A 52,607-nucleotide genomic window follows, 5' to 3' on the forward strand; every position below is an offset into this window, starting at 1 on the left:
GGACTTTCCTCATCCCATCTAAAAACCTTTCCTTTAACATACCACCTGCTGCAGCAATGTGACAGACAGGCTGCAGAAGATAAGAATCCTTCTTTTCCCAACATCTAAGATGTAGATTAGTATTTTATTATGCTGGTAGGAAGTGTACTGGACACCCAGTTTCTGATCATTCAACTTGTTCAACCACATTAAACAATTTGCGTAAAACCCTAAATCTCACTGTATCGGGCTACCCCTATAAATCACAGCTCATTTTCTATGGCATACTCTGCAGACAGGCATTTGGGAACTTGCCAGCCTCCTAATCAGGGGAGGACTGACCATTCAAGCACGGGGTCAGTAGGGGGCCCCATGAGATGCCCCTGGTACCTTTCATTGGCTTTATTGTAGGCTTTTTTGAGTGTGGGCGAGGACACAGGGGCCCCATGATCCCCTATTGCCCGGGGGCCCCATGAGTTGTCAGTCCGCCCCTGCTCCTAATATAAACAAACAGCAGGTGCTTTAAATGATCAAATGCATGGGTCTCTTTCTAACAGGTTACCATGGCCAGGATAACATGCCCCTAAATCCTTACATAAACATCTACTAATAGTTCCAACACTATTTAAACTAGATAGATATTTTTCCCATCTAAACATTCAGAATTTTCCTTCTCCAATGACTCCTATTATGAGACACCTCCTCCTTGACTTTTCAAATAACATTTTACACACATGGGTCGACCAAGGGGTCTTGGAGGCAGAGAAGTTCCTGATGACAATGGAGTGGTACAACTTTTCCACTATTTCTGTTGCATATGGAGTCCCTGAGCTTGATATCTGGTGCCAATACCAGTTATCCCATTTTTTGCACTCCTTCCGTAAACCTCAACACTTCTTAAGAAAATTAGTGCCCTTTGAGGAGGTCTGTCAGGCCATGGGGGTTGTGAAACATTTCCTATCCTATTCCTATCAATTACTTATGAATACATATTCACAAACTGTCCCTGGTTTTCTTACTAAATGGGAAAAGGACCTACAACTCATTCTCACAGAAGATTAGAAGGGCAGAATATTGTTCTTTGCCAACAAGGCCTCTATCTGTAATAAATATCAAGAGATCTCCTAGAACAGTGGTGGGCAACCTTTTTTTTCAACTGAGCCAAATCTCGCCAAAACCACGATTGAAATTTATTTTGAGAGCCACATTTTTAAAACTGAAAATACATCCCCCATATAGTAATTCATCCCCCATATAGTAATTCATCCCCCATATAGTAATTCATCCCCCATAGTAATTCATCCCCCATATAGTAATTCATCCCCCATAGTAATTCATCCCCCATAGTACTATTCCCCCATATAGTAATTCATCCCCCTTAGTAATTCATCCCCCATATAGTAATTAATCCCCCATATAGTAATTCATCCCCTATAGTAATTCATCCCCCATATAGTAATTCATCCCCCATATAGTAATTCATCCCCCATAGTAATTCATCCCCCATATAGTAATTCATCCCCCATAGTAATTCATCCCCCATAGTAATTCATCCCCCATATAGTAATTCATCCCCCATAGTAATTCATCCCCCATATAGTAATTCATCCCCCCTATAGTAATTCATCCCCCATAGTAATTCATCCCCCATATAGTAATTCATCCCCCTTATAGTAATTCATCCCCCCTATAGTAATTCATCCCCCATATAGTAATTCATCCCCCATAGTAATTCATCCCCCATATAGTAATTCATCCCCCATAGTAATTCATCCCCCCTATAGTAATTCATCCCCCCTATAGTAATTCATCCCTTAAATAGTAATTCATCCCCCATAGTAATTCATCCCCCATATAGTAATTCATCCCCCCTATAGTAATTCATCCCCCATATTGTGTCAATTCACTTACCTTTGCTCCACGCGTTCTTCTCGCCGTGTTCCCGCGCCGTTCTGGTCTTCAGGGCGGACTGTGAGAGGAGAGGAGTTCGTCACGCTGCCCCGCCTACATCCTGGCTGCCCCGCCTACATCCTGACAGCTGCAGAGTCCTGACTTTTGGGGCGGCCGCCCGAGGGGAGGGAGGGGAGCGGGCGCCCGGCACACAAAAGAGCCGCATTTAAGTTTGTAAAGAGCCGCATGTGGCTCGCGAGCCGCGGCTTGCCGACCACTGTCCTAGAAGATCATGACCAGATGGCATAGGACCCCATAAATCATCACAAAATTCTTTCAACAGCATGATGCCACTTGTTGTTAATGTGGAACACATGCAGGCTCCTTTATACATGTTTTATGAGACTGACCTGTGCTTAAAAAACCTTTCTGGTATCAAGTGATGGAGTTAAAGTGGCTATAAACCTCTGACTGAACAATGAAGAAAGCATATCCCTTATAATGTATACATGGGCAGTGCAGTTGTTAAATGGTTAGCACTTCCATATGGCAGTACTAAGGTCGTTGGTTCAAATCCTAACCATGGCACCACCTGCCTGGAGTTTGCATGCTCTCCCTGTGCCTGTATGGGTTTCCTCCGTGTACTCCATTTTCCTCCCACACACCAAAGACATGCTGGTAGGTTAATTGGATCCTGTCTATATTGGCCCTAGTATGTGTATGTATGAATGTGAGTTAGGGACTTTAGATTGTACGCCCCTTGATGGATAGGGACTGATGTGAATGTACAATATTTATGTAAAGTGCTGCGTAAATTGAAGGCGCTATAAAAGTACCTGAAATAAATAATAAATAATACATGTCTCAATCTAGTGTCACTTCTGTCTGCTGCCTCATTCCACCTCTATCTGCATCAGTCACTTTTGACAAATTCTCCGTACACCGGAGATAAAAAGGTAACAGGACAGGGAACTACAGCACACAGCCTGTGATTGACAGTCCCACTCTGTTTCTGTGCACTGTGCGAAGTATCCCTTTCCTCCAATCAGCTCTCAGAGTTCTTCTCACTGATATCTGCTGAGTGTAACTTCAGATCCCAGTAACCTGCTTTCTGATGCTCAGAAATGCTGTGTAAATTCTGAACTTTGTAGAGAAGAGAACAGATACAAATTGTGTAACATGATCTGTTTCATCTTTGTGCAACACCTGAGACTAATCACTTCACTGGGTATATGCAAGGGTTTACAACCTCTTCATGGCCCATGCATGTAAATGATACAAGAAGTCCCTGTTAATCCATTTACTAAATGCCGCCAAGGTCTGTACTCCCAACAGTCAAATCCTCCGACATTACAACAATGGTTTGCTAGAGTGAATGATATTCAGACCATGGAGGACTTTACTGCGGCCCTCAGAGACAGGACTGCAGAGCAAACAAAAGATGGTACTGTTTGGAAGAATTCAAATGTTCGTCCAAATATAAACAAATGATGCAGGAGCCTAGTATCTTTCTCTACCCTTCTCTCCACTTTACCCTTTCCTCCTGGGTGCATACACATGCAAGCATATATCAGAGTGTGTCTGGGTCTATGTGAATTCCCCCCCCCCTTTTCCTCAAATTGGCTTTCTATGGTCCCTCAGGTTGGAGACTCCCCACCCTTCCCTCTCCTTCATTTATCCTCTCCCAAGTCCCAAGTCCCCACTCCACACTGCTGGAGTTCTCCCTAGGCATTTAATTATAAAATAAGAGTAGTTTCACTGAATATTGTATGGCAGTGCTCTTAGCTGGTCTTCATCATCACTGAGATCTGTGACTTAAACTGTTACCCCTGCTTTTTGATACATTGTAGTTGTGTCAGTTTGTTCATTACTGTATACACTGTGCCTTATGCCTGCTTTTGCTTGCTCTGGTAAAGCTTTCATCTAAATAAAAATAAACAACAAGCACAACCAAAATTCAAAGTCTCTCTTGTGATCTTTGAAGATAAATTACTCCACAGTGCATGCAGCTATAGAGGTCAGGGAGGGCTTGTTTAAAGCTTATTTACTACTTATTAATAATATACATACACTGGCCACTTTATTAAGTACACCTTGTTAGTATCGGGTTGAACCCCCTTTTGCCTTCAAAACTGCCTTTATTCTTCATGGCACAGATTCAACAAGGTGTTGGAAACATTCCTCAGAGATTTTGGTCTATATTTATATGAGTTACTGTTGCCTTTCTATCATCTCGAACCAGTCTACCCAATCTCCTCTGACCTCTGACATCAACAATGCATTTTTGTCCACACAACTGCCTCTCACTTGATATTTTCTCCTTTCCAGATTATTCTCTGTAAACCCTAGAGATGGTTGTGTGTGAAAATCCAAGTACATCAGCAGTTTTTGAAATACTCAGACCAACCATGCCATGTTCAAAGTCACTTAAATCCCCTTTCTTCCCTATTTTGATGCTTGGTTTGAACTTTTCTTAGTTTAGCACTACCCCCTTGAGGGCTGCTGAGTATTTTTCGGGTTCCCAGTCTCTCCTGAGCCTTGGAAACCCAACCCCTGCTGAAACCACCTTAGACCTTCAACCAAAAGGTCCCCGTGGTAGCAGCCATAAAATAGACTTACCCACAGGTTAAAGTGAACTGAAACTTTATTTTGAGATCAAATGCCTGCTCCTGTTGCTCTTTCCCAATGCTCCCTCACTAGTCCAGAGTCTTCACCAGTCACAGGCTTCATTCAGTACATCCTGACAAATCTGTTTCTGGCTCAGGAAAGATAAAGTCTCTGAGGTCAGAGCCTAATTGAAGAGGTAACTCAGCAAGTTATGTAGGGCCTTGGTTGGGGAGGATAGGAACATCCGAGTTTGAGCCTGCTGGAGGTACAGACAGATTTGAACTAGGGGATGGTGCCTGAAGGCTGTCTCTGATGGCAGAAAGGATTGGATGCCAATCTATTCCTACTTCCTCTCCCTCTTCATAGAATGGGTAGGGGATGGGGAAGGTCTGCATGGTCAAGTTCCTGCAACTGGAGGAGTATCTGCTGGCACTGGGATAGAGGCAGCAGATGATTCCGATGCCCAGATTTCACTAGGCCTTTCTTCCCTTCTGGACCGATTTGATAGACAGGCAAATCTGGCAACTTCTGTCAGATGACGTAGGGCTGTGACTTCCAGAGGACTGCAATTTTGTGCTTCTCTGGCACCCCAAGGTTTCTTAGTAGCACTCAATCCCTGGCTGCCAATCTTGCAGTTTCACCTTGGAATCATAGCACTGTTCATTTCTCTGTCCCGCCAACTGGGAGGCCTGTTTAACTTTTTCATAGGAAGTCTCTAATTGATGCTTCAACCTTTCTAAATACCACTAATGTGAGGAGGGGATAAGGTGATCGGGAGCTGTGCCATAGGTCAAATTCACAGGTAACTTAGCCTCCCGTCCAAACGTCAGACATTAGGGTGAAAAGCCTGTGGCATCGTTCTCGGTGCTGTTGTAGGCATGCATCACTGCAGCAATATGCTGACTCCAGTGTTACTTCTTCACCAGGGGCAGGGTGGCAAGCATATTCAACAGTGTTCTATTGAACCATTCAGGTTGAGGGTCTACTTGATCGTAATAAGGAATGGTCCTTGATTTCCTTATTCCTAAAACAGTCAACAGTTGCTCTCAAAGTCTCTTCCCTGATCTGAATGAACTCCCTGTTGAAGTCCATAGTGCACAAAGAATTTTTTTACTAGAACTTTGGCTATGGTAAAGGCTTGCTGATTTTTAGTGGGAAATGCCTAAGCATATCTAGTGAAATGATCAGTCACCACTAAGACATTCCCCATTCACTAGAATCTGGTTCTAGACACAAGACATCTATACACACCTGCTCCATTGGTCCTGTGCTCTAGAGACGGCCGATGGAGGCAGCCTGTTTGGATAGTTTTCCTTTGTATACAACTCAGGCAGGCACGACAGTACGACAGTATTGTTCTACTTCCAACCTCATCCATGGCCAGTAAAATTGATCTCTCACCAATAGGAAAGTCCTTTCCTGCCCTAGGTGTCAATGTCCATCATGCAGCAATCTCCACACCATTCTTCTGAACTGGGATGGTAAAAAGAGTTGCCATAGATTATCACTTTGGTCCAAGAGGCCCCTTCAGTAGACCACCCTGTTTCTTAGCTCCAATTTATCCCACTTCCTGTGGAGGACCTTGGGAATCATCCACCCAAAGTAAATCACATTGCGTTGCCAAAAGAGCCCTTCTTGTCAATTGATAAAGCAGGTATTGATGCTGGGCTTCCCACATGTCTTTCACAGTGAGCAAAGGTAGTTCTTCACACTTCAACTGAGATACATTGCAATAGTACTGTGGGATGCATACACCTCTGGCTTCCACAACTTCAGCGTAGACCACCCCATTGGCTACATATTCAGCTCCCTGACTCATATACTGCTCTTGTTAAGGGGACTTGTTCAGGGGACACTCACAACCAATTTGGTTCAGTAGTATGACTGCCATGATGTCTTATGGATAAGGCATCTGCATCCTTTTTACCTACTCTGGGGACTTTAGACTGAAATGGAATCTAGACAGGACAGCCAACCACTGATTCCCCATAGCATCCAGCTTGGCTGTGTTGAGCACATCAGTGGATTATTGTCAGTCTTCACCAGGAACTCTGCCCCTCACAGATTATCCTTCAACTTATTTACCACAGCCCATTTTAAAGCAAGGAACTCCAGCTTGTGAGTTGGGTAGCTTTTCTCAGCAGGGGAAAGGCTATGGCTTACGAACACCACAGGAGTAGTAAGCCAGCATGTTCCTTATACAGCTTGGCCCCAAGACCCTCTCGACTGACATCCACATGGAGTTGATAGGACTTGGAAGGATCTGCGTAAGCCAACACTGTAGCCTCCGTCAAACACTGTTTGAGCTTGTGTAAAGCCTGCTCACACTGATGAGTCTACTGTCCACTGATTGGTTCACATGGCCTCTGTGGCTTTTTCTGTGGGAGGACTTACCTGGGCCACTGGTCTCTCCTTCCATATTCTTCAGAAGGTCTGTGAGGGGAGCAGTGATCTTAGCAAACCCCTCAACAAACTAAAAATAATATAAACAGAATCCCAGGAATGTTCAGTGACATTGTTAGGTCGGGGTCAAGTGGTCACAGACTCAATCTTGCTGGGGTCGGTAGCCCCCCCAACTGCCAAGACTACATGCCCCAGATAGGTGATGGAATTCTGGTAGAATTGACACTTCTCTAGGGACAGTTACAGGCCTTCTTCATGAAGCCGTCAGAACACTTTTTCCAGCTGCTCTTCCAAAGTTCTTCTGAACACGATTATGTCATCCAGGTAGACCAGGACTTCAATCAGACTTATATTGTAAGAGAGTTCCTGCAGGAAGAATCACGATTGGGAAAGCGCATGCGTGAAAGAGATCCTGCAGGATTGCCGGTTGTGCACAGGCATGCAGGAATGTGCGATCACGCACATGCACGCACACGTGCACACGCACGCCGAAGATTGGCGCCAGACGGGCTATTTAAGGTGTGCCTCTGCCCAGATTCAGTGCTGACTGGTCTTCAGCTCCCCCCGTGTCCTGCTTGCTCCTGTTCATTTCCTTGTTCTTGACCCGGTTTGTTCCTCACCCGACTCTGAGTACTCTCCTGCCCCTGGTTCCTGACTTCGGCTCTGATCCTGACTTTGGCTTTTCCTCCTGATCCTGTACCGCGCTGCCTGACAGTTATGACCCTGGCTATCCTACGACTCCGCTCCAGTCCTGTGCCCTGGCTACATACCTGGCTCTGCTGTGCATCTGGCAATCCACTGTACCTGCCTGGTCTATTGCTACAGTACCCAAATCAGAGGATATGCTGCCTACCAAGGTCATCATCTGCAAGAACCACAAGCAAACCTCTCTTGTCCCCCTGGTCCCTAGACTCCCTCTGTTCCAACTTCAGCAGGGTCAGGGCTAGTGACACAAGTGAGGCCGACCTCGTCAATTCAGTCTCCCATCAGGTACGTGACATATCCCCCTCTATGTACTCCATGAATCTCTGGAAAGTGGCTGGCACCCCAGACAGGCCCTGTGGCATACAGTTGAATTTAAAAAATCCCAAGGAACTGATGAAAGCAGTCTTCTTCCTGTCTTCAGGATGCATGGGGATTTGGTTATATCCACTCTTCAAATCCAAAACACAAAACCATCTGGCTCCTGACAGACACTGCAATGCATCCTCAATTCGTGGGGTGGTGTAGTGATCGGGGATGGTCAATTTGTTTAAAGCTCTATAATCAATACACATGTGCAGAGTGTCGTTCTTCTTACGCACTACCTCAATAGGGGAAGCATAGGGGCTCCTGGACTCCCGAATGATCCCAGCTCTTTTCAACTCTTCCAACTGCTCTCTAAGGTCTTCCAGGTCCCCCAGAGGAACCGTCTTGCTTATTGCCGGAACGGTTTGTCTTCACTAAGCTGAATTCGATACTGGGCACTTTTGGTGCACCCAACATCATAATTGTTCTTAGAAAACACCTTCTGCCAACTATCTTTTGCCCTCTGTTTCCATTCCTCCGACAAAGGGGAATCCTGAAGGAAGAATTCTCCCTTAGTTGGGTAATCAGTTGACTCTAGTATACTGCATCAGGTGTACTGACTGGTGTGATTACATTCACTTGCCCCAACAGGGCAACAGTGTTGTTGCAGACTCTGACAAGGACATAACCCCTACTGCGCTACAAAGCTTTGGTGGTAAACACCTCTGGAGTAATCTCTACTCCATCAGTCATTCGTGTGCTGTCTGTTTCCTACCACAAAGGGCCCTGGCTAATTTGACTCGTGCTCGCAAACATGTAACTGTTCCTGGCTAGAGTACCTTCTCTTCAGGTTCATTCTTCCAAACCTTCCCACTTTTTCTTCAGGAGCCCTCAGCTCTCAAACAACCTGCTGATAAACTTGACGTAGCTGTGGGTGGATAGCCTCAGTGGGTACAGTTGGTACCCTCTTGGCCAGTGGAGCGAGGAGCCTGCGAACCAGGTTGGTATTGGTCCCAATTAGCAGGGAGCATTGTTTTAGCCCAGAAGGCCTAGGGCAAACCACTGCCAGAGTGTCGAAGGTCTTGTTTCTCCCAGTAAGAGTTGGGCCAAAGACCAGGCGAACTGGTATGTAGTTATCATATGGACACTTCTGGGTTCCAATACTCAGATCCAATACCCTGACCCAAATTCTCCCCTGTCTGTCTCGGTACAGTTCTCCACTCACCCAAACACTTCTCATAGAGCCTCAAGACACTCCCGTGTGGTACAGCCTGGCTTGTCTTACTTTAGGTTCCGCACGATTTTTGAGGCAGGAGTCCATAGGCTCTCCACTACTCTTTGTCTCTTCATGGCATATACAACATCCCACTCTTCTATGGACTGAAGGGCAGACCCATGCAAAGCAGCGTGCTTAGAGTTAAAAGTACACACACAGCCCACAGTAAAACAGCACACAGTTAACTTATTGATCGCCCCACATGTTAACCCCTTCCTGCCCAGTGTCATTAGTACAGTATCAGTGCTTTTTATTAGCACTGATCACTGTATTGGTGTCACTGGAGATGTCAGTGAACCCAAATCAGTTCCCCCCAGTGTCAGAATGCCTGCCGCAGTCCTGCTATAAGTCACTGATCGCTGCCATTATTAGTAGAAAAAAAAAAATTCCAGTATCAATACCACCATTTGTAAACGCTAAAACTTTCACGTAAACCAATTAATTTACACGTATTGGGATTTTGTTTTAGCAAAGACATGTAGCAGAATACATTTTGGCCTAAATTTCAATAGCAAAAAGTAAAAAATATTGTTTTTTTCTCAAAATTGACTCTTTTGATTGACCATTTTTTTATAGCGAAAAAAATTAGAAACGCACAGGCAATCAAATACCACCAAAAGAAAGCTCAATTTGTGGGAAAAAAAGGATGTAAATTTCATTCGGGTGCAGCATTGCATGATCGTGCAATTGTCAGTTCAAGTAATGCAGCGCCATAATGCAAAAAATGGCCTGATCAGGAAGGGGGGTAAATCCTCAGGAGTGCAAGTGGTTAATAGCAAAAAGTCAAAAATATTGTTTTTTTCTCAAAATTGGTGGTCTATTTTTTCTATAGTGCAAAAAATAACAATGCACAGGCAATCAAATACCACTGAAAGAAAGCTCTATTTGTGGGAAAAAAGGATGTAAATTTCATTCGGGTTCAGCATTGCATGATCGCGCAATTGTCAGTTAACCAATTCAATACCGGGCACTTTTACACCTTTCTGCCCAGGCCAGTTTTCAGGTTTCAGCGCTCTCACACTTTGAATGACAATTGCGCGGTCATACAACATTGTACCCAAACTAAAATTTTATCATTTTCTTCACACAACTAGAGCTTTCTTTTGGTGGTATTTAATCACCGCTGGGGTTTTTATTTTTTGCTAAATTAACAAAAAATGACCAAATATTTTGAAAAAAACACACATTTTTCTTTGTTTCTGTTATAAAAGTTTGCAAATACATTGTTCTTCATAAATTTAGGCCGAGATGTATTCTGCTACATGTCTTTGGTGAAAATAACCCAAATTAGGATGTATTTTTTGTTTGTAGGAAAGTTACAGAGTTCACCAACTATGGTATAGATCTGAATATTGATCAATCCTGAAGTACTGACAGCCAATCTAATTTCTTGAGGTCCAAGAATGTCAGAACAGTACAGATATCCCCCAAATGACACCTTTTTGCAAAGTAGACAGTCCGACGTACGTCATAAGAGGCATGGCAAGTTTTTTTAAATTATTTTTTTTGTCATAATTTTTCGGAAAATTAAAAAATTAAAAAAATTAGTTTCACTATTTTTTTTTTACATATTGTCACCAGTGCAGTACAGCGTCATCATATAACTGGCATGTCGGTGATCAGGGACACTGACTGGTGACTATGAAAAAAAAAATATATATATATTATTTTATTTTTTTTATTATTTTTTATTACATTTGTTTTCTTTTCTTTAAGATTTTTTTTTCATATCTCACTATGAACAAAGTAGTACAATGTTACCATAGTAACATTGTACTACTTTGGGGAAGTGATCAGTATTTTTTTTTTTTACACAATTTGCTTATAGCAAAGAATTACTTTGCTATAAGTAAACATTTTCCTGAATGACATCGATTCATTCAGGGTTTTTTTTTTTTTTTTTTTGTGCTTAGCTGTGATTTGGCCACAGCTAGTCACATGACATGTGCATGCGATTAGCTGCGATCATTCACAGCTAGACACTAGTATACAAAGGATGGCATGAATGAAGCCATTCATTGTATACAACTGTCATGTGACCTGCTGTGATTGGCCACAGCAGGTCACATGGTACCGGCAGCGGGGGCCGATACTCAGATCTGTCATCGGCCGTGTCCGAGGTACATGGCCGGTGACAGATTGCGCCGCTGCGCGGCTCTGCAGGAGCGCAATCTGCGCATGTGCGGGAGGATGCCATATGGCGTCCACCCGGAACGCTGATGACATTTGCCGGCCGCCATTCGGCCATAGGGCGGGCGGCAAATGGTATAAGTAACGCAGCACCGTAACGCAAAAAATGGCCTGATCAGGAAGGGGCGTAAATCCTCTGGAGGGCAAGTGGTTAATAAAATGAATGCTAGAGATCACAGAAGAATTTCATGGCCTGTTAATAAGCCCTCTAAAAATGGCTGTGTGTGTGGCTTCTAATATACTTACTAAGCTGTACTTTTAGAACAAAGCAAATAGTTCCACTTGTATGGGTTTAATGATTGGCATCCAAGTAAAAGCAAACAGTAGAAAGGATCAGGGTGTATACAAAGTTCAGTGGAAAACAGGTTAGCTGAGACAGGTGGGAACTCTTAATAGGAAGAAATAGTGCATAGAAAGCATTGTAAGAAACCAGGTCTACCAGACATGTGGAATCTCTGTGAGGGGTTATTACTCTTGTTGGGATGTGTCATCATTATCAAGTATCTAAAAATCATATGGGAAGCAAGAAGCCTTCCTCCTGGACCCGTCCCTTTACCTGTAATAGGGAATTTGTGGACACTGAACTTCCAGCTCCATCCAGAGACACTTATAAAGGTATGTACAAATACTAAATCTATCGAAAGGCAGAAGAATAATTTCATCTAAAACACAGAGTTCCAAAACACAAAATATACATGTTGTGTCTACTCTGTAAAAATTACAAATGTATATTTTTATGTGAAATATAGAAATATGACTTTTTCTTCTATAACAAAACACATATACTGTAGAATATTTAGAAATACATTTTATTCCTCTGCTATATATTACTGCATCAATTTGTTTATCGTGTTTTATCATCGTAAACCGTGCTTTCACTGTTTTTTACTTTATTATTTTGTGTTATTGAATAGATTAAACATTGCTATACTTTGTAGTTATTCAGTCATTATATAACTTTACCCAATGCAGATTGCTCTTTTTCTGGTAAAGCATGGCATTGTCTGATCCTTTACCTAAAGTTTCTCAACCCGCACCCCCGAAAATGGCTGCGACTTCGTGAGAATTTTTCATCTTGGCTATTTGTTAATATGCAGGGCTCCTTTTTATGGGTTATCAACAGAAATATATTAATATAATAGGTTGTGACTTATGTAGCTCAATTGAAATGCACAGATTTACAACTGTTCCAACAATGCCAGGCCAATGGTGAATCCCAGGTTAGTGATCAAGTTCTCATTCAACCCAAAATTGAGAAATTGGTTGAATGACCTACATCTGAACTCCAGGAAAACAGATAAATAGACAGAAAAAATACTACATGCAAAAAAGCCTGCCTTTACATACACATGAACTTTAATGGAATCCCAGTCTTAGTCTGTAGGTTTCAATATTGAGTTGACCCACCCTTTGCAGCCATAAGAGCTTTAATTTTTCTGGGAAGCAAGGCTGTCTACAAGGCTTAGGGGTGTGTCTATGGGAATGTTTGACCATTCTTCCAGGAGCACATTTTTGAGGACAGGCCTGGCTTACAGTCTCCACTCTAATTCATCCTAAAGGTGTTCTATTGGGTTGAGGTCAGGGCTCTGTGCAGGCCAGTCAAGTTCCTCCACCACAAACTTGCTCATCCATGTCTTTATGGACCTTGCTTTGTGCACTGGTGTGCAGTCATGTTGGAAGGCCATTCCCAATCTGTTCCCACAAAGTTGGGAGCATGAAACTCTCTGAAATGTCTTGGTATGCTGATGCCCTAAGAGTTCCCTTCACTGGAACTAAGACGCCAAGCCCAACCCCTGAAAAACGACCCAACACCATAATCCCCCCTGCACCAAACTTTACACCTGGCATAATGCAGTCAGGCAAGTACCATTCTCCTGGCAACTGCCAAACCTAGACACGTCTATTGGATTGCCAGCCAAAGAAGCGTGATTCGTCACTTCAGAGAACACGTCTCCACTGCTTTAGTGTTCAGTGGCTGAATGCTTTACACCACTGCATCCGATGCTTTGCATTGCAGTTGGTGATGTAAGACTTGGATGCAGCTGCTCAGCCATGGAAACCCATTCTATGAAGCTCTCTGTGCACTGTTGTTGTGCTAATCTGAAGGCCACAGAAAGTTTGAAGGTCTTTAGCTATTGACCCACTGTACGCTACAGCATGCGCTGACCCTGCTCTGTCATTTTACCTGGCCTACAACTTTCTGACTGAGTTGCTGTTGTTCCCAATTGCTTCCACTTTGTTATAATACCACTAACAGTTGACCATGGAATATTTAGTGGCAAGGAAATTTCATGGATGGACTTATATTCATTGACTTAAACCCAAAAACCCACAATTATAGTGAAAAAATTAAGACCCAAAGAGACAAAGAGATTACCCAAAAATAAAAAATATAAAATATATAAAAGAACAAAAATAAAATAAAGTCCCAATATGCAAAGTGTCCAAATAATGTGTCCAAACAAAGATCAATTTCTTGATAGGAAGACGCTTCCTACTCCACTGAAGAAGATGCAAATCAATCACAGGTGCTCTTCAAATACCTCAAAAAACAAAATCTCAACATAGTATATTACCTTTTAAATCCCAGAACTAAAGTGCCACACGTGTATCATGCAAAAAAAACACTCCAGTGTCACAGCACTCATGTGAAATGAAAATTAATAAATATCACTGCAAACTATATATAGAGTGCATAATTACCCTAAAACAAACAGATTCCAGCTTGTAATCAACCACATACAGTGGGGATCGAAAGTTTGGGCACCCCAGCTAAACATTTGTATTAATGTGCATAAAGAAGCCAAGGAAAGATGGAAAAATCTCCAAAAGGCATCAAATTACAGATTAGACATTCTTATAATATGTCAACAAAAGTTAGATTTTATTTCCATCATTTACACTTTCAAAATAACAGAAAACAAAAAAATGGCATCTGCAAAAGTTTGGGCACCCTGCAGAATTTATAGCATGCACTGCCCCCTTTGCCAAGCTGAGACCTGCCAGTGTCATGGATTGTTCTCAATCATCGTCTGGGAAGACCAGGTGATGTCAATCTCAAAGGTTTTAAATGCCCAGACTCATCTGACCTTGCCCCAACAATCAGCACCATGGGTTCTTTTAAGCAGTTGTCTAGAAAACTGAAACTGAAAATAGTTGACACTCACAAAGCTGGAGAAGGCTATAAGAAGATAACAAAGCGTTTTCAGATGTCAATATCCTCTGTTCGGAATGTAATTAAGAAATGGCAGTCATCAGGAACAGTGGAAGTTAAAGCAAGATCTGGAAGACCAAGAAAAATATCAGACAGAACAGCTCGCAGGATTGTGAGAAAAACAATTCAAAACCCACGTTTGACTGCACGATCCCTCCAGAAAGATCTGGCAGACACTGGAGTTGTGGTACACTATTCCACTATAAAGAGATACTTGTACAAATATGGTCTTCATGGAAGAGTCATCAGAAGAAAACCTCTTCTACGTCCTCACCACAAAAATCATCGTTTGAACTTTGCAAATGAACATATAGACAAGCCTGATGCATTTTGGAAACACGTTCTGTGAACCGATGAGGTTAAAATTGAACTTTTTGGCCGGAATGAGCAAAGGTACGTTTGGAGAAGAAGGGGCACAGAATTTAATGAAAAGAACCTCTGTCCAACTGTTAAGCATGGGGTTGGATCAATCATGCTTTGGGGTTGTGTTGCAGCCAGTGGCACAGGGAACATCTCACGAGTAGAAGGAAAAATGGATTCAATAAAATTTCAGCAAATTTTGGATGGTAACTTGATGCCATCTGTGAAAAAGCTGAAGTTAAAGAGAAGATGGCTTCTACAAATGGATAATGATCCTAAACACACCTCGAAACCCACGGGGGATTACATCAAGAGGCGTAAACTGAAGGTTTTGCCATGGCCTTCACAATCTCCTGACCTCAACATAATTGAAAATCTATGGATAGACCTTAAAAGAGCAGTGCGTGACAGACAGCCCAGAAATCTCAAAGAACTGGAAGACTTTTGTAAGGAAGAATGGGCAAAGATACCTCAAACAAGAATTGAAAGACTCTTGGCTGGCTACAAAAAGCGTTTACAAGCTGTGATACTTTCCAAAGGGGGCAGTACAAGATATTAATTCTGCAGGGTGCCCAAACTTTTGCACACGCCATTTTTTTGTTTTCTGTTATTTTGAAAGTGTAAATGATGGAAATAAAATCGAACTTTTGTTGACATATTATAAGAATGTCTAATCTGTAATTTGATGCCTTTTGGAGATTTTTACATCTTTCCTTGGCTTCTTAATGCACATTAATACAAATGTTTAGCTGGGGTGCCCAAACTTTCGATCCCCACTGTATGTACAGAGTGTCCTTAGATTGGTATCCTCTTGTTGCCAGCCAAAGGTAATATACTATGTTGAGATTTTGTTTTTTGAGGTATTTGAAGAGCACCTGTGATTGATTTGCATCTTCTTCAGTGGAGTAGGAAACGTCTTCCTATCAAGAAATTGATCTTTGTTTGGACACATTATTTGGACACTTTGCATATTGGGACTTTATTTTATTTTTGTTCTTTTATATATTTTATATTTTTTATTTTTGGGTAATCTCTTTGGGTCTTAATTTTTTCACTATAATTGTGGGTTTTTGGGTTTAAGTCAATGAATATATGTATTATTAGTACTTCAGGGGAAGGATATTGATATGACTTTAAGGGATTTCTGAGGATTTTATATATATATGTGTGCTGATTTATACTTATTCATGGATGGACTTATTGCACAGGTGGTAACCTATTACGGTACCACACTTGAAATCACTGAGCTCCTGAGAGCGACCCATTCTTTCACAAATGTTTGTAGAAGCAGTCTGCATGCCTAGGTGCTTGATTTTATACACCTATGGCCATGGAGGTGATTGGAACACCTCAATCCAATGATTTGGAGGGATGGTGTCCCAATACTTTTGGCAATATAGTGTAGTTGAATACGGCATATAGTTATCAGAATACAATATAATTCACAATACTTAAATTCAGTTAACTGCAGAAGCAGCTTTGGAATAGCCTCTCATCTTTTCATGCTGTTGGATTTTGTAAACATCTTTACATCACATACGGTAATAGCTAAATTTGAATGACTAAATGAAAAACTTACCTGATTTTTTAGCACATTTATGTCTTATTTGTAGAGTGGTAGAATATATAGAACCTGCACTACTGTTAAAAAAATAAATGGCTGAGATTTAGGGCCGGTTCACACTATAGAAACACAGTCCAGATGTGTTCCAGATACGTTTCTACACGGACATTTTTAATGTGTTTTTGGTGTGCTCAGGTGCATTTTTGATGCATTTTTTACATGTTCCAGTGTGTTTTGATGCGTTCCAGTTCATTTTTTGCCCTCTCTTTTTCTTTATTTTAAATAGGGACATATGCATTCCAGTGCGTTCCAGTACGTTCCAATGCGTTTTTGATGTGTTTTACTGTATGCCAGTACAGTTCTGTGCAGGAAAAATGCAGCCTGTTCTACTTTTTTTTCTGCATCCAGAACACAGTGGAACTCCAAGCACTGATGTGAACTATGACACTGACAACCATATAACTTACTTTCTGTGCGGTTTGGATGCAGAAAAAAAGCAACTGATATGCATATAGTGTGAACTGGCCCTTAATGAGAGTTGAGAAGGAATCACCAATACATAATTTTTCTACCATTTGGATAATAGTTTTGAAGGTGAAAAAAAATATTTTAAATCATTTTTTTAGACATTCAAATTGGTGATAACTTTTGCCTCCTTTGTCCATTGTATCTGATAATATTTCTTGTAAGTGTACCTTTAGCTTCCAGTCTTTTGTTAAATGAGTAAGAAATTGGGTACAATTCTAAAGGATGTACTGTACACATCAAATCATAAGCAGTACTGACAGATATGTTATTCATGCAGTCAGTTAACGGACTTATTCATGTTTCTTATTTTTGTAGTTTTATTTATTTTATAACTTATTTTATAACTTAGCATAGTTATATCCATGATACCCACAAAAAAACTTCAATATGTATGTTTATACATCACCACATAGCCACTTTAGTATCTGTAAGTGGATTTACAATGCTGCACCCAGACAGCTTAAGGGTAAGTTATAGTCAGTGTGTTATATAATCATGAGAGATTGTAATAAAAAAAAAATTCTCATTCACAGCTTGCTAAACTCCATGGTAATATCTATACGTTGTGGCTTGGTGAGACTCCACTGGTAGTGCTAAATGGCTGCAAAGCTGTAAAAGATGGCATTGTGTCTCATTCTGAGGAGCTGTCAGGCCGTCCTGTGGCTGGATTTTTGAGGGCAATTCTTCATGGAAAAGGTAAAAATATATTGCTCATTATATGAGTATAGACTTCACTATGTAAAGTGTTTTAGATAAGGACAACAGTTATGTCTTATTTATCATGTATGTGTGATGACTAAATGCCTGTATAAGTCTACAACTGAGTATGTATTTTTTTGTTGGTGACCAAGAAGACATGGGGCCTCCTTTGCATCTTTAGATCATGAACCTCTTGAAAGTAGGACATCTGGTATGGGGGAAGTAGACCGGAAAACGTGGCCAAGGTGAATTTGACTGCTGAGGGTAGAGTGGAGCAAGCCTAGTTTTGAGAACAGTAGAAACACACAAGTAGTATCAAGGAAATGAGCAGAGCCAGCAGCAGGCAAGCATTCATGTACTACATCAGTAAAGCAGGTGCAGTATCAAGGAATGAGTAGATATCAGCAACAGGCAGTTAGAGGTCATAGTACGAGGCATAGTACGAGGCAGAGTATCTTCAAAAGTGAAGCTGGGGTCAACAGTCAGGTAGTTGGCAGAAGCAAGGCAAAGTAGACCAGGTGAGGAAAATTACCACTGCTTAAGGCTGCTAAGGCACTGGTTCTCTGTAAGCATGTGTACACATGCCATGAATGTTGTACCTACCTTTTAATTGCCCCAGGAGAGCACCCATGACATAGTACATGTATCCACACCTTCAAACATGCACGGTAGATGAAAACAACCCTCATGATGATGAAAAAATTAAAAGGTCATTTTGTTTTTATCTAAAAATACTTGACTGTTACATTCATGATTTATTATAAAGCAGCCTACCACAGGCACACCCATGACAGTCTGAAAGTACTGAACACAAAAACAATTGGTACCTTGCAATATCAGTGGGTGTTTACTCATTAATAGCACAATATACAGTAAGTCCAGCATCCCAGAAGCACCTTGACTTGTTTCACACTTTTAGTGCTTTCTAAGGAATCAAAGTCTGAAAGCACTTCCACATCCAACATATCGTTCAGTTTTTATATATAGAAAAACAATATTTATCACCAATTCCTTCCTGCAGAACCTCCCACCAATATATTATTTCAATATTTTTCCAAAACGTTTGTTTAACCTCCAGAGAAGAAACAGCTAGGATCGGACAACAAAGCTTTCTAAAATTATATATATATATATATATATATATATATATATATATATATACAGTTGCGTTCAAAATAATAGCAGTCAGACATCACTAACCTGATCAATCACTGTTTTTGGTAGAAATGATATTTCTGCATGGCAAATAATTTACTAGCAGGTGTAGTAGAGTAATAGAAATCCAACAGACCCAACAGTCATGACATGCATGCTGCTGATTCTGTGTAATTGAATCACTAATTGAAAGGGGCATGTTCAAAATAATAGCAGTGTGGAGTTCTATTAGTGAGGTCATTCATTCTTTGAAAAACAGGTGGCAATTATTGCCCTTATTTAAGGAAGGAAGGCAGCAAATGTTGTACATGCTGGTTACAGTGCATTTCTCTCTGAAATTCTGAGGAAACTGAGTCGTTCCAGACATTGTTCAGAAGAACAGCATACCTTGATTAAAAAGTTGATTGGAGAGAGGAAAACATATAAAGAAGTGCAGGAAATGATAGGCTGCTCAGCTAAAATGATCGCAAATGCTTTAAAATGGCAACCAAAACCTGAAAGATGTGGAAGAAAGTGAAAAACTACCATTTGAATGGATAGAAGAATAGCCAAAATGGCAAGGACTCAGCCAACAATCAGCTCCAGGAAGATCAAAGAAGGTCTAAAGTTACCTGTGAGTACTGTTACAATTAGAAGACGCCTATGTGAAGCCAAGCTATCTGCAAGAAGGCCCCGCAAAGTCCCACTGTTGAAAAAAAGACGTGCTGAAGAGGTTACAATTTGCCAAAGAGCACATTGACTGGCCTAAAGAGAAAACTGGCGCAACATTTTGTGGACTGATGAAAGAAAGATTGTTCTTTTTGGGTCTAGTGGCCGGAGTCAGTTTGTCAGATGACCCCCAAACACTGAATTCAAGCCACAGTACACTGTGAAGACAGTGAAGCATGGTTGCAACATCTTGGTTCCAGACCAACAAGATTGATGTTATGGAGTGGCCAGCCCAATCCCCGGATCTTAATCCAATAGAAAACTTGTAGGGTGACATCAAAAATGCAGTTTCTGAGGCAAAACCAAGAAATAGAGAAGAACTGTGGAATGTAGTCCAATCATCCTGGGCTGGAATACCTGTTCACAGGTGCCAGAAGTTGGTTGACTCCATGCAACACAGATGTACAGCAGTTCTCAGAAACAGTGCATATACAACTAAATATTAATTAAGTGATTCAAAGGAAAGCAAAATCTTCAAACATTTTTCAGTTTATATAGTGAATGTTTGAGTTTGTAAAGAAGAATACAAACACTGCTATTTTTTTGAACAGTCTAATATTCACTTTTCTTCAATTTTTTTTAGAGGAACAACACAAATTTGATATATTTTTCTTCATGTTTTGATTTGGAATAGAATGTGTAGTGTTCCCAATGCATTTGTGTGTATGGAAATAAAAGCTATTAGAAGGATTTTGAGCTTTATTCACTTTTTTCAACACACTGCTATTATTTTGAACACAACTATATATATATATATATATATTTTTTTATAATAATTTATTTTACAAATCTGCAGTATTATTTTTCACATCAGGTTACAAAATATACTTTACCTTTTCTTAGGTATAGTCACATCTAATGGACACATGTGGAAACAGCATAGACGTTTTGCAATAATGACCCTAAGAAACCTTGGGCTTGGAAAATGTGGCCTGGAGTCACGTATACGAGAAGAAGCATGCTGTCTGGTGGAGTCATTTAAAACCAAGAATGGTTAGTCTGCTGAGTTTTATCCAAACTACTGTTTACTGTTTATGTTTCAAATGTGAACTGAGCAGCATTATTAAGGAAGTTGGGCATGTGTCAATATGTCCAATATAAAGAAAGTAAACTGTAAAAAAAAAAAAGAAAAGATGGTTATCTAAATGAATGTAGATCTCCTGTCACCACTGATCTTCAGCTGAATGGTGATAAGGAAGCCATCTGAAGAAAGAACTGCACAGTGCATGTTTTTAATGTAAACTCCTTTCTGTAGTCAGCCTGAGTTTAGCAATGACAGGGGATCTGTATTTGCATAGAAAAGTCTGCTGTCATTATGTATTGCTGTAAAAAAGCACGATGAGCAAAGGGAAAGCTAAAACATGCCCTAGGGTAGTACGAAAAACAATTAAGATTTCAACATACAGTAATTCAACAGCAAGCAAAGATATTTCAGTGTACTTAGATCAGCAAAGGTGAATTCTCATGGCTTGCTCTTACATTCAGTGGCAATAAAAAGATGTCAGACATTAATAATCATTTCTTATATATTTTAGGAGAATCTTTTGATCCTTTGGAGATGATCACCAATTCTGTAGTAAATGTAATTTCTGCTGTGGTTTTTGGCCATCGTTTTTCAATTGATGATGGGATTTTTCAGAAATTGGTGAAATGTAATCATAGTCTGCTTGAGATTATTGGCTCAACATGGGGAAGAGTAAGTTTCAGTAAAGCAAGACATTTTTTTTTTTCTGGGTTTGTCATGAGTTGACCATTGAGCAAATTTAATTTATGGAGCTGCTTTTTCCCCCAGCTATATGACTCTTTTCCGTGGATGATGAAACATCTACCTGGTCCTCACCAGAAGGCCTTTGACATTATGGCATACTTACATCAGTTTACAGACAAGGAGATCCGAATGCATAAGGAGAATGGATCATTAGAGGAACCTCAAGATGTCATTGACTATTATCTGGCCCACATTTCAAAGGTAGAAAATTATGTAGTAAAATATTATTTTTTCTAAAATAATAAACATGGCATACTCACCTGCTCTGTGCAATGGAATTGTACAGAGTAGCCCCTTACCTCTTTTTCTGGGGTCCCACGCCAGTGCTCTCGGCTCCTACATTTCTGTGTCTGCCACCATAGCAAGCCACTCACTCCTGAGCCAGGCTGTGTGCATTCATAGACACACACAGCACCGCTTTGCCCCGCCCACCACTCTCTGCTCACAGGATTTCATTGACAGCAGCAGGACAGCACAATGGCTCCTGTTGCTTCTGTGCCCTGTTAATGAAAGAAAAGAGAGCTGCTAGAGATGTGCATAGCACTGTATTGAGTCAGGAATCAAGTATTTGGGGGGTGAGGGGGCGAAACTGCTACTGGGACATTTTTTACCTTAATGCATGAAATGCAATGGACTTAAAACCACTTTAAAGTTTGGTAACACATAGAAACTAATTACAATACAAAGTTACATTGGGGGAATTAACAAAACTTTCTATGTCATTATAATGGAAGCAGTTGAATGACAGGCCTCATGCATTGTGGATTGTAGCCAGATGAGTTCTGTGAATGGCATAGAGAGCAAAAGTATGCAGGCAGGCGGGAAGCAGAGCATTTGTCTGTAGCAGAGGCATCATCACACATATCTAATTTTTATGAAGCTGTATCCCACCCCCCCACCAAAGAAATTTTCTAAACTTCAAATTTAAAGCTGAAGTTTAGGTATAGATATGCAGGCATAGTTACATGGGACAGCTTGAACAAATGTAAGTCTCCATGTGCCATACTTGGCCAATCCCCATGGAAGCTGGAAACCACTGTAGTAGTTGCCACCCCACCTCTCCACTTTGTCCAATCAGAAAACACTTTGCATTCTTTGAGAATATGAATTGAGAAAAGGGACCTGGAGACTAGTGGCAATCACTATAGTAGAATACTACAGTGATATCCAGCTCTCCCTGACACACAGCAGTAGCCTTTAGGAATTGCTGGCATGAATGTGTCTGTTTATCTTCAGATCATTCATAATATGTATGGGCTTGAAGATAAATAATGATATGTACTAAGTATGGATTTGTTTACAAACATAAATCTATTCATACATATTTTTAAAAAACTATCAATATAGAAGCAAGTTATAAATAATAATAAAATAATAATTCTATATTCTTTCCAATTTTACTGCACATTTTTTTATTATATGAGGATTCTCACACAATAAGACAAGTCTAAATAGCTACTTAAAGTAGTAAACTGCAAAAAATAAGTCTAAAAAAATCTTCTCCCTGCAAGTTAAGAGCATAACGTGTTAGTATGCATCGCATAGTAGCACATTATAAAAGACCTACCTTAAAATTAAGCCCTCCAGCGCACCGCTGTCATGGCTCCCCAGGGCTTTCCATCTTCCGGGTTCGCGGGCTCCAGCCTTCTGACTGGCCAAGCCACAATGACATCACTCTCGGCTGTGGCTTGGCTCTCTCAATGGATGGCATGCTGTCCATTAAGAGCACAGTGCATATGCGTTGGTGACATCACTGGGGCTGCTAATGTAAATATTTCCTAAACGGTGCACATTTAGGAGATATTTACAGTACCTACAAGTAAGCCTTGTTAAAGGCTTACCTGTAGGTAAAACATAAAAAAAAGACTTTACTACCATTTTAATTTATTTAAAGACACCCCAACATAAGCATACCCCCAGTGATGAGACTTCAAAAGTTGTTCTTTTCAACTCCCCTTTTTTCTATTATTTTAACCACTTGGCTTCCAGAGGATTTACCCCCCTTCCTGAACAGGCCATTTTTTGCAATATGCGTTACTTTAACTGACAATTGCGCAGTCATGCAACGCTGTACCCAAATTAAATTTATGTCCTTTTTTCCCCACAAATAGAGCTTTCTTTCAGTGGTATTTGATTGCCTCTGAATTTTTTATTTTTGGCGATATAAACAAAAAAATACCGACAGTTTAAAAAAAAAACAATATTTTTGATTTTTTGCTTTAAAACATATCCAGTCAAAATTTTTTTAAAAAAAATAAAATTTCGTCATAAATTTAGGACAAAATGTATTCTGCTACATGTTTTTGCTAAAAAAAATCCCACTACATGTAAATTAATTGGTTTACTTGAAAGTTATAGCGTCTACAAGTAACTGTATATATATTGGAATTTAATTTTTTTTTACTAGTAATGGAGGCAATCAGCGACTTATAGCGGGACTGCGGTGGGCATTCTGACACTGGGGGGGGGGGGGAACTGACTATCACTGACGTCTCCAGTGACACTAATACAGTAATAGATGCTAATAAAAAGCACTGACACTGTATTATTGACACTGGGCAGGAAGGGGTTAACATCTGGGGCAATCAAAGGGTTAACTGTGTGCTGTTTGTGTTACACTGTGTGCTGTATTTTATTAGGGAGGCATGCTGCTTTGTATTGCTCTATGCAGAGCAATGCAAAGCAGCATGCTGGAGCTGACAGGGGAGAGATCTGTATTGTTTACATACAGACCTCTCCCCCATCAGTGATGCTCGGCGATCGCCGGGTGCCAGTGGAGAATATCTCCGGCCAGGACCCGGTGATCGACACCTGTAGCCACCAATGGAGGTGCGGGAATGGCGCGGGCCCCCTACCCAGAAATACAAAATCATGTATGTATACATGATTTTGCACAGCCCTGACGCCCTGTAGCAGTAGTTCTGCTATAAGGCAGCCGGGAAGCAGTTAAGCTACCCCTAATAACAACAAAAAATACAAATTAACACACATGTAGCACAAGAAAAGGGTAAAATATTTTTTACAGTTATAGAGGTTTACAGCTGCAGCAACTGGAGTGTTTTTTTTGCAATACTTACCTCAATGCTGCTCCATCCCCAGACTTACTGATCTATGGTTCAGCACTGTTTGCTTCCAGGTTGAATGGTGGCCAGCTGCATCCAACCCACTTCTTGTGCATTTGACTAATATGTATGTTGACCATCACTGCTTTATTTTATACTGTCTTCAGGCTGGTCACATAACTCGTTTTTTAGAGCTTCTTTTGGTGGTAGAGGGTCCTTAATGGTGCAGAGGGTGGTGCTGACATCATCACGTCAGTGCAACTCTCTGCATCATTACACTGTGAGTGCAAGGCACCATGGTGATGCTCCATCAGGCGGCAGGTCCATGACACGCTGCAATTAAAATATGCCCTCATTCTTCCAGGGCTAAAGGACACTGAACCTTATTCAACCTGGAAATCTGAAAACATTTTGTGGTGAAAAGGAACTACTGCAGGGGACAGTACTGGAGAGGTGAATATTGCAACCAGAGCTGCTTTTTAGGTTTTTATTACCATCTGATACACTACTAATAGTAAAATAAGAAATAAAAATCCCATGAGTTGGGCTTTAAGCTATTAGAAAGATTTTAATAAGTATCAGCATATTTTTGTTTCCATGTCTAAATCATATTTTATTTTCCTAGACAGCAGATGAAAAAGACTCAATATTTAATGAAGACAGTCTGATTGCACTGGTTATTGAGTTTTTTAATGCTGGAACTGAAACCACAGCCACCTCCTTGCAGTGGGCATTATTATGCATGGTGGCCCATCCTGATGTGCAAAGTGAGTAGACAAATGATTGGAATTTTGCAAAAGGTACATATTTTGTTTGCTGTGGTAATGCACATTATATATACTGGTGCACTGTGGTGCCATTCATTTTAAACAACACCCAAATGCACCTCCACAACACAGGGCCTGAGATGTGCTGTGATACAAAATCTATATTTTTTGCCTAACACAGCAAAATGCACCACAAAAGCTGCTCATTGTAGCACGTGTTGCACTGTGCTGTGCTGCACCACAGGTGTGTTTGCAAGAAGTGCTGGGTGCCATTCAGGGGCGGACTGAAAACTCATGGGACCCCCGGGCAATAGGGCCCCTGTGTCCTTGCCCAAACTCAAAAAAGCCTATGAAAAAGGTATCAGGGGCATCTCATGGGGCCCCCTACTGACCCCGGGCCCTCGGGCAGTGCCCGAGTTTCCAAATGGTCAGTCCGCCCCTGGTGCCATTAAGATTGGCTTGCACTGCAGTGCACTAGTGCATGTTATAAGCATTTTTGTGTATTGCAGAAATGGGCACTGTTGCAGCACAACAGTGTGAACCCAACATAAAAGGAGGGCATAGAAGAAGCTATATTCTTCTAGACATTCTGGGGTTGATATAATAAAGGAGTAGAGGCTGAAGTGAACACAGATTCAATTTATTCACTAAGCTCAGTGAACATTCACTTTGGTGAGTTAACAATTTCTATTCCTTTAGCTCTGTCTCTAATTCACATTTTGTAGGAAGCCATCCCTACAGGCAAGCAGGGTATTGAAGGGAGGTGATTGAGTCACTACTTATTTACAGGTGTACCTCAGTTTACGAACGCCTCAGTTAATGCAATTTTCGGTTTATGAATGAAAATCCATTGAAAATAATGCCTCGGTTTACAAATTTTTTTTTGCAATATGAACGGATTAATTGGTTTTCAATGCATTTACAATTTTTTTTTTAATCATGTCCCTGTACAGTGCTATGCCTTTAAAGTGCACTTTATAAAGAGTTTTGAACAGATAAGACATTTTTTACTTTTTTCTGACCCCCGGAATGGATTAATTGGTTTTCAATGCAATTAGGAATTTTTTTAATCATGTCCCTGTACAGTGCAATGCCTTTAAAGTGCACTTTATAAAGAGTTTTGAACAGATAAGATTTTTTTTTACTTTTTTCTGACCTCCAGAATGGATTAATTGGTTTTCAATGCAATTAGGAATTTTTTTTAATCATGTCCCTGTACTGTATTTATGCCTTTAAAGTGCACTTCATAAAGAGTTTTGAACAGATAAGACTTTTTTGTACTTTTTTATGACCTCCGGAATGGATTAATTGGTTTTCAATGCATTTACGAATTCATTTTTAATCATGTACTTGTACAGTATTTATGCCTTTAAACTGCACGTTTTAAAGAGTTTTGAACAGATAAAATACTTTTTTTTTTACTTTTTTCTGACCTCTGGAACGGATTAATTGGTTTTCAATGCATTCCTATGGGAAACTGCGTTTTTGTTTACGATTTTTTCGCAATACGAAAAGTCCCACAGAATGCATTAAATTCGTAAACCGAGGTACGCCTGTACTGGTGTGTAAATTCAGTTTGAGCTATTGAGCTCTGTAAACCACAGTATCCAACTCTTGGGTGTGAGGATACAAAATATACTTCTGCCATATTCTATGTTCTGTACCTATATAAGATTATATATGTTTACAAATTGAATATTTTAGTACTGACCTAAAAAATAAAGAAAATATATACACAATCATAATACATTATTTTTCAAGGTTAAAATAAACCTGTATTGGGGAAAGTATGTAGATCACTATTGCTGAACTCCTGAAAATTCTAGCTGTCTGACTGTCCTGTAGGCTCACTGATGCCAATCATTTTTTATCAACACTGATGTCAATCCTTTTTTTTCAAGTAAGCAGATCAGGAGTTCAGACTTCATTGTGACTTTCCTGATTTGCAAGCTTTTTCTGTAGTTACAACTTCTGCAAAGTGGGAAATGGTTCCCTAAAACCCTTAAACCTGTGTGATACTAATCAATGCAAGATGTAGTACAGTAGAGGTGTGGTGTGAATACTTTATAATGTGATTTCTGTGGTAGGGAATCTTCAATTTCAATCAATACTCCACTTCATAGCTGGGGATTAAGAGGATTTGCAGGGCCACTATTTAATTTGCAAAATGAGAAAGTGGTATTTTTAGGGAAATGCTGCTGTTGATTCAGGGATGTGGCTTTTCAGGTATGGCATTTTGCTGAACCAGAGATGTAAACACAGGCACACTGAACTAGGGATGGGTGGTAATGGTATTTGCAAAGGAAATGTTGAAAAAGTGTGATCTTTTTAGGGACACTAAGACAGACAAAGGAGGGTGGTATTTTTAAGTTAAAAGGATACTAAACCCAAGACCCTGCATTCACTATACCTGGTCTCCCACAGTACACAGAAAATGGAAATGCAATTATTTTAGTAAATACAAACTACTAAATACCTTTTCCCTTCAGCAGTTAGAGCAGTCTTGTGACTTCAGCAGAGCACTGGTTAAAGCTTGTAGAACAATGTGAAACCTCTGACCCTCTGTCTGGACAGTGCTGATTGGCCCTGTGCTGATCATATTATTATTATTATACAGTATTTATATAGCGCCAAAAAGTTTGCTCAGCGCTGTACAGAGTAGTGGGGGACAGTACATGAGACAATACAGTAACAAAACAGTATATGAGGGGTTCGAGGGTCCTGCTCTTTCGAGCTTACAATCTAGGAGGGAGGGATGTACCCTCCAAAGGAAAAAAAAAACTTATCTAGCAATACACACCAAATTGAGCATGTGCATGTGACCACAGGTTCATTCTGTATCAGGTGGTCATTTGAACAAGCGGAGGGGCAGAGAAGAAAGGATCAAACAGCCTTTTTACATAATGCAGAGGATGTAACCCCTTAGCTTCCACAGTGAATATAACAAGCATGCTTTACTGCATATACAGGCTGATTTTACTGCTGTGGGTTTAGTAACACTTTAATTGTGAACCAAGGATGGGGTCACAGGGAGCTTTCCTGGGGCACACTAACGCTTAGATCTTCACATGGATAGACCTCTGCTGGGTTGGAGATGCAGAGATGAGCAGCTACAATGTGCTGCATAAGCTAGGAATAGTAGGGACACTGTGGAGTGGAGCTGGAGATGAGGAGTAATGTAATGGTATTTGAAGGGACACCGATAAGTCAAATGTGGAGGGACACAGAACTTTCCAGGCATAGAGTTAATGCTTGCACAGAAATATTTCCTAAAAAGAATGTGTAAGAAAAATAGGATGCACAAAAACAGACTAATTAAAGCTGATTTTTGTTGATTTGGTGGCTGTGGGCAACAGTTCTTTAGACACTTTTGAAAAAGAGGTGCCTTATGTTCATGTTTTAATAGGTATGTGCTAATATTAGGATTATGTATTAACATTTTCTCATTACAGAGAAGGTGCACGAGGAACTGGATGCTGTCCTTACTGGGCCTGTAATTTACTATGAAGACAGAAAGCGGCTCCATTACACTAATGCCGTCATTCATGAGATCCAGCGTTTTGGGAGCGTAGCAGCTGTAGGACTTCTAAGAACCTGTATAAGAGATGTCAGTGTCAGAGGGTACTCTTTGCACAAGGTGACAATTTTATAAGCTACCTCAAATGAGAAAATATGTGGGCTGCCACTGTGGACCTACAGTATCTTCAAAGTACTGAGTAGAGATGAGCAAATTAATTTCAGCATCATTTATTTTGCTTCAAAATTAAAAGCAAACATTTACTGAAGAAGAAACTCTCAATTTTGATCACTGAGGCGTTTAGATGAAATGTTCTTAAAAGAAAATCTTCAAGGATGATAAGGGTAATTTCTTGACAGACTCCATGGCAGCATATGTTTGGGGTACCTCCACCCTCACTCCTACCCCATAGGACCCCACTCCCGAAAAAATTCAAGGCTGATACAGAGACTGCATTTCTTTTTTGTCCTCCTCGTAGGACCCTTAGTATTTGAAGTTTTCCCTATCTTTTGGACGTGTCAGTAGCCGGATCTCATGCAGGAACAACTGTGTGGATACAAAGAGCATCCTGCAGCATCCAGGAGGCTTCCAACTTTAACAGGATGAATCGAGTTGTCACCATGTCCTCAGCTATCAGTGGGGTGGTGTTTTGGTACACATTTGCAGAGAATCAATGCCTGGAGATGGGGCCCTGCCATTGGCAGCCATTTATGTTGGCTGGATTCCCTGCTATCAGTGGGTGGCCATTAAGTGTGCCCAGCATGGACAATGCAGCTGCCTTATTGCTTCTGGGATTTGGGCCACATGAGTGTCATATGCCCTTTCTTTTTTTGTAAATGTTTTTTAATGCTTTCAATAATTTTTCTTCCTGGGTCTAGCAGTATGTGGCCTCTCATGGAGGCTTAAACGCATCTGCATTCCACACCGATGTTGACTATCTAGTTTGTACAGTTGTCAAGTTCTGGGCTGGTCCACGCACAAGCGATGCCTTGGGTTAAACTGAGACTTGGTTTACTCATACATGGCAGTATATAGACAGTGTGAGGGCTCCCTGTACATTCTATTTCCTGTCAGATTTGGTTTTACTGAGGGCTCTGTGTGCTGATTCTCCCCGCACTCTTAACATACTCATGACTGGTAAGGGATCTTGCTCCTAATGCTTCTAGGCTGCTTTTTTCCATCTGGTTCGGTAGATCTGCCAAATATGCTTGTTTTTTGTTTCTACATGTAAGTGTTCTGGATCTGCCTGCCCCCTGTGCTATGCTATGAATGTGTCACTGCCCCATGGTGGCCAACCCTTGCTTAGCAGGTAAGAAACGATGGATTTTTTTTCTTTTCCTCCTCTCACAAGGTTCTAATAGTTAATAATTTTATTTACCTTTTTTCTGTTGCATAGCCCTTCTAGGACTGACCATCAGTTCTCGTCATGAAAAGAGAGAAACCCTTCTAGGATCTCAGGCCCTGGTGGGCTAATCTTTATGTGAAGCATGTTTTAACCATCAGTTGGAGAAAGGGAGAGTAATAATTAGCAGATAATATCCCTAGTTAAACAAATGGTGCAAGAATCCATGAAGGAGTGGAGTTCTATAGATCTAAAAGATGCCTACTTTCACGTGCCCATCTCAGGTTTCTTCCAAACATTTTCCTGAATCACAGTAGGTCAGGAACACCTTCAGTTTACATGTCTTCCACTTGGGCTCTCAACATCGCCTTGTGTGTTCTACAAAGGGGAGTTGTTGGCCTTGATCAAAAAGTGAGCCATACACCTACACCACTACTTGGACAACCTTCATTTATTGTCCCAATGCAATTAGCTGCTTGTGAGACCCAGAGACCAGGTCCTTGGGTACTCCAGGAGCTCAGCTGTCTGGCAAATCAAGAGAAACGTCATCTAAGTCCCAAGCAGTCCCTCGTATATCTTGAAGCCCAGTTCGATACAGCCCAAAGTACTATTGTGCTGCCTCTAGAGAAGATTCTGGAGATTCAGAGCAAGATCCCCTTGGTACTGTCATCCTCTCATCCCTGGGTTTTCCAGTGTCTAAATGATTATTGGCACCATAGGTTCCACAGCACCAATGGTGAAATGGGTATAGTGGAGGTCGTGTCCCTTCCCCAAGAGGATTGCTCCAACAATAGAGGTCAGGAAGCAATAATCAAATCATACATATCTCTCTGTCAATGAAGAGGAGCCTTCTTTTGTGGTTCCTGAAGGAGAACCTACTCATCTGACACTCTATCACCCCCAACTCTTTTGTCATAATCACCATGCCAGCAGCAGGGGCTGGGGTACGTATTGCCTCTCAGAGGTTGCACAGGGCTGTTGGTGGTTTCCCTCTTGAGGGGTCATGTCGAATGTCCTGGAACCCTTGAGAAGCCTTCTGCACCTTTCATTTCACCATCTCACAAAAGGAGCTTCAGTAATTCTGAGGCTAGTTAATACCACTGCAGTCTCCTAAATAAAGGGGGGGGGGGGTTGCAGTATGAGTTTGTGGCAAGAGGTAGAGCTGATTATGTCATGGGGTCAGAAAAATCTCTCCAACATCTCTGCAGTCTTTGTACCAGGGACATGAACTCCCAGGTGGACTACATCAGGTGGATCCTCTCCCTTAGGAGAAATTCTACACTAACGGTCAGTGCCCCCAGACCCTTGGGATAGATGCACTGACAGACCAGTGGAAGGTTTGCAAAGCATATGCGTTCCCCCAGTCCTGCTTATACTCAGATTTCTCCAGAGGCTCCAATCGGAAGATGTGGAGATACTGGCAGTGATATTTTACTGGTTGAAAAGGCCCTGGTTTCCCCTACTGTTGCAACTCAGCTACCAGGACCTAGTGCCTCTACCTTTCAGGCTGGATCTTCTCTCACAGGGCACAACTGTACATCCGTGGCCAGCGAGCCCCCACCTGATGATTTGGTTCTTGAGAGGAAAAGGCTAGTGGTCCTTGGCTGAACCTCCAGGTCATCTCTACCTTGATGAGTGCCAGAAGAACTAGCACAGAGTCTACTGTCTACAAGAGTTTGTGTACATTTCAGGTGGGTCATGCATTAAGCCCCAAACTCACTACTTCCTTCAATCTGGCCTGGACTTTCAGCCTCTCTGATCATCTGTTAGTGCACTTCTCTCGAGAGAATAGAGGGAAACAAGATGCCTCCAGGACTATTGATGCTTGGATCATGCAGGCTATCCAACAGGCATATTGGGTGAAGTGCTTGGTTCCCCTAGAGGCAGTGGCTGCACACTCAGAGGTGTCTCGACGTCTTGGGTGGCTTCTCATCATGAGGCTCCTGAAATAATCTGAAGAATGGCGTCATCTATTAATACTAGAGATGAGCGAATTATTCAAAAATTCGATTCGGCTGATTCGCCGAATTCGCGGAATAAATTCGATTCGAGGCGAATATATTCGCTGCGAATTTAACGTGTAAAAAGGGTGTTTCTAGGCTTCAGAGAGCCTTTATATTAGTGCAGAACACTGTACCTTTAATTTAAATGCCCTTGGAGTCTGCTGGGGAAGAGAAATAATACTGTCAGTCAGTATGACATGCAGATGAGTGCCGTCGATCTTAGAATCACCGCACACTTCACTCATTTGGGCAGTCACGGGGCCAAAACCAGAGTGTGGAGCCACAGTGTGGCGGTGGAGGCAGCAGCAATGGGAGGCATACAGCACCCTATGACAAAATGGAACCCACCAGCAGTGTGAGGAGACCTGAAAGTGGCACATGGCAGAGTGTGGCGATGGAGACAGCAGCAATGGGAGGCCGTACAGGGACCCATGACACACTCTGGACCTGGCAGCAGCATGAGGAGGCGGTACAGGGGCCCATGACAGATTACGGGCCTGGCAGCAGCATGAGGAGTCGGTACGGGGGCCCATGGCAGATTACGGGCCTGGCAGCAGCAATGGGAGGCCATACAGCACCCTATGACAAAATGGAACCCACCAGCAGTGTGAGGAGACCTGAAAGTGGCACATGGCAGAGTGTGGCGATGGAGACAGCAGCAATGGGAGGCCGTACAGGGACCCATGACACACTCTGGACCTGGCAGCAGCATGAGGAGGCGGTACAGGGGCCCATGACAGATTACGGGCCTGGCAGCAGCATGAGGAGTCGGTACGGGGGCCCATGGCAGATTACGGGCCTGGCAGCAGCAATGGGAGGCCATACAGCACCCTATGACAAAATGGAACCCACCAGCAGTGTGAGAAGACCTGAAAGTGGCACATGGCAGAGTGTGGCGATGGAGACAGCAGCAATGGGAGGCCGTACAGGGACCCATGACACACTCTGGACCTGGCAGCAGCATGAGGAGGCGGTACAGGGGCCCATGACAGATTACGGGCCTGGCAGCAGCATGAGGAGTCGGTACGGGGGCCCATGGCAGATTACGGGCCTGGCAGCAGCAATGGGAGGCCATACAGCACCCTATGACAAAATGGAACCCACCAGCAGTGTGAGGAGACCTGAAAGTGGCACATGGCAGAGTGTGGCGATGGAGACAGCAGCAATGGGAGGCCGTACAGGGACCCATGACACACTCTGGACCTGGCAGCAGCATGAGGAGGCGGTACAGGGGCCCATGACAGATTACGGGCCTGGCAGCAGCATGAGGAGTCGGTACGGGGGCCCATGGCAGATTACGGGCCTGGCAGCAGCATGAGGAGGCGGTACAGGGGCCCATGGCAGAGTGGCGGAGCGTAAGCAGCTAAAATTGAAGGCCATACAGAGGCCTATGTTAAAAAGTCCCCCCAGCAGCAGCGTGGGGAGACGACTAATAGTCGTCTCCCCACGCTGCTGCTGGGGGGACTTTTTAACATAGGCCTCTGTATGGCCTTCAATTTAAGCTGCTTACGCTTCGCCACTCTGCCATGGGCCCCTGTACCGCCTCCTCTTGCTGCTGCCAGGTCCAGAGTGTGTCATGGGTCCCTGTACGGCCTCCCATTGCTGCTGACTTCATCGCCAGACTCTGCCATGTGCCACTTTCAAGTCTCCTTACACTGTTGGTGGGTTCCATTTTGTGATAGGGTGCTGTATGGCCTTCCATTGCTGCTGCCTCCACCGCCACCCTGCGCCATGTGCCTCTGTCGTCTGCTCAAGCTGCTGACGGCTTCCGCTTTTTAACCGAGGCCTGTGTTTGGCTTCCGAATACTGCTGCATCCACCGCCACCCTGCGCCATGTGTCTCTGTTGTCTGCTCACGCTGCTGACGGCTTCCGCTTTTTAACCTAGGCCTGTGTATGGCTTCAGAATAATGCTGCCTACACCGCCACCCTGCGCCATGTGCCTCTGTCGTCTGCTCACGCTGCTGCCAGGTCCATACTGATTCATGGCCCCCTGTACCGGCTCCTCATGAACGTGGTTCAGCGGGTTTGCATCACTTAACGGCAAATCGTTGACAAACGCTGGGACGTTCAGTGTTGTGCGCATTAAGCCAGACACCAAAGGGCAGCACAGACCTGTTATTACTCGCTCAAGCATGGCTGAACAAAACCAGTCTCTACCACAAATTGGACCCAGACCTGCCCAGGGTCTCGTAAGTAGATTGCACGGAGGAGTAGAGTTCGTTATTGGAATTAACTGTGAGGGACTTTTAAACCTAGGCCTGTGTATGGCCTTCAATTGAAGCTGCTTCTGCTCCGCCACTCTGCCATTGGACTCTTGATAGTCGACGACTATCAAGAGTCCAATGGCAGAGTGGCGGAGCAGAAGCAGCTTCAATTGAAGGCCATACACAGGCCTAGGTTTAAAAGTCCCTCACAGTTAATTCCAATAACGAACTCTACTCCTCCGTGCAATCTACTTACGAGACCCTGGGCAGGTCTGGGTCCAATTTGTGGTAGAGACTGGTTTTGTTCAGCCATGCTTGAGCGAGTAATAACAGGTCTGTGCTGCCCTTTGGTGTCTGGCTTAATGCGCACAACACTGAACGTCCCAGCGTTTGTCAACGATTTGCCGTTAAGTGATGCAAACCCGCTGAACCACGTTCATGAGGAGCCGGTACAGGGGGCCATGAATCAGTATGGACCTGGCAGCAGCGTGAGCAGACGACAGAGGCACATGGCGCAGGGTGGCGGTGTAGGCAGCATTATTCTGAAGCCATACACAGGCCTAGGTTAAAAAGCGGAAGCCGTCAGCAGCGTGAGCAGACGACAGAGACACATGGCGCAGGGTGGCGGTGGATGCAGCAGTATTCGGAAGCCAAACACAGGCCTCGGTTAAAAAGCGGAAGCCGTCAGCAGCATGAGCAGACGACAGAGGCACATGGCGCAGGGTGGCGGTGGAGGCAGCAGCAATGGAAGGCCATACAGCACCCTATCACAAAATGGAACCCACCAACAGTGTAAGGAGACCTGAAAGTGGCACATGGCAGAGTCTGGCGATGAAGTCAGCAGCAATGGGAGGCCGTACAGGGACCCATGACACACTCTGGACCTGGCAGCAGCAAGAGGAGGCGGTACAGGGGCCCATGGCAGAGTGGCGAAGCGTAAGCAGCTTAAATTGAAGGCCATACAGAGGCCTATGTTAAAAATAATAACATGTTTGGGGCATGATTCATGGCGGATTTAGTCAGTTGTGTCAGGAACTGGTGGTTTGAAATCCAGACTAATCCACGCCTGATTCATTTTCACAAACGTGAGTCTCTCCACACTTTGGGTGGACAGTCGTGTCCTCCGCGGAGTTACAATACCTCCTGCCGCACTAAACACGCGCTCCGATGCCACGCTACTGGCCGGGCATGACAGCCTTTCAAGGGCAAATTCAGCTAGTTGGGGCCAAAGGTCAAGTTTCGTTGCCCAGTAGTCAAGGGGATTGTCTACCTCGGTTGGCAGGGTGCTGTCCAAGTAGGCCTGAGCCTGTTGTTTGAGGTCCTGCTCCAGGTCCACCTGATGCTGCTGCTGCTGCGGCTGGTTAGTAGTTTCCTCACTGCGCTGGTGAAGAAAGCTACTCATCATCGACTGCAGACTGAGGCAGCCGCTGCTGGTGCAGCTGCCACTGCTCCTACCACCCCACCCCTCCCCTGCTGCCATGGCAGCGGAACGCGAGCGCACAGGGCCCACAGTGTCTGAGGATGGACGTTGGCGCAGAAAGGCAGAGACCAACTGACTACATCGGTGGTTTTTATAGTACTTTATTTTGGCCTCCCTCTCAGCAGGTGTGAAAAAGGCCACCATTTTTGAACGGTAGCGAGGGTCCAACAAGGTGGACAGCCAAAAGTCATCCCTCTGTCTGATGGTTATTATTCGGCTGTCGCTACGCAAGCAAGCGAGCATGCTATGGGCCATTTGTGCCAAGGAATGCGAGGGACTCCCTGCCTCCATCTCCACAGCATACTGCCACGGTGCGTCTGGGTCCTCTGTCTCCTCCTCCTCCTCCTCTACCAGATGCTCCTGCTCCTCCACTCCTGTCCGCTGAGTGGAAAAACCACCCATTTCACTCAATAATTCCTGAGCACCAATGTCCTCCTCTACCTCCTCCTCTTCTTCCTGTCCTGCCCCCACAGGGGTCATGTGGCATTGAGATCTGTGCGCCACGTCTACCGTACCCTGACCAGCCATTGTTAACAGCATTTGTTCCAGGACGTGCAACAGAGGAATGACGTCGTTCATCCCATAGTCCTGCTGACTCACGAATAGCGTGGCCTCCTCAAAGGGCCTGAGCAAGCGGCAGGTGTCACGCATGAGCTGCCAATGGCTGACATCGAAGTTACACAGGGGAGTACCTTTATCCGCTTGTAACATCAGGAAATCGGTGATGGCCTTTCGCTGTTCGTAAAGGCGGTCTAACATATGTAGGGTTGAATTCCACCTTGTTGCAACGTCGCAGATCAGGCGATGCTGTGGAATTCCGTTCTGCCGCTGCAGCTCAAGGAGGGTGTGCTTTGCGGTGTAGGAATGGCTGAAATGCCTGCAAAGTTTACGTGACATTTTAAGGATGTCTTGCAGTGGGATGGTGGATTTTAGGAACCGCTTGACAACCAGATTGAACACGTGAGCCATGCATGGCGCATGGCACAACCTTCCTTGACGCAGAGCAGACACCATGTTCTTTCCGTTGTCGGTCAACATGGTTCCGATTTTCAGTTTGCGCGGAGACAGCCATCTGTCGATTTCTCTGTTCATTACACTCAGAAGTTCCTCCCCTGTGTGACTACGTTCGCCAAGGCATACCAGGTGCAGCACAGCGTGACACCGTTGCGCCCTGCACATGTGATATGCCGGTCGGGTAATGGGACTTGGCACAGGGGTGGCGGCTGAGGACACGGCGGAAGAAGAGGTGGTAGAGGCGGACATCTTTGCTGGACCAAGGACGTGCAAACGTGGAGGCAAAAGCAGCGTGACCTGTCCAAGTTGCTGGTGCGGCTGTGCCAGCACCACGTTCACCCAGTGGGCCGTAAATGACATGTACTGTCCCTGACCGTAGTTACAGCTCCACACGTCGGCGCTGCCGTGCACTTTGGCAGAGACCGACATGCTCAAAGACTGGCCCACCATCTCTTCTACATGTGAATGCAGGGCTGGCACTGCCTTTTTGGCGAAGAAATGCCGGCTTGGCACTCTCCACCGCGGCGCGGCACAAGCCATCATTTCTCGGAAAGGTGCTGAGTCCACCACTTGGAAAGGGAGGGACTGCAGCACCAGCAACTTGGACAGGAGGACGTTCAGCTTCTGCACCGTCGGGTGCGTGCTCGCAAACTGTTGTCTCTTGGAAACGGATTCCAAGAAAGACTGCTGACGGAATCCGTGAAGAGGAGTAGCAGGAGAAGGAGCATCTGAATGAGCGGAAGATGCCAACGAGCGACAACTCCCCTCAGCAGAGGTGTTGGAGCCTTGACTGGCTGATAGAGGGCGATTGACGTCGGGTGACGGAGCAAGTAACGGAGCGGGTGATGGAGCGGGGGCTGGGGCAGGCAGAACCGCCGTATCTTTATCACGGTTTTCCCAGGCCACCGAATGGCGACGCTGCATATGCTGACGCAACGCTGTAGTCCCAACATGGGCCCCCTGGCCACGCTTGACTTTCTGGCCACATAGTCGACATACGGCTACGTTTACTTCCTCGGGCGGCTTGACGAAAAATTGCCACACCGCCGAGTAGGAAACTTTGCCCCCGCTACTCCTCACTGGCTGACTGCTACTTCCTCCGTGCACACCGGCACCACTACTGGCCGTGGTGGTAGGCTGCAGTGGAGCTGGTGCTCTACTCCGTGGTCGTTTGCCTCCACTGACACTGCTGCGACCCTGCTGCCTCCTGGGCAACCCACCGACTGTTTTGCTCGCTGGCAAGCTGGCACCCTCTTCTCCTGATGATGCGGAAGCAATAGCCTGATGACGACGAGGCTGCCAAGTGCGATCAGCCTCATCATCATCAATTAGGGTCTCCGCGTCACTACTAGCCCACTCGGCTGCGTGTGGGTCAGGAGACAGACCTGTCTCTAGACCGGCTACCGAGCCACTCTCCTCGCCAGTACTTCTTCGCCTGGCTGCTGAAGAGGCGGATGTCTCCCCCCGTTCCTGACCGCCCTCTGTTAGCTCTTCCTCACTGTACAGTGGGGCTGAGCCCACAGCATGCGATACTTCGCTTGGTGAGGGAACACCAAAGGACAGGGGCAGGCAGAGGACACGTGATTTCAGTGGGCTTGCTCCCGGGCCATGCCAACTAACGGTTGTGTCTGACGTACCCACCGACCGTTGGCTGTAGGTGTCAGAGGTGACCTGGGAAGAGGAAGACGACCGAGTCAACCAATCGATGACGGCAGGGTTGTCGGTGGAGACACGACCGCTGGATGACACCGGGAGCACTGGCCTCTGGCTGCGACTAGTGCTGCCTCGACCCCTTCCTCTGCTGCCACGTCTGCTCGCTCCTGAAACATTGCCTCCTCTGCCACTCCTCTGCGTGTTGTCTGACATACTCTTTAATTCAATAGTGGTTGTGAAGCAGAAAGTAACGATTCTGTGTCCCTGAGTAACAATTCTGTGTCCCTGAGTAACGATTCTGTGTCCCTCAGTAACGATTCTGTGTCCCTGAGTAACGATTCTGTGTCCCTCAGTAACAATTCTGTGTCCCTGAGTAACAATTCTGTGTCCCTGAGTAACGATTCTGTGTCCCTCAGTAACGATTCTGTGTCCCTCAGTAACGATTCTGTGTCCCTGAGTAACAATTCTGTGTCCCTGAGTAACAATTCTGTGTCCCTGAGTAACGATTCTGTGTCCCTCAGTAACAATTCTGTGTCCCTGAGTAACAATTCTGTGTCCCTGAGTAACGATTCTGTGTCCCTGAGTAACAATTCTGTGTCCCTGGGTAACGATTCTGTGTCCCTGAGTAACGATTCTGTGGCCCTAAAGTCTCTGTGGCCCTAACTCTGTCCCTAATACAGACAGGTCTGTCTCTCTTGAATGACCGGAGGCTAATGGAGAATTCGAAGATGGCCGCAATTTATAGCTCCACCATTACACAGTGCTGGCTGGCTGGCTGCTGATTGGCTAATGCGATCACATGTCATGAATGAATGTATTATGGGTCAGCGCGCCTTGTCTGCGCGCCTTCCCAGAGATCCCCGCTCCGTCGCCACACATGTCGCCGCCATTTTTGGGAAAATTCGATTCGTGCATCCGAAGTTTGCTAATTTTCGGATTCGGCGCGAATCGAATTTTTCCTGATCTTCGAAACGAATTCCACTTCGCCATGTTCGATTCGCTCATCTCTAATTAATACGTTTATGGGTCACTATTGTGTGGAGCCTGCTTCTGTATGTTCTGTTAATTTTGGTCTAAAGGTGCTGTATGTAAATGGTTGAGATTAAAGCCTTTTTTTGTTCAGCAATCCCACTTGTGTATTTGTGGCTAGTTAGTTCCCAAACGTATGCAGCCATGGAGTCTGTCAGGAAATTCTAAACTTTCCTAACAAATACTTACTGTAATTTTTCATTCCTGATGGACCCCATGGCAGCATGGGTACTCTCCCAGTGTCATGAATAGGCTACTTACAAAATGGGGCATCTGGTTTAGCCTTGAAATTTATGAGAGTATGGTCCCATGGGGTAGGAGTGAGGGCAGACCTACTCCAAACGTATGTTGCCATGGAGTCCATCATGAAAGGAAAATTACTGTAAGTATTTGATATGAATTTTTCCTTTTTCATTTATTCCATTAATGGGTTTATTTATAAAACGTTTGCACACAAGGTTCACACTTTTACACATTTTGCAATTGAATTGGAAAAAAAATACTGTATCTGAATCTTGGATGAAATTTGTATGCAACTGTGTGATCTCTCTAAGTGTTTTTGTTTGTTTGTTTTTCTCCTTTTTTGTATTTATGTAATTATTTTCTTACTGTTTAAAAATGTCTAATTATAATGCTTGTAAACAGCCATTTATGGCACGGTACAGATCAGGACAGTTGAAAGGAGCTTCCTTAATCTGTAGGAGCCATTTAAATCCAATTGCATGGTTAAAAAACACCAGAAACCTATTAATATGCCTTTTCTATTAACTCGGATTCCTATTTTGCTAATATAGTGAAATTTCCCTAAAATATTCTGATTTATGCCAACATTTCAAGAAAGTTAAAACTCAGATTTGTTTTCCTCATCCCTGTTCCTAAGTTACTTACCTGCAACAAGTTTAGATATTTTGACATTTGTGTAACTCTCATTTGGTGATTACTTGTCCTATGTCTATGACTTAGATATATTAAATGTGTACGCAGTTAAATAACTATTCTTTCCAATAGAGGGCCAGTAATAGCAGACCACATATTTCTTTCTAGACGCGTGGTTCGTTTAGTTCTGAATCAAAATTTGGACAAATGTTTTGTTATTTAAATTCTGATGTATCTAAATTTCTGAATTACAATAGTAACGAATTAGAAAGAAATAGAAAGAATATAACTGTCTTCTGAAATGTGTTGAATTTGAATAGAATAGATAAAAATAGAATAGAAAAGAATAGAATAGAAAAGCATAGAATAGAATAAAATAGAAAAAATATAACCGTCTTCCGAGATTCGAATTTTTGAATAGAATAAATTTGAATAGATTAAAATAGCATTGAAAAGAATAGGAACCAAGAGAATAGAAAGGAATAGAATAGAAAAAAAAATAAAGAATATAACCTTCTTCCGAAATTCAAATTTCGAATAGAATAAATTCAAATTGGAATGCCAGTTCAAATTTTCTGAATTCAGTAGAGCTGAATTCAGATTGAATCAAATAAAAAAATGAAATCAGATTGAATCAAATAAAAAAATGAAACGCAACGAATTCTAAAAACTAATTAAACGAGTTAAACGAATTTAAGGGAACTAAATGATTTAAATAGAGAATTGCTTTTTACAATTCCTGTATAATGTTATATATTTAATTACTTTTTTTCTGTTTTTCTTATTACCTCCTCCAAGAATACAGTGATTTTGGCCAATGTGGATTCTGTACTGCGTGATACTGAGTACTGGAAAACACCTTATCAATTCAACCCTCATCACTTTCTGGACAAACATGGGAAGTTTTCAGTAAATGAGGCCTTTTTGCCTTTTTCTGCTGGTAGGTGCCGAGATATTTTGTAAACTAGGATATGCACTAGCAGTGTTCTACCTACAGTTAGGTCCATATATATTTGGACTCAGGCACAATTTTAGTTTTTTCAGATATTTACCAAAACATATTCAAGCTATATTTATATAATGGATATGGGCTGAAAGTGCACACTCTCAGGTTTAATTTGAGGGTATGTACATCCAAATTGGGGAAAGGGTTTATGAATTACAGCTCTTAAGAGCAGCCATCCCCCTTTTTCAAGGGACCAAAAGTAATTGGACAATTGAATCAAAAGCTGTTTCATGGCCAGGTGTGGGCTACTCCTTCATTATTTCTTCATTAATTAAGCAGGTAAAAGGTCTGGAGTTGATTCTAAGTGTGGTATTTGCATTTGGAATCTATTGCTGTGAACTTACATTGTGCGTTCAAAGGAGCTGTCCATGCAAGTGAAACAGGCCATTGTAAGGCTTCAAAAATGAAACAAATCCATCAGAGAGATAGCAGCAACGTTAAAAGTGGCTAAATCAACAGTTTGGCACATTCTGAGGAAAAAAGCATGCATTGGTGAGCTCAGCAACATAAAAAGGCATGGACATCCATGGAAGACAACAGTGGTGGATGATCACAGGATCCTCTCTATGGTAAAGAAAAACACATTCACAACATCCATACAAGTGAAGGACACTCTCCAGGAGGTGGGCGTATCATTGTCAAAGTCTACAATCAAGAGAAGACTTCACGAGAGCAAATACAGAGGGTTCACCACAAGTTGCAAACCATTCATAAGCCTGAAGAATAGAAAAGCCAGATTAGACTTTGCCAAAAAACATCTAAAAAAGCCAGACCAGTTCTGAAAAAGCATTCTTTGGTCGGATGAAACTAAGATTAATCTGTACCAGAATGACGAGAAGAAAAAAGTGTGGAGAAGGCTTGGAACAGCTCATGATCCAAAGCACACAACATCATCTGTAAAATATGGTGCAGGCAGTGTGATGGCATGGGCATGCATGGCTTCCAGTGGCACTGGGTCATTGGTGTTTATTGATGATGTGACAGAAGCAGCTGGATGAATTCTGCAATGTTTAGAGATATACTGTCAGCCCAGATTCAGCCAAATACAGCAAAGTTGATTGGACGGCTCTTCACAGTACAGATGGACAATGATCCAAAACACACTGCAAAAGCAACCTAGGAGCTTTTGAAGGAAAGGAAGTGGTATATTCTGCAATGATCAGGTCAATCACCTGATCTCAACCCCATTGAGCAAGCATTTCACTTGCTGAAGGCAATACTAAAGGCAGAAAGAGCCACAAACAAAGAACAACTGAAGACAGCTGCAGTTAGAGCCTGGCAAAGCATCAGAAAGGAGGAAACCCAGTCTTTGGTAATGTCCATGAGTTCCAGACTTCAGGCAGTTATTGCCAGTAAAGGATTCTCAACAAAATATTAAAAATGAACATTTTGTTTATGAACATATTCAATTGTCCAATTACTTTTGATCCCTTGAAAAAGGGGGGATGGCTACTCTTTAAGAGATGTAATTCCTAAATCCTTCCTCCAATGTGGATGTACATATACTCAAATTAAACCTGAGAGTGTGCACTTTCAGCCCATATCCATTATATAACTATCTCTTGATTATGTTTTGGTATATACCTGAAAACAATTAAAATCGTGCCTGTGTCCAAATATATATGGACCTAACTGTATATTAGGTAAAAAATATTTCTACATAGGTTCCCTATGGACGATTTATGGAAACTGCCCTGTTTCCTTTTTCCATTGCAGATCAGCAAATGAAAATCAAAACCTGATTATTTGTTATTAGAGAGAGTCTTATTTTTACTTTGCAACAATTTTTTTTATCTAGGTATGAGGGTGAAAATCCTAATTTACTATACTTCCTCTGTTTCATTATAGGCAGAGGTAACACCATAGACAATATAATTGCCATGGGCTGTAACAACAGAGCTATGTGGAATAAAGGATGGCATTTCATGGGCAGCACAGTGTCTAAATGGTTAGCACTTCTGCCTGGCAGTACTAGGGTCGTTGGTTCAAATCCCAACCACGGCACCACCTGCCTGGAGTTTGCATGTTCTCCCTGTGCCTGCGTGGGTTTCCTACGGGTACTCCGGTTTCCTCCCACACTCCAAAGACATGCTGGTAGGTTAATTGGATCCTGTCTAAATTGGCCCTTATATGTGAATTAGGGACCTTAGATTGTATGCCCCTTGAGGGTTAGGGACTGATGTGAATGTACAATATATATGTAAAGTGCTGCATAAATTGACAGCGCTATATAAGTACACAAAATAAATAAATAATTTCATATTGTGTCCCCTGTGCTGCTTTCTCCTACCCAGTTCTGGTTCATATTATAAATAAAGGAAACACTATATGTAATACAAATGGCAAAGTGTTGAAAATGTATGCAGATTTTGGGTTAATGCAGGAAAACACCTCTGGGGATAAAGACAGCAGGAGACAGAAACATACATCTGTTCCTTCTTTCAATGATGGGGCTGTCGGTAAATGTAAAAATTAATATACAGGTATGAGAGGATACAGAAAGACCAGACATTGACTCTTTCTTAACATATTAAAAAAAATTTGAAAAGAGGCCAGGGGCGTTTTATAAAATCAGTTGGTCTGTGTGCAGGATCATAAGTTGGGTCCCTGATGTAGGGAGGAGGAAAAAGTGGCACGCATATCTCTCCATGGTGAAAAGTGGTTCTGGTTTACATTGAGCTAAATTTATGTACATAGTATATTAATACATAGGCATATAGTAAAAGACCTGGTGAGTTTTTTGAAGTTTTAATTTTTTTGTCACAATTTTTTTGAAAATGAAGAAATTAACCACCTCCGGAAGGTTTTACCCACTTCATGACAAGGGCATTTTATCCTATTCACCACTGTGCTATTTTAAATAACAATTGCTCATGAAACACTGCATGCAAATTAAATCTGTATAATTGTTTTTCACACAAATAGAGCTTTATTTTGGTGGTATTTGATCACCACTGGGTTATTTACTTTTTACTACATAAACGAAAAAGACCAAAATTGTTGAAAAAAATTATATTTTCTACTTTCTGTTATAAAACATATCAGCAAAATCACATTTCTTCATAAATATAGGCCAAAATATTAATTGGTTTGTGTGAAAGTTACAGTGTTCACAAAATATGGTGTATATATTGGAATTTACAAAGCTATAGATGCTAAACTTGTAATGGCGGTGATCAGCAACCTATAGTGTGACTGTGATAGTTTGGAAGGCAATCTGGTGCTAATTGACACTGGCTGGGAGGGACACTAAAGCTGGCCATACACGTATAGATTTTCATTCAAGAATTTTTGTTTCAAAAATATTTGTTTGATTTTCTAATCGTTAGTGGGGTTAGATCGATGTTTGTTTTCTACCGCAGTGACGAGAAAATTCGAAGGGGCAGGAAGGAAAACTTTTCTTGATCAAATGAATCGTTGGCCAGTATATGTAGTTATTGTGCAGAAATTACATTCATTTTAAAACCAAATGTTAAACGCAGAAGACAATTTTCGAACAACATTTGTCCATTCGTTGAATGTTCAAAGAATTTTCGTATGACTTTTCTTATGAATATTCTCGGCCAAAAATCTACACGTGTATGGCCAGCTTTACTGACACCGACATCACAAGTGACACTAATACAGTGATCGGTGATAATACTGTATATTATACTAATGACACTTGCTGGGAACGGGTAAACATTAAGAGGAAATCAAAGAGATAACTGTGTGCCTAACAAGTGTAATGTCTGTAATATGTGCTGCTTTTACTCACAAATCTGGCTGCTTTTTCTCCCTGCTTTTCAGGGAGACGAAATAGCCAAATTGCTGTTCCATGTACAGAGTTCTGTGTGTTTGTAAACATGCGTGGCCGGAAACTAGGAAGTTCACCACGACATACGGGTACATCACAGTGCCTGTTTGTGCCACCCGCTCAGAGTAAATGTACTGTAGGCTGGTTAACGTGATTGTAAACATTGTTTTTTTATATACTGTATATATACATTGTATATTTCTTGCTCTGTGCAATGTTATTGCACAGAGTGGACACTTTCCTATTCTTCTGTGGTCCCCAGCTGGTGCCCTTGCTTCTCCTATCCCGAGGGGGCACACATGCAGGCTTAATCCCAAGCTGGGCTGTGCGCTTCTATAGACACATACAGGCGGATCAGCCCAGCCCCAGATCCCTCTTAACAGGACTTGATTGACAGCTAATGGATCCTGCTGCTGCCTCTGTGTCCTGTGAAGAAAGGAACACAGACAAGTTCCGCTGCAGATGGGCACACCGCTGGATCAAAATAGGACGTGGGTAAGAATTTAGGGGGGCTGGGGGGGAAGCTGATCATGGAATATGCATTCATGCAACCATTGTGTACCAATGATAGGCCACAGCTATTACACGGTACAGGGCTGCTGTGACTGCCCTTTACCATGTGATTGCTGTGAACAATCATATAGATCTAAATAGTAAGCAATGACGTCATGAATGACAGCCATTGTTTACTACTGGTAATGTGACTGCTGTGATTGGTCAGAGCAATCACATGGTACCAGGGCCAATCATAGCAGCATGGTACCCTGATCTGTGATTGACCACAGATCGTGCTGTTGCTGCTGTCCCACCTGCTGTCCCATTTCAACATGCAATATATATATATATATATATATATATATATATTTATTTACATTTTTTATAAATATATTGAATATGGCCAAAATAGTAGCATTTCAAATATATGTCAATATATTTGGGGAGAGTATTTTTAAAATATATTTCAAATATATTTTTCTTCCATGTGGGCACTCATGAATGATTCAGCCACAGCACTTGTGATCATCATTATTATATGCACATAAATTTCCTGGGACCACTAATCTCAAACCTGTAGGATTCACCTTCAGCCCATGGTAGCAGAAAACCTGACCATAATCAAAGATCCCTACTGCATTCTATTGCGCTTGGACATATTTTCATGGGTAGAAATTACACCTGTGTTTGCTGATGCACAAGCTTAGCACAGAGCGGTGCAATGCCAGACACTGACTTTCATGGACAGCTGCATTTAAATGCAGAGCAGGTTACGTGTGTTGAGTGCTAGACATGTGCGATTTGGTTTGTTCAGATTTGTTTTTGGATGAAAATGTCATTTTCGGAGCTTTGGATATATCTGAATTTCTGAATGGACATAGTAACGAATCTGAACAAATAAAAAAAATACATTTAAAATAAATTTTGATTCATTGATCCCACCCCCGTGTCTAACTGTCACTTGGTGACTGTCTCTCCAAGGGACATGTCATTTGCTGAATGACAGGGCCTGGTATAGATTGGGGGGGGGTACCTTGAGTAAATAAAATTGGTCTTGTTATTTTCTTAAACAATTATATTTATGTTTGCATATTTAGTAAATTTAAATCCATTTTTGTGGCATATTCTTTCTCTTTTTTTAACAGTAATAGGTTATTGCTTTTCTTTCTCTACAGGTGCCCGGGTATGTATTGGAGAGCAGCTTGCCCGCTATGAGCTATTTATCTTTTTCACTATTCTCATGCGATCATTCAGCTTTCATTTACCAGAAGGAGTAACAGAAGTGAACACCAAATATGTCTTTAAGACAAACCTGCAGCCTCAACCTTACAAGATTTGTGCTATACCTCGATAGTTCCTGTCAAAAAACTGTATAACTTTAGACTTACAAGACTGTGTGACTGCTATGGAGCTCAGCAGTCCTGGACATTGATAACTGTGTGTCTGCATTATGATCTACCCAGGCAGAAACAAATAAAACTACAAAATATTACTGCATGTACTGTATATTTCATATATATTTCAGTTTCTTATATCAGAAATAGTGTGCAGCATGCTTTAGTTAGTGTTTTAGAACAGAAAGCTTATAATGCACACAGGGTGTTTTTGCAGCCACTTTTAGGGGTATCAGGTAAGGCATTTTTTTTACTGCTTCCAAATGGCCCTTCATGTTATCCTATGTATCCACACTCACATAGACTTTTAGAAGCTTTTAGCATCAGTAGCCTTTACCAGCGGGAAAAAAAACCCATGGCCTGTGCATCCAGAAGCAGGACCTTGAAGAAAGGGATATACCCTGAAAGCTTGTCCTCAAAATTGTATGTTAGTGCAAATAAAAAAAGTATCACGTCAGTACTCAATTGTTTCTAAATACTCAAGACAAATAATTCAAACAAAGAAGGTGATCAATGGCACACAAAAACTTCTTTATTAACATAGACAAAATAAAAAGTATAAAAATGTGTTTTGTTTTATACTTTTAATTTTGTCCATGTTAATAAAGAATTTTTCGTGCACCATAGATCATATTCTCCTTTGTTTGAATTATTTCTCTTGTCTATTTACTCCCGGAATACATATTTTCATTTGATCATATATTTCTAGGTACCTTGAGGCTTCTTCTTGGAAGTTTTGCGTCATTTTGTAAACAACAAAAGCAATTACTTGTGAATTTGTTCAAAAGTTTCCAGACTGTGTGACTAGCTATAAACATTTTAATATTGTAAACTTTACACTGTTTTGTAAAGCAATAGATAAAATCTTTCCGTCTATGATCATTATCAAATTTATATTATAATCTTGAATGTTCTCTCTAATAAACATTGTCATTTTAATAGAAACACTAGCAGTTCTCATATGAGTTTTTTTCTCCATTCTCCCTCAAAATGTATGTATAGTCTTAAACGTATGTGTTTTTGATTAGAAAAATATGAGCCCCATTTCCAGTATTATTTCTTGTGAGCAATAAACATGAATACCAGGAAGATAAAAAAAACACAAAATCCAGCTATCTATGCTTTAAAAAAAAAAAGTTTTATATATATATATATATATAAAACCCCCCCACCCGCACCCAAATCCGTGGAGGGGCTCGCAGAGCCGAGAGCACCGGCCTCTGCCGTACCCACCCCCGGCACAGAATCCGGAGGAGAAGAAACCACCGGGCCCCGCACTTCCGCAATGTCCCGCCCTGGGACCCCGAACCCATCCCCACCATCAGGCAGGAGCCACGCAGAAGCAGGCCCAGAGCCCCCACTACCGCCCCGCTCAAGGCGCCGCACCAAGACCCTCAGGACAGAAAGCAAATCGCCTAGACCCGCATCAATGCCCGACGGGAAAATGCCGACATCCACCACCGCAGAGGCCGCGCCCAAAGGGGCGGCCCGACCTCCCCCCAACAAGTCCCGGAGAGCAGACGAAAAGGAGACAGAAGACCCAGAAACAGGTAACTCACCAGGCTGCCCAGGAGAGGTCCCATCAGCCGCACATCCAGACTCCACCGTCGCCGAGCGGCCAGCTGCCGCCCCCGCATCGGGTTCTGACAGCTCGCCCTCGGATCGGTCTTCATCACCTCGATGGCTGAATGGCCTCCCAGTCCCAGGAGCCACGGGTCCCGCAGGTCTGTGCCGCTCCTGACTCCACCACCCGGCACAAGACACGCCCACCAACGTCCCGGGGCTTCTTCCTGCAGCACTCCCAGCAGCTCTCCATCCAGCACTGCTCTTCCCTCTGCTCTTCTTCGGAGCCGCTGCTCCAGGCCTCCCAGAGGGAACGCCTGCCGCAGTAGATGACAGCCCGGTGGCCGCAGCGGTACGCCTCCCACACTGGGCCCCCTCCCCGACAGGCACAACGTCAGAGGAGGAGCTGTTGCCATGCCGACCTCTCTGCCGTGTGGGTGGGGGGGAGGGACTTCCTCCACGTGTGACTCGCCCACCAAGCTCCGCCGTGGACAGGGATTCCTCTCGGCCTCCCTGCGAGCAGAGGCAGGAGAGCGCCCTGCCAGCAGGGCCGGAGGGTCCTGAGCGGGCTCCCGTTGCGGCGCCGAGCTCTGGGGGAGGAGCCCGGGCTAAAGCGCTCCGGAGGCTGAGACCTCTGAGCGCGTGGGCACTCCCGCCCCCTTGCCGCTGGTGAAGAGCCCGGGTCCCGCAGTAAACCAGAGACCCGGCTCTGCAGCCAATCCACCCCCCGGGAAGCTGCAGCCTCCCGCAGCTGGGCCAGTAAGCCCTCCATAACGGCAGCCACAGCCGACTCACGGTGTCCCCAGGGAATGCAGCCGATCACAGGGCACGCTGCAGCTCCCAAGCTCACTCTTCTCACGTCCCACTACCGAGTGACGCCCCTCCCTAAACCCCCCACCCCAAGGTGTTGCAGACACCCCACCTACACACCCCAGCTACCAATCAAGTCCCAGCCATCCCTTACAACCCCACTTCGTGCTGTTCTTAACCCTTTCCTGTCTTCCTTACCACTCTAGGCCTAGTCATGCCTGCCCTTTGCTATTTCTCTTCCTTTTCTTTACGCTACGGGCATTTCTTATCATGCAATACTGTGGTGAGTTAGGAGTAGGGACAGGAATAATCCTGTTTTTGCATGTTGGACTTTGAGATGTTCATTTTGCTTTGAAAATTTGTTCCCGCCTGGTCTAAAGTTACTCAAGGGGTGTAAAGCAAGTAAATGGCACCTATAAACTAAGTTTTGGATCATTAAACACATTGGGATATGAAGAAATCTGCGCAAGAGTTAACACATTGTGAAGTGCAACCAAGTAGTTACCTAGGGTAATGGAAGTTTAACAAGCTACAACTTGTTTTATAGTTATTCCTATGGAAAAGGAATGCTGTATTGACATTTAGGGGGGAGGGTTTATATGTTTGTGTGAATTTTTGTATTTTGATATCCCAATAAAGAATTATAGTTTTTCTTAACACATTTTTTCCTCTTGTGTCTACATGTTGGGTTAATTATCTGGTACAAGCCTCATGGAGTGCTATATACTACTGTGTCCCTGGGGTGCTTTCCTAGGGGCTGTTTTTCATGTCTATTGTTTAAGGTCTAACTGCGTACACTTTTTGCCAGCTGAGCAGGCAGCTGCTTATATCATTATTATTATTATTATACAGGATTTATATAGCGCCAATAGTTTGCTCAGCGCTTTACGATATAACGGGAGACAATACAGCAACAATACAGTTCAATACGAGAGGGATAGGAGTGCCCTGCTCCTTGGAGCTTACAATCTACAATCATATTTGTGTTTTCACAGTAACAAATTTTCATCTAATTTTTTGGTATTTCAATGGTTTGTATTAATTTTAAACGTTTTAAACAAAAAAAGAACTGAAGCCAAAGGCATGCCCATGCAGTGTTATAACTCCAACAGTGAAGTAAACCAAAGGCAGATCTCTACTGCCTCAAAAAAGTCAGACAAAGTCAGACAAAGACAAAAAGGAAAGAAAAGAAAGGAAAGAAGAAGACGACAAGACCAACAGCAGGGATTCGGGAACACCTAATACCGATCAACAACCTAGGCCCAGACTAGCCAGGGGGAGCATGGGACAAGCATATGCCAACCATGGCTCGCAGATTTTCAAAACTTTGTGTTGGGAGTCAGTACAGATACTTGACATCTGTTCATTAAGCATCAGAATAGACATACGGTCATGCACCCCCTGAAGAGGGACAGATGTACTTTTCCAAGCTTGAGCAATTGTTCTCTTTGCTGACAAAAATAAATAGGAGGTCTACTTCTGCTGGTGAGCCAACAGGCCCGATATGGGACAAAGAAGCCAAGCAAACCTTGACGCAGATGAGCTACAGCAGCAGAAGACCACACCGGGTAGCAAGGTGTACATAATAAAGTGGTCAGTAAGTGTATACTAATCATATAATAATAAATAATATAAAAAAAATTCTCTTTAAGGTCCAGGTCCAAGAGCAATTTCTTACAATATGTTTAAAGTAGAACTAAAGGCAAAACTTTTTATGTTTAATTTTGGATAGAGTAAGGAAAGGTTATAAACCCTGTCAGTTTTTTTTTACTTTCAGTATGTTTACTTGTTTCACAAAATGTATAAAAAGATTACAGGCAATGTGAGTAGGAACATACAAAACAGGTGGAGTCATGAAACGAAGACCAAAAAACAGGACAAAACCTGTTACAAACAATGTTATGACCTTATTCAAAATTGCTTGAATAGAGAGAACTGCCACGCTCCCAGTGTCAGAGGTCATTGGGGTGTGGGAAAAGCATGTATTTACTGTATAATACGAAGCTTGGGTAACAATGTGTTGGCAGTGCTGCAAAAGTCAAACAAACAACAGAGAGAAGATAGAGAGGAAAGAGAGAGAGTTAAGAAGGATGTAGAGAGAGGAGGGAGGGGTGGGATAGGGTGGAGACACGACGCGGAGGGTGGCACCTTCGCCCACCATGTAACTTGGAATACAGGCCCACATTAGATGGAAATATTCAGATGGTGATATGTCATTAATGGGTCCCAAATTGTGTGGATTGTATCTTGGGTATTAGTGAGATTGCTTGTCAGTTGTTAATTCACAAAAATGCCTTCAATTTGGGGTTTGGCTGCAGATATGTAGTTAAATTGTGTTTTCCAACTCCCCAGCAGTGGTTAATTTAGAGGCTAATAAAACAAAATGCAGGAGCTTGAATTTGTTTTTAGTGACACCTTGAGGTTTGAAATGTAACAGTGGTCTCTGGGAAGATGAACTCCGACTAGTGTGTATAGAAGAGAAAAAACTTTGGACCAAAAGCGACCCAACATTGGGCACCTCTGGTAACCTGACATCCTCCATATCACAGACCCAAATGTTCAGGGAACATATGAGCCAGCTTGGAGTGTACTAAATACCACCTAGTGAGTACCTTGTAAACCGATTCAAGAGTGGAAATGTTAACAGTGTAAGTGGTGACTACAGAGCATACAGCTTACCAGTCTTATTCCGATTTGTGGGCCCTCAAGTCCTCTTCCCACCTTGTTATGTAAGTATGTATGGAGGGGGAAAGCAGTTGGTTAAGTAGAGAATAAACTTTAGTGATGCGTTTAGATGCCAGGGGGGTGTAGCGGCATGTGTGTTCGAAGATGGTTAGTGTAGTAAGCAGGTCTTTGTCCCGAAAAAGTGACATAGTTCAATGCCTGAGCTGGCAAAAACAGTTCCAAGGGGAAGCCTTAAATTGAACCACCCAGGACAAGACAGACCCTCGTTCCTTGAGAGAATTAATTGTGGTGAATTTATATGTGGTTCACCAAAAGAAGGGGATGGGGATTCTAAACCTGGTAAAAAATGGAGATTGCCTATGACAGGGAGTAAGGGAAGTTGCAGGGAAAGTAACTTACTTATTTCAAGGCGTCCCAGACTCTTAAAGTATGTCTCAAAGGGTTAAGCGAAGGTGAACGGGAGTTAGAGGGAGTCCATGGTAGTGATTTTATGTTTGGGGGGTTATATAGTGTGCTTCCAGTTCAACCCACAGAGGGATCTCACTGCCTGCATATAGGGCC

At 42.9% G+C, this 52,607-nt stretch overlaps 1 protein-coding gene across 1 annotated transcript; it reads left to right on the plus strand.

Moving 5' to 3' along the window:
* Window positions 1-11,723: 11,723 nt before the first annotated feature.
* Window positions 11,724-47,519, plus strand: LOC149449913 (cytochrome P450 2J6-like). Its single transcript, XM_089692572.1, has 9 exons — window positions 11,724-11,968; window positions 17,553-17,715; window positions 20,425-20,574; window positions 21,117-21,277; window positions 21,374-21,550; window positions 25,037-25,178; window positions 28,631-28,815; window positions 41,096-41,237; window positions 46,770-47,519. The coding sequence occupies exons 1-9, from the start codon at window positions 11,798-11,800 to the stop codon at window positions 46,946-46,948; spliced, it is 1,470 nt and encodes a 489-aa protein (XP_089548698.1). The 5' UTR covers window positions 11,724-11,797; the 3' UTR covers window positions 46,949-47,519.
* Window positions 47,520-52,607: the final 5,088 nt, after the last annotated feature.

The sequence above is a fragment of the Staurois parvus genome, unplaced genomic scaffold (assembly GCF_062004578.1).
Source record: "Staurois parvus isolate SC_StPar_1 unplaced genomic scaffold, SC_StPar_1.0 ptg000596l, whole genome shotgun sequence".
Classification (NCBI taxonomy): Eukaryota; Metazoa; Chordata; class Amphibia; order Anura; family Ranidae; genus Staurois; species Staurois parvus.

Coding starts and splice junctions, on each gene's coding strand:
- LOC149449913 (XM_089692572.1), top strand. CDS start 11,798: ATGTGGAATCTCTGTGAGGGGTTATTACTCTTGTTGGGATGTGTCATC. Junction 21,551..25,036: donor ATCTGGCCCACATTTCAAAG/GTAGAAAATTAT, acceptor TTATTTTCCTAG/ACAGCAGATGAAAAAGACTC. Junction 25,179..28,630: donor GGCCCATCCTGATGTGCAAA/GTGAGTAGACAA, acceptor TTCTCATTACAG/AGAAGGTGCACGAGGAACTG.